This window comes from Medicago truncatula, chromosome 4 (genome assembly GCF_003473485.1).
Source record: "Medicago truncatula cultivar Jemalong A17 chromosome 4, MtrunA17r5.0-ANR, whole genome shotgun sequence".
NCBI lineage: Eukaryota > Viridiplantae > Streptophyta > Magnoliopsida > Fabales > Fabaceae > Medicago > Medicago truncatula.
Window position 1 is genome coordinate 10,536,279 of NC_053045.1, and position 54,758 is coordinate 10,591,036.

Below are 54,758 nucleotides of genomic sequence, written 5' to 3' on the forward strand. Positions count from 1 at the left end.
GCTTGCAATAAACTAAAGTTGTATGACATAAAATTGCATTAGTATCAAAATAACCAAAAAGTGCAACATATTAATTTGTAACTCTAGTATGTTTTGATTTTCAATATATAGGGTACAATGTGTATGTTTTGGAAATCTAATTTAATCAACAACAACATCACAATTTAGGACGGAGAACATGTATCTTTAACTATGCATACTAATATAGTTTTAGACTTTGGGGTGGTGGTAGCCCTAATGCCCAACACCTAGGGTTGGAAATGAATTGAGTCGAGTCGAATTCGTTTGAGTTTGACTAAGCTCGGTAGGAATTAGTTTAGTTCGAAACTTGACTCAAATTCGACATAAATCTTAGTTCAGCACAAAACTCGACTCAAATTCGATATAAACCTTTTTATGGTTTCAATTTGGCTCGTTTAAAGTTAACGAACAACTCGATTCTATTCGTAAGGTTCAGTTTGTTAGCTAGAATAAAATGATTCATAAATAATCTTTTAATTGCACTTTAAAAGGTTCAGCTAAGGGAGGTCGCAATTAATGCATAATTTGCATTATACATTTGCTTTGCATTGCTGCCTTTGCTAACGCACACATGAGCTTATTTTATACAGGGATGCTCCTCTAGGTTGTTGTGAAATGTCCGATGTGGGACTATATTAAAATGTGAATTTGAAATCTTAAACCAGAGATATTATGTCTCGTAAACCAACTCAAGTTCAGCTTATTTATTTAACGAACTTAATTTTCAGCTCATTTGATTCATGAACAAGTTCAACGAGTTATTTATAGAATCGAGTTTCGAACTATTGTCGAGTTGGTTCGGTTCATTGTCAGCCCTACCAACACCTAGTTTCGTCTTTGCAGCTAGGTTTTCTCCACCTCCTCTCTTGAGTATGTTTTGTAGTTTATTCTTGTTTATGTCTTAAGTTGCCATGAAAAACTAAACTCCATGTGATTACAGTTCTAAGTTGAATCTCTATTTATTTGTTGGAATCAATTAATATAATCTTTTTATTCAGTTGTAATTTAAGTCTTATTTAACTTTTCTCCGCATGTCTTGCTTTTAGACCCCTCAACACAAATAAGACTTAATTGTATTTAATAGACCTTAGGCATAGTCTGATGACTTATCTATGTATGTTCTCTATATTAGAATATAACGTTGACTTACCTTAGTTTAATCCGAAAAAGAACATAGGTTGAAAGTTACTTATTTATCTTAATCAAGTTAGGGCTTTTAAGTATGATGTTAGATTATGAATCATCCATTAAGAATTTACTTTGTGTATCGCTCTAGTTAAGTACAGTTGCCTTGAGTAATTCTACTGATCTATAAAAATTCATAATCAACCATATTTTATAAAGTACTTAGGCATAACTGCTATTGAATATTGTATTAATTCGATAAAGAAGACAGAGAGAATTCAAAGAATCATACATCGTTGCCTAACATCTGAAGCAAACCTTTATTTTTCTACAAACAACTACAACTAGCATTGAGCACACAATTCAAATATGTAACACCTGATACCTTTTATTTCTTTCTAGTTTAAATGAATTAATTGAATTGTTATGTTGATGACAATTAATGTGGAGACGATAAACATACTGCTTTATTACTTGTTACAATTTGGTACATATTTAAAATTTGACATCATGAACTCAACAAGAAAAATAGAACAAATAACAATAGCAACCAAACCTAAATAGTCCAATAAATAAAGATTCAACCAAGAATGAATATATAACAAATGTGCATAAATAATCCAAAAAATTAAAACCAAAGACAAAACATAGAGAGTAGATGAACAACATCATAATTTTTTACTCAATTTGGCTCAAAATTTACTTATGTTGCGGGAGATAACAATTCTCCAATTAATTTACAATTAATAAGAGATGCAAAAAAGATTACAAGAAATTAACCCAACTATTCAAGCTAAACAAACCCTAATTTTTACCTTTAACCCTTTCTCTCAACCCTTGATTATTTTCACCCTAGGATTCAATAATAGAGAAATCTTAAATTTTTCACCTAATCATTCCTAATAACCCTAGATGTTTACAATGTGTTTTCCAACCCAAATTACTTATCAAAAAGCTCTCACCATGAAAACTTTAGAACAACTTCATGTCCCCTTGTTTCTATAGCTTGCTTGAGATGCCATATTTATATAGAAAAACATGCATGGTTTGAATCAAGCTTTCTTCCTACTTACTCTGATTCTAATCCAGCATGATTTGAATCTCAGGAGTACTTGGTTCGAATCCCACCCGAAATAATCCAACATAAACTCATTTTCGACACCATGATTCAATTAGTCTCATTACTCATGTTACCATGATTTGAATCATCACCACCAAAATCTGCAAAAACATAGTTTTGAAGTATATATTCACCACACCTTAATCAGTTTTTTGTATTGAAGTGAAACGCCATTTTCTCATATTAAATTATTATAACGACAAAAAAAAAAAAAAAATGTTCAACTATGACTTCCGAGTATATCTAATAATTTAAAACAAGACATTTTTATTGACAATGTGGTTCAAAAAGAGTTTATATTTAATAACAAAGATAGTATAAAGAGCTCATTTCACAAGGTTTTTGAAAATAGTTGCATGACAAATCAAACCAAAGAATCACAGGAAAATGCTCCATATATTTGAATGAATGAGTCAATCACATGCTAAGAGAATCAAAATTTCTGTTAATTGCAAGTATTCAGAAATTCATTTACAAGAGCAAAATCGATCAATTTTCACTTCTTAATAACTCAAATTAAAATGAAAAAAAATATATACAAACAATGAAAGAATGTCATTATATTTTTCATTAAATGAAGAAAAAAACATTGCTGCATAGATTACATTTTACAGAATGGCAAAACCAATGAATTAAGAAAAAACAATGGTACAACAACAAATGAGAAATTTACAAATTAACATGTGTTATTGTGCTAATGAAGTTGTAGTTGGAACAACCATGGTAGTTGACGTACTAACAAAAGTGTTTGTTGATGTAAATCCCTCCGTTTCACCACCATCTAAACCCGCCGCCCACCGACGTAAAATCCTCAACAATGTCGCCGCCTTCCTCCTCCCTCTCACACTCCCCACCGCCATTAACTCCCAAATCACCCTTTCCACACCATGAATCGCCGCAAGCTCCGCCACAATCTCTGATCCACCTTTCCTACACATTGTCACAAGTGTCGCGGCCGCGCTCTCCCTCGCCCTCTCTGATCCCTCCCTTAACACCGTCCCCAGTTTTTTAATCCCCACAAAAGCCGCCGCAACCGCAACTAATCCTCCACGCTTAACCACCGCTTCAAGTATCGTCACTGCCTCCTCCGGCATTACCGCCATAATCCCTGCTGTCATCTCCACCGCCCCACTCTCTACCAACCTCGCCACCGTCTCCCTATCCGCTGCTAGATGCAAAATGGCTGCCAATGCATCCCTCTTCGCACCCTCAGGCCCATTCTTCGCCAACTCAATCAATCCACTAACGATACGTGTCTTCCTACCTAACCGCTTTCTAAAAGCAACCACTCCAGTTAAACTAAACACAGTAGCCGCCGCATTTGCTTTAGCCTCCCACGTCGCACCCGATCTTAAAACCTCTGCAACACCGCTTAAAACACCTTCAGTCTCCATTATCCTTGTCTTATTCGCTTCAAGTATCGAGAGATTTAATATCGTTGTAACTGCATTAACTTGTAAACTCGGATTTTGCGAACCAACTTCATAGCTTAAAAACTGAACTAAAATCTCTATAGCTCCAGCTTCAGCTATACAAGCTCGACTCTCCGAATCTGATTTTGCCAAAACCCGAAGCTCATAAACGACACCATTTGTCTCTTCCATCGACGCTAAAGAACCGTTAGTCAAAGTCAACTTGTTGACTAAAAACGCTGCCGTCATTCTTGTTGCTTCCAAAGCTGTCTTATTTGTAACACCACCGTTAACTTTAACGGCAACCGTTTCACTTTCAAACGGAATTTTCTGTTCTTTGCACCAAATAGCTATCATATTTCTCAAAGCATGGTTAGGTATTAACTCCATGTGGGCCAGGGTTTGACCTGTTTTAGGACACGTGTTGTGTCCAGAATCCATCCAAAGCTTAATAGAACAACGATCGTACGTCTGTCCTGTTGCCACGACGACAGGCTCCCGCATCAGTTCAAGACTTATCGGACACCGGTAATCCGCCGGAACCACCACCTCCATCGACTGATTCCGCCGTAGACGGCCATCATTTCCCGATGACGGCGTCGAAGCACCAAAAAGAACGCACTTCGCATAACGAACCAGTCCGATCAACGCAACAATCTCCGATTTTGATTGTTCTTCGTTCCGATTCTGAATTTCTTCCTGAAGATTTTCAATCTCATTTCTACAACTTGAAGAATCTTGAATCTCCAATTTCTCAAAAATTGAAGATAATTTCTCCTCTTTTGGAACAATTTCTCTCTTGATTCCTTCAAGAACAGAAACAACGTCGTTTCTGAGATGAATTTGTTCTTCACCTAACAAATTCTTCGTTTCTGAACACTGTTTTCTAATCAGAACAACAAGCTCCAATACATCATCGTTCAAGTTCATTTCTTGAATTGGAAAAACATCAAGAAGAGTTGATAATTCACCTGTTAATTTGTTGAAATTATCAGCAACAGTTTCAATCTGCATGAGAATTGAAAATTTGCTTCCATTAGAACAATCTTCAAGCAGAGTTTTAACCCTATGAAGCACAATATACATTTCTTCAAGACAAAGAACATAAGAATTTTGACGAGTTGAATTCGAAGATGAAACTGAATTGCGAATTAGGTCATCGAAAACGACACCGAGAAGGTGCGTTTTACGTATAGTGGAAGAAGAAATTTTGTTTAAAAGGAAACGACACCATGGAGCTGCGTTTAAGGAACATATTTGGTTTGTGAGGTGTAAAAGAGAATGGAGGAGGTTAAAGTTAGTGATATTTGGGGTAATAAACGACGACGTTTCTGATGATGGTGGTTTAGTAGTTGGGAATGTTTGAGGTGATATTGCCATATTTTTTGGTAATTGATGATTGGAAGAACTTAAGGGTATGAAAGAATTATTAGAAGAAAATGAAGCATGAAGAAGAAGATGATGGTGATGACTTTTCATTGAAGAAAGATAGAAGATAGATGAAGGAACTTAAAAAATAAAATAAAATAATGAATTATTATTTAAGTTATTAAAGAAACTATAGTCTTATACAATTTGGGTTGTTTTTGTTTTTTGTTTTTTCTATGTGTAAGACACAAACTTGTTCAATGAATGAAATATGGGTTTGCTTTGCTGGCTTGGTTTGGCTAGCAATGAATAATAATCATACTATTATATTTTATTACAACTTGTGATTGGTTTTGAATTTTGAGTGTTTTTTTTTTTTTTTCTTTTGAAGGGTGTTTTGGTTTTACTTGTTTGATGAAAATTATTGATGTTATATATACACACGGTTTTCTTTTGGTGATGAGCTAGTTGACAATCTTTTTTCTTTTTGGTACAAAGTTGACAATAGTTTAATATGACAATTATATGGTCAAATTCATTCATATTGGTAATGTGTATGTGAAAGAAAAGTATATAGCGGCTGTTTATTGAAAGTCCGCCGCAAGTTTTATTATTTGACTGCATTGGGTTTTATAGTCAAACAAGAAAGAGGTAAAAGGGAAAATATTACTATAGGTAAAGAACGTGTCGAGGTGTCATCACTGTACGAACCTTTTGAGTTTATTTGGATGTATTTGGATAAAGATTGAAATATTTCCATTCATCATATTTTTTGAGAAGGAAGCTCTTGCATGAATATATTTAAAAAATTAGGTGATAATCATTTAGAGTCTCTTGTGATGGTACATCAACCATTACCTTGTCAAAAAATCTCTTTACTTCTTCTGCAAACAAACATCTGAAAAAAGTTTCGATGCTATAGAATTTGGTTGAAAGGTAAATAAAGTTTAATTAATAATTGCTTCTGCCCAAATTCAAACTTGAAGATTTTTAACATTCATTCATTAGCTACTAATTTCAATTATTTAATTAATTAAATATTGGGAAATACTAAGTGTTGCTTCCGGGCAGTGGTTAAGGATGTTAAAAATAGAAATTATATATTAATTATTGCATTGAAATTTTTGTAATTGATCAATAAAAAATCAAAATAGTTTCCTTTTTGATAATAATTTTCTTTTTCGGTATGCTTAACCAGTGTTTCAGAGACACCAGTTAACATGACCCTTAAATATTTACTATTATGATCTTCTTATAATAATTATTAGCATTTTCTTGACTTTGTATGCGTTGTGTCGCAGTGGTTTGATCAAGCTAGTGAGGCTGCAAATTGGTAAGGGTTGTTGTAGACTTAGTTGTGTATATAATGTTTCATGGTCATCATGATTGCATTAAAATATATTCGCTGAACCAATCAATTATTTGTGGAGCACTCTTTCTTTTGGTTTGGTATATTTCCACTTTAGATTTTTTATAGTAAAGAAAATTCCTTTCATTATTTTTTTACTTTTTTTTGTTCTCTTTTGCTAAAGTTTTCCTTTTATACTTTATCACTATAAGAGAAAAAGTACATAGAGAATACGCGTACTAATCATCATAAATGATTAGCGATTTTTGGGTTTTTTCAACCCTCAAACATTCTTTAAAATCATAAATTTAGAAATTATTATTCAAAAAGTTAGATATTGCAATTTCTAATGCTTAAATACATAAACTTTTATGAAATATACTCGCTCCATCCTATATTAGATGACTTAATTGACAATATACATTATTGACCTGACATACTTTAACTATATTTTTCTACAGTTGTACAAAGATAAATTATATCATATAAGATGTTGAATTCGTCTCGATAAATATTTTTAAAATATTAAATTTTCGAAATTTTTTCTAAAAAATAATTAAAGATATTAAAGATAAAAATTATACATTAGTTTGTGTAGCAGTGTCAACTATCACTTAATATGAGACGTATTGAGTACTATTTAAGATATTTAAATAGTGTCCAAGAGACACTCGTTAATATTTTCTTACTAATATTTTTTTTATCAAATAGCTTAGTGACTCAAATTTTATCCTTTGAGACTTAAATTCTGACACATGTATATCATAATGTCCTTACAAATTAAACTATGTTCATGGGGACAATATCATATTGACTTAATTGTTGTGTAGCAAGTGTGAGTTTGAAGGTCTACATTGCTTGAAAAACTGGAGGTCGAGAAACATATATGTGAGAGGATACATAAATTCAATGGATTAAGATTTTGTTTGAGATGTGGTGTCCAACTCACTTGTGGATTGCTCTTGAGCCAATATGGATTACTTTCCATGCTCCCCTCACTAACCAACAGTGGTATCAGAGCCAATGGTCCGACCAAGTATTCCACCGGCTCCTTGTGTCGAGGGACTTCTTGACAATGGTGGTCAGATGACGTGTCATTTTGATGCAGCGACAACAACGGTGCAAGTACAAACATATACGGATGAAAAAACTCCGCTTAAGAGGGGGGCAAAATGAAATGACGGACCGGCACTTAAGGGAGAGATTGTTGTGTAGCAAAAGTATGACTTGGAAGTCACAAACTGCGTGAAAAAAATGGAGGTTGATCAATAAATTAGAGGATTCATAAACTCAATGTCTTAATATTTTTGGTTACATTGTGATGTCAAATTCACTTGTATAGTTGTCATTGAGTCAATATGGATGATCCTCCGAGCTTTTCTTATAACCCAACAAGCTTAACATATTATCAACAATAAGTTAGCTAGTAATATCAGAATGCATTTGAAACTACCGTTAAATTACCAGCATATATGATTGATTTTGGTCTTAACCCTCCTGTTTTTGAAGAATAGCCTTAGTAATCTGGGGTTTGACAGAGAGATAGTAAAATAAGAATTATTTCACCTAAAAAGCAAACTTAAATTTTTTAGAACAATTTAACATTATGTGGAACTCATTAACCATTTAAATTCAATCAGATGATTATATCATGAATGCGTTGATAACATATCTAAAAAAAACTCCAATTTTTAAAACATTTTACAACTGTAGAAATCATTTTAAAATATTGATAAATGAAGAAGATTACATTTATAAAACTCTATGGCTTACTTATAAAATTGAGCATTATTCTTTTTGATTGACATGAATGTTTGGTTAGTTTATATCTCTTGTAAGTTTCATCATCCTCTTTGATTGAAATTTTGCGTGGCATATAAAAAAAAGTCCCTTTAACGTTATCAAAATTCAAACAACTACTGATCTATTAACTTAACCTAACCCAAGAAAACTTAACCTAACCAAAAAAAATATAGTAAGTTGAAATCACATTTACTTCAAACATGAATCTTAAGTGAAAAGTATGATAATACCACTAATAATATTGTTTTATATTAAAAACACTAATACTATTGCTATTCCATATATGGGGGTATTCAAGCATGAGATTTTGTTTTATCTCTCTACTAATTAATTGATTAATATTTGATTAGAACTTAGAAGTGTTTAGCCGTCAAAAGGGTTATAAGTTATAACTTCCAATGGATTAAGTAATTTTTGACTTTGCTGCAAGTTGCTTTGACAAGCACGCAATTTGCATGATCAAATAAAAATCTCAACCCAACCAATTTCTTAATTAAATATATAAGATAAGATATCTAATACTTCGCTTTCACAAATTTCTATCCCCACCCCACCAGCACCTCCCCTTCTATTTTAGTTTCTTCAATTACACTTTACACTATTTTGTGGCCCCATATATGTAGAGTACAATCCCAATTTCGTAACTGTATTATTAGTATTAGGCGTGGGAATCTGGAAATCTCTATGAATATTGACATGGTTGGTATGGCTTTTCTGTTGGCACATTTCAACAGCTAAGCTAAGGGGTCTGTATTTAACTCACTTTGCTTCAATCCTAGCTGTGTCAAAGTGTCACATTTAGATGTACTAAAAAAACAAAAAATGCCGCACTTTGTATGTTGCTTCCGGCTGCGATTATGGTGCATAAGGAATCCTTATGCACCCTGCATAAATTCAGAAATGGTTTTTGTGAGTTTTACTCCAAAATCATTAAATGCATTTAATGGTTTCCAGCACTCTGCATAAATCCCAACCCAATTATGGCAAAACCATTTTACTATGGAAATGGTTTCTGTGAATTGTACTCCAAAACCATTTCTGGACTTATACAGAGTGCATAAAAATTTTCTTATGCACCATAACCGCACCCAAGACCTCTCAATTATATTCCATATTCTTTATGGTCCCTTTATTAGAAGTTATTTTTGGATGAAAAAATCACTTCTTTTTTTTTTTTTTTTAAATAAAATGGTTTCTTTTAGAAGTTTTCATTTGTAAATAATAAAATGGTTTCTATATGTATGGATTCGGCAAATCAAATTACACTTCGAGGTGTGGAGCAAAAGTAAGTAGCAACCAAAGCAAAATAGCTTCGATCAACAATAACTTTAATAGATCTAGTAACTAAGTATAACCAAATCATGAGAAGATGAGAGAAGAGAAAAAACACAACAATATTTATTTATCAAGTTCAACCCAAATTAAATTGACTTTGTCTGAGGAAGAAAACAACTCTTCAATCCATACTACTCCCTCCGTTTTTAAATATAAGTAAATTTTACTTTTTAGGTTCATTCAATTAATGATGTATGTGGTTAATAATATGGACCACATACATCATTAATTGATATTATGAACCACATACATAATTAATTGAATGAACATAAAAAATAAAATTTGCTTATATTTAAAAACGGAGGGAGTAAGAGGTTACAAGAAATTAACTTCACAAGCTCTAAAGCAAAAACCCTATTTTCTGTACATTTTCTAGGTCACTCAAGAGAGAAAACTTTTTTATCGTTCCTATAATGATATCTCACTACACAAGGTGTTTGTGAAGTGTTTACCAACCCAAAAAACTCACCCAAAGACACACGACCATAGTCTCTAAGTTCTCTCATTTGGTTTGACAATATTACACAAGGAAGAGTGAGAAAAGGCTTAAATAGAGGTTCACAAAATGGTACAATGTGCCTCAAGAAGGTAAGCGCGTGCCGCACATGCAACAACTAGAAAACACGTGGAGAAATGTGCCTCACTCGTGCCGCCCAAAGACGAATGTGTGTCACGTAGACGATAGTGCAACAACACGAGTTTTACAATATTTGCTTCCTACTCTTGATGCATGATGCGATTTTAAGTTAGATTCAACATGTTAAATAAGTTTTTGTTCCTCATAAATATATCAAATTTTGTTTTTAGTTCCTCTAAAATTTTGTTACAAACAATTGTTCTTCAAGCATTCTCTATCTGCCTTTGTTGTCACTATTATTATGTCGACTCATTGTACATTTGAAATTTTGAATTGATTTTTGTTGTCATGTTTGATATATTATAGAAATCTTCCTACCAAAAGTTTATAAGATTTTAAAATTAGATGAATTAATTATGAATTTTTTTTATGATTTTGGTGCTTAAAAAATATATTTAATTAATTTTTTGTTAAAAATATTCTAAATTTATTTGAGCGAAATTCTTATAATATTCTAACTTGTCTCCAAAAACAAATACAAAAAATTGAAGGAAACAAGTGAGTTAACTTAAAAACAGAGATGAAAATGGTATTAGAAAATATTTGAAGGATCATTGTTTAAAGAAATTTCGTTGATGAATTAAAAACAAAATTTGTATGTTGATATATTTATAGGGACTAAAAACTTATTTAACTCGAAAGATTAGAATCGAAAAAGTAAAATTTATAAACTGCTTCAAATAAAAAGTTGTCTTGAATAGCTTTTTCTTAAAAAAAAATTCAATAACAATTATATATATATATATATAACAACTCTAATTTCTTTAATAAAAAGATCTAATAATTAATCACTAAATTATTAAATATCAAAATTACTTTTTTAGAATTCTTAGTCTTGCTAAGCATAGTCCGTCGCAAGCTCGGGTAAAAAGAGAGGATTGCATTAGACTTCGGCAACAAATGTAAAACATTGTTGAATCTATATGACTTGGACTGTTTTTATTTTTATTTTTATTTTTTATATGTCATATTTTGAAGGAATATTTTTTATAAGTCTTAACAAATTATTATACCCTTATTTGATTCACCCACGATTAAGTCCGATGATTAATTATTAATAAGAAAGTATTAAAAAATAATGTTTGGTAAAAAATGAACTAGTTGAGCTTAGTTCGATTTGATTCTGAAAGATTAAGAACCGACCACAGTTGAACAAATCTACAAATTGATTGGTTCTTCAATTCAACTTGTGAATAGGCAAATCTTGTCTGATTCTTCTGGTAAAACACAAAGCAATTATTTTTCTCTGCATGCATAAAATGAAAGCTTACTTGCCTGCATGATAATATTGAAAACAAAGTATACAACTTTTTTCTTTGTACTACCAGTAAAAAATTAAAATTATTGACTAAATTTAACTATATATAAAAAAATTGTTACCAAAGCTCCTCTTTTTTCCTATCAAAGGTTTGATTTCCACAACATGTTGAAATAAAGTATTTTCTTTAGGAGATGTTGAAACAAAGTTTGAATTGTGGAGAAAGATATTACCCATATTTAGTGACCAAAATTTCAATCCCTAAAGTTAGTAATTGGAAAATTTCAGGTTCGAAATTTGCATTGCAGCAATGTCCTTACAAACTGAATTATACATAAGCTATAAGATGAATGATGAACTTCATATTTTGTTTCTTTAAATTTTCCTTCTCATATATTTCATCTACAAGATCTCGAAACCGCCTTCTCAAGAACAGTGTCGGTTTTTATCACACCTTCATAAAATCATATACATAACCTGAAATTAATCGACATTGGTCTTCAACACTGATTAATTATAAAAGAATAATTCTCCTTAATAAAAACTAAATTTTTATGATTCTATAAGAATTTAAAAATGAATTTAACAATATAAACGTTTATTTGAAATATCATATATGAATCTTTACTATTCCAATTCAATTAGTACATGTTTACATGCTCATTTCTTTTATTCAGCATGGGCATCATTAATTTTAGGAAGTTTCTATTTTGAAATATTTGTATGTACTCAACATGGGCATCATTATCATTATTATTATTGTTATATATTTTGATGGAATGGGCATAATTAAATTTGTGGAAGTAGGCAATTGATTTAATGAACCACTGGGTAACTTTAATTATTGTTAGTTGTAACAAACTTGCATGATTGAAGAGAGGCCAAGCCGGCCATGCTATTAGAATATAAATTTTATTGGTGGTCTCTCCAAGAAGTTAACAACATGACAATTTTGTAGCTTAGGTATAGACTGATATTGAATGATGAAATGAATAATATTATACCAAATTGTTATTTTAGGAAAACAAAATGATTCTTAGCTGAACAATATGTTGAGACAATATGTAGGGTAGGAGACATTTGTGCTTCACTTGGTGAATATTATTAAATTCATCGTTTGGAAATGATTTTTAGAAAAACGTCTTAGTCACACTTACATGTTCTTTATATGAGTGAGATCATAAACTCATTATATGTGGGCATCTATGGTGTTATGTGACGGATTTGTCTTGAATTATTTGATTGACTGTTGGATTCTGTTCCTAATCTTCCTCCAGTTTGGTTGGGGTTGGATGTTTGAGATAAAAGGTTAGATGGATATCTAGTGTTGTTTTAGTTGTTCATTTGTTTCACTGTGGAAAGATCCTTTGATTTTGTTATCGCTTTACTACTTGAGTAGTGTTTATGTTCAATTTTTGTTATATCTATATTCTTTTAGGAGATTTCTCATATATATATATATATATACACCATTAAAAAAATGTTGAGACAGACAACTCTCTTGCATTTAGTTACTCACAAAAGTTATTAGAAGACAAATTATATCGACACTGTTTAGAAAATCAATATACACGATACATTGACCTTTTATTTTTAAAAGATTTTTCTATCATGTGCAAATTTATACATGTTAAGAAGTTTTAGTTGCTGTAACATGTGCAATATTGCACATGTTAGACAAACCCTTAATTAAAAACCAACAAGAAAAAAATATGTTGAGTTTGAAGCATTAATATTCATTTCTTTCTTTTTGTAATGCAAGCATCACTTGGAACTTATCCTTCAAGGTATGAGATCCCTGTGGATGTTAGTGATGGTGACACCAATAAAGGGGAGTACTATCTACCTCTATTTTGCCTTGTTTTATCTTATTTTTATCTATTTGCAACCGTTTTTTTTATTATCCTAGTAAATTTTCTTCACTTTGATAAATAAAAGAGTAAAAATAGGATTGTGACATTTTTATTTGAAGGATCTTTAAGATACCAATGATTGTTAACAATAGACATTTTTTTTAAATAACAATAGACGATGTATTTATTATGTATAGAAAGATGATATTTGTCCCCGCGAACTTAACTCAGTTGATAGAGATAATGTATAATATATGCAAAGTTTGTAGTACGAATCCCAAAAAAAAAAAAAAAAAAAAAAGGGATGATCTTTGGCAAGTTGATAATTAACATATTATTTGCTCTCATGTTTCCACTTATTTATAAACCTCTAGATTTGAGTTTTGAACCATCGTAAGGGTTTGTATACATCATACAAAATTTATGTTGTCTTTCTTGTGTTTGAGTGATAAATCATCATTGACTTTGATTCTCAAGCACTTACCTTGTAACCATAAAAAAAGCTGATTTCTATTTATGAAGCATCTTATGATGAAAATTGAAGCACTATAGAACTTTTTAGTCTCATGATTTGTTTTTTTCCACTAGTTTCCCATATTGATCCTTAAAATGTATATATATATATATATAAAATATAAAAAATAAAAAAAAAGGCCCCTTTTTTTTGCATGCAATTTGATCAATTCTATGTACTTTTTAAAGTATGAAAGAGACAACCGAGCATAAAATAAAAAGAGAGATTCTTCTCTTGAGTTCAAGAAAAAATGATGAGAAAAAAGGAATAAAAGAAGTAAAGGGCAACAATTCCAAAGGAACGAGACCCCTGTTCCACAAATCGAGTATTAACTCGTAAATTCGCTCGAGTTTATGTTTTTAGGTGGCAAAAACGTGTAAACTCGGAGGTAAACTCGGTTTTTGGTGAAATCGGAAAGTTTGACGAGTTTGACCGAGTTAACACGTGTTAAACTCAGAATAAACTCGTCCGAGTTTACCTTTGAATTTTTTTATTTTTTTATTTTGGTTATTTTTTTGTCTTATTTTCTTTCAAAATCCAATTCTTTTTTAATCCCAAAGTGCTGAAATGTTGCCTTTACGGTTAACATAACTCGTTTTTTCATACTTGTTACGTATAGAAGCTACGTCAATGTGTGACAATGACATACATTGAATTTTAAGGAATGCATGCAGAAGCTTGTTATTATTAATTGATTTGAAATCATTCAAATATATTACTTGCTCAAGTATTTAAATGAGAAAATGGAACAATTGAAGTTAGAGTTTAAATAGAGTTTAAATAGCTAAAACAGAGTTTAAATATACCGATAAACAGAGTTTAAATATACTCATTGAATTTTATGAGTCGAGTTTACATAGCTAAAACAGAGTTTAAATATACCGATAAATTTTGTTTTTTATTGTTAGAGTTTATTATTCAAATGTGGTTAATTGGTTAAGTTTTGTTTAAATATTAGCTTACATATGTTTTATATATATAATAAATTTTATATAATTTAATTTTAGGTAAACTCGTACGAGTTTATGAGTCGAGTTTACATAGCTAAAATGAGTTGAGGTAAAATCTTGAGTTGTAAAACATTGAACGAGACACAAAAGCTCAAGTGGAATACACATCAAAAGTAAAAAACAATATAAAAGTGGCTTGGTTCATATTTTAGATGGTCATCAATTTGGTTGAAAATGAAAGAAAAATATTTATATTTCAATCCTTTTGAAAAACCATGATTTGTTTGTTTAGCCTTACCTTAAAATCTGTTTTACAATGGACCCGTTACAACTCTTTAAATAGTGTCTTTTGATTCATGCTTGCTTTTGATAAGACGATTATTTACTTATTGTATAGCATAATTATCCAACCACAACGTCTAAGCTTTTTTACGCTCACCTCGTTTGTCCAACAATTAAGATGAATGAGCAAATTTGGTGGAGAAATGAAGAATAATTGCAACCAAATCATCACCTTTAACCGCACCATTAAAATAACGTCGCGTTGTAGGAATAGATTAATCAATGTTTCCTCCTCGCGTTCGCAAAAACAATATCTCATTAAGGTATTCACATCCAACAAGTTTCTCTTTGCAAGATATGATCTAGTTGGAATCCAGTCAAGAAGCAAAGTCCAAAAAAAAGTCAATAGCTTCAAAGGGGCTGGACTCTTCTAAAGATAGAGAAACACCATTTTCTCCTCATACTAACTCCCTCCTCTAAACCTAAACTTCTCACGTACCATATAACAAGATTTTACCAAAAAAAACTCCCCTTTCCACATCCAAGAATCCATCTTCTTCCCCCACCACTACTCCTATTAGTCTCTCTTTACATTGTTGAACAAGATCCATCTCGCACACAAACAGACCTCAACGCCACAAGAAACATCACTCTCCCTCCTCCCTCCCAACATGCCACAATTCCCCCAACACAACTTTTTTATCATTGGTTAAAGGAAAAAGATGAAGGAAGCAATCACTAAGTAACTCATTTGACAACCAAGTATCTTTCCAAAATCTATTTCCCATACAATTCCCCAACTTCCTCTCCAATTCCCTATTAAACCACCTTATTCCTCCTTCAACCTCGAAAGTCATCAAATCTCTCCACCATCTAGATGCAAAAGGAGGCCACTCCCCACCACCACTCTCCACCATTCCACTCACCCTTGTATACCATATTAATCCACTATTACCCTCTTCCATAAAGAAGAATCCTCATGAAGCAGGTGCCACCTACACTTCGCCAGAAGGTATAAATTCATCAATTTAATATCTCTAACACCTAAACCTCCCTTACATCTTGGTTGGCATACATGTCTCTACTATACCCAACAAATTTTTCTTCCTCCCCTCGGGTTCACAAAAACAACATCTCATTGAGGTAGTCACATCCAACAAGTTTCTCTTTGCAAGATATGATCTAGTTACAATACGGTCAAGAAGCAAAGTTCGAGAAAAAGTCAATACCTTCCAAGGATCTGGACTCTTCTAAAGATAGAGAAATACCACTTTCTCCTCACACTAACTCCCTCCTGTAAACCTAAACTTCTCAAGTACCATATAACAAGATTTTACCAAAAAAACTCCCCCTTCCTCCGGCTTCCACATCCAAGAATCCTCTCCTTCCCCCACCACTACTTCTATTAGACTCTCTTTACATTGCTGAACAAGACCCATCTCGCACACAAACCTACCTCCACGCCACAAAAAACATCACTCTCCCTCCTCCCTCCCAACATGCCACAATTCCCCCAACATGACTTTTTTATCATTGGTTAAAGGAAAAAGATGAGGGAAACAATCGCCAAGAAACTCATTTGACAACCAAGTATCTTTCCAAAATCTATTTCTCATATCATTTCCAAACTTCCTCTCCAATCCCTATTAAACCACCTTATTCCTCCTTCAACCTCGAAAGTCATCAAATCTCTTCACCATTAGGATGTAAAAGAAGGCCACTCTCCACCATTCCACTCACCCTTGTATACCATATTAATCCATTATTACCCTCTTCCATAAAGAAGAATCCTCATGAAGGAGGTGCCACCTCCACTTCGCCAGAAGGCATACATTCATCAATTTAATATCTCTAACACCTAAAGCTCCCTTACATCTTGGTTGGCATACATTTCTCCACTTTACCCAACAAATTTTCCTTCCTCCCATCACTCCTCCCCCCCAAAGAAATTTTATTTGAAGCCCCGCTACGTTCTTAGCCACCCTTGCCGCCATTTTAAAAAGAAGATAAAAAAATAGCAACTGAATTCAACACCGAGGTTAAGAGAACTATCACTCCTCTTAAACTAATAACTAATATATCTATTTTCCCAAGCATTTAACCTCCGACTAATTTGATTCAACATTGGTTCTCACATATACATCTTTCCTGGATTCACACCAACTGGTAGGACCAAATACACACAACATTGGTTCCCACATAGACATCTTCCCTGGATACACCAACTGGTAGGCCCAAATACACAAAAAAGATTAAATCCTCACTATAATTAACGAAGTTTGAAGGCATGGACACAAATTTCGTAGCGTTAACTCCCATTAAACAACTTTTGGGAAAATTCACCTTCAAGTCCAACACTATCTCAAATCCACGTAATATCGCATTTAACGTCCAAAGATTATCAACAATCGCTTCACCAATACATAATGTATCATCCGCATGTTGAAGTTGTGAGATACTGCATTGTCGATAAGACCACTAAAACCTTTGGTAACCAAGAGAGAGGAACTTAAACCTCAAAAAACTAAAAAAACACATATCCCACATGATTGCAAACACAAAGTTAAACATATTTCAGTCATTCAATCACAATTAAACATAAAACGTAATGTAGGTTATTTTTCAATACTTCTCGTATTACATCTATCAAAAGTAAATATGCCCAAGATAACTTATCAATGTTGTCTACATATAGGTAATAAAAGGCAATCGATGCACATCATCATGTTGTCCTTTTCTTTTTACACATCATCATGTTGTTTACATATAATTAATAAGAACGATTTTATAAAAATTAAAAAAATTAAAAAAAAAAAAAACAAACAAACAAACTTACTATAGCTACTAATCACATCTCAAAACTAAATTGCTATTTAATACCATCCAATATCAGTGTGCGATAGCTATACCATATGTCATGAGTTAAATTTTATTGTCTACTCATGATAGCATGCACAAGATTTATTTTTTGAAGTTTAAAATAATCTAAAGTCAAAATATCAAATACATATGCTGATATGCAAGAAACATGTGGAAATTAGATATTTATATAAAGGTTTAACAAAGAGTCAATAACGTAAAGTCAGTGATAGATTTCAAATGAAAACCTAATTTTCTAAGCAAAAAAAAAAAAAAAAAAAACGTTACGGTCACAAAAGTCAGTATCAATGTCTCTTAATAAAATGCATTGGAACCAAGATGCAGCTTGTACTACTTGTAGATTGGATCTTCTGAGAGAAAAATACTTAAGCAGAAAAGTAAGCATATTTTCTAGACATTTGATTGCTTTTATATTTTTATATTTTGCTAGTCTTTTGTATACCGAAAACACTATGACATTGATCAAATACAAAATAGTGTGAATGGTAGGTCGTTGCCTAGAAGCAACACGCTATACAGCTCGAGTACAGTTTCAAATGAGCAAGGGTCGATGCATCGCCACTTGGAAACAGTGAAAAATAATCTAAATATGATTTATGATAGAACACTACGGCGCCATAATTTAATCCATGTAACCGCCCCACTTAATGGAATAAGTTTTGTTTGTTGTTTGAGAGTTTCTTTTCTAAAACAACCCACTTTTAAAAGATATATACAAAACTAACCCTCCATTGAAAAATATGTATGAAAATGCTCTACTTTTTTTAGAACCTAGAAGCACGTCATTTCATTTGCCATTGAAAAAATATTTACGTAAAGTAAGATTGTGATTAATATATTAAAATCCTCAGAGAAATCTGCATGAAATTGGAAAAATTAAATTGAAAAGTCTTGAAAGCCGCCAGAAATTTGCAGGAAATAAATGCCATGCACAAAAACGAAATAGTTTCATGCAGATTTTTTGGAGGAAAAAAAGGCTGAAAAAACAGTCTAGCCAAATGAAATGGCTTGCTCCTATTAAAGGTCCCTAAAAAAATAGGGCATTTTGATATATATTTTCAATGTAGGGTAGTTTTGTATATATTTTTCAAAAGTCGATTATTTTAAAATAAAAAAATAAAAAAAAATCTTCATTTGACACTGAAAGAGGAAAAAATGGATACCAAAGAACAATACAAAATACAAATAAATGATTCAAAATCAAATAGTTGATGTGGATAAGCTTCTATGGTAATTTATCTTTAACAAACTGAAAATTTATTACTCGATAATTTTATTACTCGATAACCATTGTGTCTTTTGTGTTTACTCCAACCATTGTGTCTTTTTTCAATGACCACCAACCATTGTGACTTTTTTTTTTTTTTTTTTAAAGAACCATTGTGACTTTATGAAATGTTATTACTATGTAAGTAAAATTAAAACGACACTACTTTTAAGGTGTCTGCATATATAGTCGTGTGCATTAGAATCATTCCCACATTTCCGAATTAATTGTCACTTTTATTTTTTTTGTCACTACTACAATGGTTTCATCGATCACTCCACTTTATCCAATGGAACTTGAAAGAAATTGTCCCATTCATTTTCAACCTAATGTAGTGGATAACCTTGAAGATGTAAAGAATACAAGCAATCCTTCAAGCAGTGTTTCAAACACAAATAATGGTACTAGTAATTATCACTTTATTTTAGTAACTTGTAAGAAATTTAGGGAGACGAATTTTAGTCCTATAATAAATATGAAACATCAATTTAGTTTTCTAAAATTTCAAACATAAGTAAAAATAGTTTTAACTAGAATTTTGTTTGTTCCTTATTGATGTACCCTTTTCTTTAAAACAATTTTGTTTTAAGTACATTCTTTTTTCTTCTTTTTTGACGGAATTTTTAGGAGATTCTTATATGAGATTAATGAGTATACAGTGTAAATTTATTTTATACTGACATCAATTTTTATTTTATTTTTTAAAAACTCGGTATCCGATCTAAGAATCAACTAATCCGATGGGACCAATCCCACCGCCCACTTGCGGGGGACCCATTTATTTTATACTAACATCAAACTAACAATTTTACATTGAGAGTGCATGTTCCATTTTCTTCTTATATGTATTTCTAACAATTTGTAACTACTTTTAATTATGTAGGAAAATTCCAAAATTTTTGAAGTCTAGGGTTCCCTCAAAGAAACGTACGCCAGTGGTTTATAAGAGGAAGATGACATTGACACCAATGCAGAAGTTTCACAGACAACTTCTTCATGAGTGGATAAAACAGGGAATGCTAAATGAGTCATCACCAGAAGAGGTTTTATTGTTTCATAATACGAACAACTTCATACCTGAAAATGAAATTGGCCTTGGAGGCATCCTTCTTAAACCAGATTGCAACTCTACATAGAAAGGCACATTGATATATAGAAATTGGAGCAAGTACCGTTAGTGTAAATTAATTTTACACCGACGAACAATAAAAATCCAACATTTTGTGGTTATTTTATATTTTTTTATCATAAAGGGAATTCATGTGGCAATATTATGAGTGTTCATAATGAATATTGGTGTGAAACTATTTTACTTCGAAAGTGTATCAATTAAACTTTTAATATACATATTTTTCATTAATATATTATAAATGTATTTTGTCAATCTTCATTGTGATCTCTAAGTTCATGTGGCCTGAATTGTTTTTAGACTTAATTTATATAACTGTTGTAGAATTAATATATATGATATGATAATTCAAATTGCATGTATGAATTAAACCACGGTTATTTAAGAAACTATGAAGTCGAGTCAAGTTATAATCAAATGCATGTCTATATATAAGAAAATGTTGAGCCTCTGATTTAAAACATAAATGCAAGTAGTGTCATATTGATAAAAATGACCTATGCATTATAAGTAAGGATTAGAGAGAAGAAATTGAGTGTGATATGGTTGATAAGATTGAATACTTTCAGATCACATTTTCAAGAATGACACCAGTGGCGGAGCCACGTGTGGACTGTGACCGGTCATGCCCTACCCATTTATTTTGTGAAAAGAATATAATAGATAGGTCATTATGACACCAATTAAGTCGGAGAAGGTTTTTTTTTGACTCTCAAGAAACTTAAAAATGGAGGTAGTTACATTTTGTCATTTTTATTATTTTTAAAAATATAAGTCTAAAATATATGGATATATCCATTTCCTATCAAAAAAGAATTCTTTACTCTTGTTTAACTAGTTAGTCTTTTTGTCATAGGATGTGGGGGAGCAAAGTAAAGGCATCTGCTATCTTTGGTTTCATAGGGAAGCTTTTGTCGAAGTTTGTATTGATTTAATTTTAAAACAAATGAGATGTTTTGTGGTAAATATAATGTTTAGGCTCCGGCTACGGTGAGAGACCAAAATATCTCTCTCATGGTGATTGATTAACTTTTAGCTGTTCGATGCCCCTAAAATCTAACGTACGATCCAGATTGCTTATCAGGTACATTTGGATGTGATTTAACTGATAATTAAAATTTGAGAACTACACAACTTGCCCTAATGGATTGCATATTGAATAATACCCCCAATCTTAAATGTTTAAACACAGTCATACTTCATTTATATTTATTTAATAACTTGAAAAAAAAATTACCAAATTCACTTAAAATTAATTTATCATTAAAAAAAATTAAAATGAGCAACTTTTTGAAAAGGTCTGCAAATATATTTTGAGGAAAAAATTGGCAGATTTAATTTGGTGTTTGTGAAAAAAAATTGAAATTTTTATGAGCAATAGATCAATTTTATTTATGGTAACATATTAATTTGGATTAAGATAAGTAATTTTATATAATGAAAAAACTTGGTTTGTGTTTGAGTTGGAGAAAGGGTTCGGGTTACGGTGAGAAACGCTTATGTGCAAGTAGTTCTAAGGGTTTTGTTCTTCTTTTTCATGTTATTTTAGAAATGATATTGTAGTCTTCTATATTGGTTAGTAAGCTATTGATATTGACGTAATATGGTATTTATTTAGAATGAGTGTGGATATTTTTTGGTAAGTTAGTTGGAAAAAAACTTTTTAAGTTGTAAGATATATACATATTTTCTAAATGAAAATAATATTTTCGTTTAACTTTATAGTTAAAAAAAAAAAATGTATACATGTACTTTGTCAACAATAAAGTACATATGGGTTCGTTCAAAATGAAAATTAAGGTAAATAAGGATGTTAAATTTTTTAAATAGGAAGGGATTAAACCTATCTATACCATTTAAAAAATGTAACAACAAAATGTAATCGACAGTTAGAAATTATAATTGTCATAAAAGTAGTTAAATAGTACATTAAATAATTACGGAATTAAAATTAATGCATAACATAATAATAACAACACATAGAAGTACATCTTAATTTCGAGTTGTTTTCTCGACATCAACCTAGTTGCTTATCACAATGTTTCTGAAAAGTGAACCTCAGGACATCACCTTCAACAAATAGTGTGTGTGGAATGGGTACCGTTTTAATGGTGGGCTGGTCAAACATAGCCCAATGATAGAAAAACATTTGAGCCGTATAATTCGTATGAAAGAAAATTGCTTTTTTGACAAGGAATACTTCCTATTGACACAAGTAAAATACGTAAATGCCTTCAGCGGTAGTTAATTACCGTCCTGCAAACCGGCGGCAGTTAACTACCATTGTCTAAGCCAACAGTAGTTAACTACCGATGAATACTTGTTAGTCAAATGACTACAAAGTGCTTCCATCACAGGTCACAACAATACAAACAAAATTTTCAGAAGCATTCAATTCAATTCCTTTGTGTTTCTTCCTCTAATCTCCTCTTGAAACAAATAGGCCTACCCATGAAATCAATTGTTTAACCTTCTTCTTCACCATCACCATCAACAACTTCATCCTGTTCTTATTTTATGAGATTAACATGAACATTTTTATGTGATTTTTCATGAAGTAAATGCCATGAAAGAGAAGGGTTTGATTTTGAATTCAAATGGAATGAAAAAGAGTTATCGGTGAGTGACCCATTTGATGAATTTGTTGAAGATGGCATAGTAGCTTGATAAATGTGCTTGTGCATCCATGAATACAAAAAAAAAAAGGTTTTTTTTTCAGAAGCAACAGCAAAAATTACCCAATTCAAAAAAATCTATTTTTTTTTCAAAATTATAATGCGTAGTTTCAGAAACAACAATAAAAAATACCCAATTCAACAAAATGGATTTTTTTTTTTTTAAATTGAAGTTATGGGTATGTTCAAAAACAACAATAACAAGAACAAGTACAAACAATGGGTGGAGTGAGAATAATAAGGTAAGGATGAAGAAGATGATTTTTGTAGCATATTAGAAAGAGAAGGTAGAGGAAAGAATATGAATGTGAATATGTGAATGTAGCATGGAAATTGAAGAAAATTTGAACGCAAGGAAATTGAAGATTGGGTTGGTTCTCTGTACCTTAAAAATTGAAGAAAAATATTCAGCGGCAGTTAACTGCCGCCAGTTTGTAGAACGGGAGTTAACTACCGCTTGATGCATTTACGTATTTTTCCTATAAAAAATGGGCCAATTTTTACTTTTGTCCTTCTTTTGACTTATTGACCATGTGAGAGTTGACGTGACAAAATTCAATTAAAGTCAATCTGACCGTTTGATGAGTTAAGACTGAATTTGCTAAATTGATATACTTCAAGACCTAAGAATCTTAACTAAAGTAGTTAGTCGTGAGTTAAGACTGTGATTATGCTAAACTAATGTATTTGAAGATGTAAGAACCCGAACTTAAGTAATTAGTCATGAATTAAGATTGTGATTTTGCTAAACGGATGTACTTCTAGACCTGATAATTCCAACTCAAGTAATTAGTTGTGAGTTAACAATGTGATTTTGACAAAGGGCTTGTTTGGTTGCACCGTTGCACCTTGAAGTGCAAAAAATGTGAGTTTATTGCTATCAAAATCAATTAGTGCAAAAACAAGTGTTTGGTTATATATTCATAAACATGATTTATGGAGTTAGAATTTGATTCATATTGAAGCTACCATGGGTAGCTTTTACGTTGACAATAATCGATTCCACATCATTTATTATAGTTAAATTTAAATATATTTTATTACATCTTTGTCCTTTAATAACTTTATCAATTAAATCTTCAATAACATATTTCATAACCATGAAAATCATTTTTTAGTAAAATACACACTCCACCCCTTAAAGATATCAATATTACACTCCGCTCCCCTCTTGTTACAAAACACACACTCTCATACCTTAATAAATTAAATGCACTACAACTTGATTCATTTGTACATTTTCCGTTAACTTCAATTAACATCCGTTAAATATTAGTTTTTATCACCGAAATACCCCTATCAATTTTTTATGGAGCGTTTCTTTTGATTATAATAATATCCATAAACAATAATTGATTTCTGAAACAAGCAATTGTCAAGTTAATTTGCAGACAATAAAAACAAAAACTCCATCGCTAAGAATTTCTTCAAACATTATGTAATATTTGGATATTTTCCTAATTTTTCTAATAGCAATTCTAGAATTTAAAAAATAGAAGTAACAACGTCAAAGCCAAAATTACCCACACAACCCCTCTCAACCAATTTTGATCAATCGCAAGTCAGACGTCCATGTTTTGAAATAGATCCAATAAGATAAAGCGTACATACAGAACCTAGTAAGACACATGCCATAAGACATAATCGACAGTGGTAACAATCCTTGTTTGCAATGAAAGAGGTGAAGTAACATGTTTGGGGAAGTTAAGGGTTATTTTGGTAAAAGAAAATATTGTGTAACATAAATGACTAAAAGGTTAACAAATCGTTTAAAAATGGGTGGAAATTTGAATTTTGTAACTATTAAGGAAGGGGAGTGTGTGTTTTACAACAAGAGGTGAGGGGAGTGTAATACTTATATCTTTGAGGGGAGGGGAGTGTATTTTTACACATCATTTTTACGTGTCGCACCCAGGTAATGATATGACACTATATATCATGTCGCTAATTTATTTTTGTATAAATATATCGCTGTTTTTTTTAAATTTAGATACTTTTGTGAAATGATATATAATATGCATTTTTTTTATCTCTAAAAAAAAGCATTTTTCACAATATTTTTTAATATTAAACTTTTTATACAATTATATAAAAAAATTATTATTCAAATGTATTTCTTCTAACATTTTTTGTTACGAGATATTAATTCATAAAAGATTCTCTAAAAATATATTTTCAATATAATTAATCAAAGTGTGTTAAAAATATATACATATACATGTATAACTACTAAGAAAAAATAATAATTTTAATATCCTTAAAAAAAATGATGTTCTGGGCGGTCGCCCTTATCTCTTCGAAAAATGTGTAATCAACTGCATTATTTAAAGTTTATTACTGTATTAAAATTGTGGTGCATTTACCTAATGATCCTTCGAGTGGAGATGATGATGTTGACTTGTAATCATCAAATAAAATGAGTCAAATAATGTGTTGGATTCAAATTTTTCCTACACCATTTACGTGCATGATGAAAGCTTTATTTATTTTTGAAGTTTTCATGAATCTACTCACATTTTATTTCTCCAATATCTCCAAAAACCGAAACATTAAAAAAGGAAAATAAATTGTGAAAAAAATTCCGACCTACCGGATTCGAACCAGTGACCTAAGGATATCTGTTGAACAACTACAGTCCTCCGCTCTACCAACTGAGCTAAGGTCGGTTTCTGATTTGAATCGGTTTCTAAATGTAGTTATTATTCATTTATTCTCTCTAACTCAAAAAAATTTATGCAATTTGTATTGACTTATTTGCTCTTATTTATGCAATTTGAGTTTACTTTTTTGCTCATCTTTGTGGGTTGATAGAGGATAATTCTTAGAGGGTCGGAACTACAATTCCAACTTATTTAGACACACAATTTTTTATTAACTAATACTTTTTATAATGTTTTTTATAATAACAATAAATTCATTTTTTTTTATTTGAGAATCTCCCTAAGATTTTTTTTGTTTTTATCTAGTAGTTCTAGTGGATGAGGCTCATACATTTTAAATTTGAAAAAATATGAAGTTTAAGGTTCAAACTTTGATCTCTGTATAATATTATTCTTGCAGCTATGAATCGAGTTGTGCTTACAGGACGTCTAAGCCTTGTTTTTGATGACAAAGGACATCATGGTTATGACCGCACAAACGATAACTTACCGTTAATTTTATGACTCAATTATTTTCATAAATAATTTTAAAGACATGGCATGAGAGTGGCGTGACAGTGAAAGAAAGAATGATACATCACTTAAATTAATTGCAACATAATTATCAACCTCCAACGAATTCAAAATCCTCAATTTAATTCATTCAAGTTCTTATCACCCAAATATTGACGATTCATACACTTCCTTTTTTATATCATCTTTTCATGTTTCAATCAACACCAACTTAACCCCCCACCAAAGAAACAATCTCAATCTTCATTGGTTTTCATATAAGTCAGTTTCATAATATTTGACTAGATGGATGATGATAAAGAACAAAACAATCTTTAAAGTTCATACTAGAAAAAGAAAGAGCTATTTTTATTACTGTTCAATCAACTACACTACTGTAAATTGTAATGCAGAAGTAAATGGTTAAACCTTCATGATTTTAACTTTGGCAGGTTAAACTGGCAGTAAAAATTTGTAAGGAACAATATCAAAATTGTAAAGAACAATATTCAATGAGTCCAAAACTGTCAGAATATGTTATTCCATCTAGCTCCAACCACTTTTTTTTTTTTCCTTTCTTCTACCTCATCAAAATCATCTTTTTCAAAATGTTAATTCAGTACAAAATTGTCACATAACAATATCAAAACCAGAAGCAGAGAACATATCAATTCAGATATCACCTTTGTCTTGTTACTAATTCAGATATCTCCTTTGTCTTGGTTTATATACAATTCGACGAGCTTCTCCGCAAGAACAATTATTTTTTTGACAAAATCTGCCACAAAATTAAATATTCATAACGTCATTAACTCAATAGTGGTGATTCATTGAAATTATAACAATCGGCATAGATGGTAAATAACAATAAAATAAATAAAGTCATGTCCATACCATTGTTGATTTTTCCTGAACTCAGTGAGCACAGGATATATTTGCTCAAAGGCTAGATAAGTCTCCTCTCTCACCTGATAATACAAAAAATGTGTATATAAAATCGAGTGAACCATGATTTTGAGGGCAAAAATAACAACAGGAGATTGTATATAAAATTATTACCTTGGCTCCTGTTAGAACAATCTTTCCAGAAACAAAAATTAGCAAGACTATCTTCGGTTTCTTCATACGGTAGATTAACCCGGGAAAAAGCTCAGGTTCATACTACCATCCCATATAAGCAAGTTCAGTATATTTTCTTCAACTTATAGACATTAATTAATACATATAAAAAATACTTGAATCAAGTAACTCTACATGCATAGACACAACCGAATATGGCCCTCTCCAAGCATCACTATTTACAACACCACTAGCTTAGTTTAAATTTTCAGAAAAAATCTAAATCTTTTCGCCATACTTATCCCGATACAAATCACGTCAAGCGATGACGAAGTGTGAAGATAACTGTAAATAAAATAGCTTACACTAGAGAAAGCCCCATGGGAATATGCAAGACCCTCCAACCGTATTGGGAACTTGACATCACAGGAGCCGACAATGTTCTGAATCTTGAAATCCTAGAGCATAAAGTAGAAGGAATCAACTACTAATCAAGGTACAACTAATAATGTACTGTATGAAACTGAAATAGCACAAATCAACTATAGTTAATGAAACAATTTCAGCAAAGATGATCTGAAAGGGTAGATTTTGTACCTTAAACTTAGCATTGAAACCAAGCTTTTGGATGATACGGGCGTACTGAAAGAAAGAGTAGAAATACAAAATTAGAAAATGCTGTAAATTTTGAAAAATAAGCAGGCTCCAATCTAACACAAATGGCATAGTTATTCATCCTAATTAACTTTGAGGTCCTCCGATAGAGACTTTAATAGCATGAATGAGATTAACAATTAAAAGAACAAGAACACACCTTCCTTGCTGCCAATTTAGACTGTTGCTCACTCTTAGCTCCAGTACAGACCTAGTCATATCGGTAAAATTAGAACACCATAAAAATAAAAAAGAGAAACCCTTCACATGTACTATGTCAATTTATTTTGGTTTTGCAAAAGGAACATTAGGGACATGAGGGAAAAAAAAAAACAGAAATTTTAAACTCCCAACCATGGTCATACAGAGTGAATCAAATCAACTATTAGAAGTCTAGTGGTAAATGATTAAAATAACAAAAATATAATTATTCATAATAAACAAACAGCTAAAAGAAGATAGTCTACTGACCCTCCTCCTACCAGGATTTGAAAAGAGAATCAAACAGCTAAAAAATAGCATAAACAACACAGAACTTTCCAATCTTTTTATTTGACTACAATGCTAAAAGCACAAAGAAAAGCACTTATATGACAGAGATGGTGGTGAGTGAAACAAAGAAGCATACCATTTTGCCAGAAGCAAAGATGAGTGCAGTTGTTTTTGGTTCTCTGATCCTCATAATGACAGCAGCAAAACGCTGCAAACAATTGCATCACAAATGTCAGTACACTAAAACAAGCATATTAACTGTATTGGCAGAATATTGATTTGGAATAACAAAAGATGGACGACAAGTAACTGATATCAAAAGTGACATTAATATAAAATGGTAGTGATTAATAATTAGATCAACTAAGCATCTCTATTCCAGAAACAAATTTGAAAAAGTGGGAACAGTTCAACCATCAAGTTAATTTTCACTTCCGATTCCAATGCAAAGGAAAAAGGAAACGCGGGCAATGCACACACTTTCACACATATCATAGATGTACTTGGATGAAATTCACAGTCAACAGATGAAACTTGCCTTGGGATTGTACTCTGCATTACGAGCTTGGAGTGCAATTGCTTTGAGATCCAACTTGGTGTCCAAATTGACTGTTGAAACAATATTTCTGGAAGTAAACAGACATCGGTTATTAGTATATTCTAAAGCAAATAGAAGAAAAAGTTAAAGAAGCAAATTTATCATATGTTCCAAAATTCAAAGTAAATAATAACTAAAAGCATAATTATTACATATTGTAATGCAATATGAAGTAAACAACAAAAATGTTCTTTCAAAAATTGGCAGCAATTAGTAAATGAATCAAGCAACACAATAATTTCTTTTCGGAAATTTATGTCTAAGAGAAAAAAAAGGCAGCCCGGTGCATTAAAGCTCCCGCATATGCAAGGTCAAGGAAGGGGTCCCACCATTTGGTGTATTGTATGCAGCCTTACCCTATTGTTTACACAAGAGGTTGTTTCCAGGACTTGAATTATGTCTAAAGACAAACAAGTTAAAAAAAATTTCTTCTTAATAATTTGGCAACATTAGCTTGTCATTTTTCTTAGTTTCCATCTTACCTTTGACCATCATTCCATGTCTGGTGTACTCTTCTTACAGAGACTACGAATCATATCCATAAACAAACTACACATAAGATGAGAAATCTACCATCTTTTACAAGATACGTTTTGACCTGAATTTTTCTCAAAAGCATTCTTTCATTATCTAAACATGTGCGCCATCTAGCATCCATTCATCCATCACAATATTTTCATCTCTACAATGTTCAACTTATTTTCTAGTTAACTTTCCCGACTTTGTTTAGTTTAGTTCCATATAATGTTACAAATCTTTGAGATAAAAAATTTCCCTTTTTTTGCTTGAATGATACCTTTCTATCACATTCCATTTAAACTGTGTGGTTTGTAGAGTATTTATGCTTATTGTAATCAATTACTTCCAAAAATTCATTGTGAAACCAGCGACCAACAACTATATTACAGCTCATCCCAAACAGGAAAGATAAGCACAAATAAGGATACAAACAATAATACTATAATAGCCTCTCCCACGGATACTTGCCTATAAGCACTACTAATTACCATCGTTGCAATGTAATAGAAAATAACATAGACAAATAAAAAATTTAGCCTCAATCCAAGTAAATCCATCATCGATTTTCATTTTCTTCATGCAAAATCACAAGGCAACCATCAGCATCTAACACAAACGGCACGGACACATGTGATTACATTCAATTATGTCATTTTCTCAAATAACTACCTGTGTGGACGTGTCAATGTCATGTCTGATGTCCATGTTAGTGCTTGGTAGATACTAACAATTTCAAATGACTTATAATCTTAAAAGATAAATGTAAACCCACCAATTATGGTTCAATTAAACTAACAAAAAGCTAAGATGTATCTATACCCATCGATCAATCACTTATAATATTTTTTTAATAATCAAAAACATATATACACTAATATTTAGATACTCACTGAAGGGTAGGCACGATCCCAGAAGGATGTTTCGCTAGATCCACAGGTTGGCTCCCTTCCAATCCTTGATCAGCCATCAACCCTAATAATAATCATAAATTAAAATTAATCACTCAATCAACCATTACAAAACAACCCATCAACGAAAATCAAACACCATGTTCATAATCAATTATTATCGTTCATCTCATCACAAAAAGGAACAATTTTGATCCAAAACAAAATGGGGGCTAAAAGGATTTTTTTTCTTCAAATCAAATTAAAATTGCAAAACGACCAATCAATTAAAATCGAACACCATGTTCATAATCAATTAAATACTTTCATCTCATCACAAAAAGTAACAATTTTGATCAAAAATTAAATTGAGGGTAAATCAGCAATCAACTGAAATAGGGTTTTCAAAATCGAATTCAAATTACAATTTTTTTCCATTTAAATATGATTTTCATGAATCAAATTAAAATTTGGGGATTTTTGTACGATGAATTAGATCAAGGGTTGTTAAGAAAACAAACCTTGGTTTTATGAGAGAAAAATTAGGGTTTGTGTCTGAAAAAGAGTGGAGAAAGCGGGAAGGATTTGAAAAGAGGGTGATTTTATAGGTGAATTGAGGAATTGAGAGGTTTTTATATGAGAGTAGTTTGTTCAGATTTGTGAATTGCGATGCGATGAAGATATATGTAGAGAGAGAAAGAAGAGAGAGAGAGGTATTTGTATTGTGTTTGTTGAAGGATCTGGAGGTTATAAGGTGAGAGAGGTTGGATAGTGGTGCAATATATATAGGCGTGTGAATTGGGTCGGGTTTGTGTGTGTTTTTTTTTTTGGGCTTTTTGTCAGGGGATAAATTTGTTATATTAATTTATTTATTTTGAAAGAAATTTGTTATATTAATACTAGCGTCAACCCTCTTGTGTCCGTCTGTCCGTTTTTTCTACTGTGTTAATGCATGTAACTCACAAACAATATATTTTTCAACTTTAATGTTGGTTTTTTTGGATAAAAATAATAAGATGATACATACATGTCCACTTTCAGTATGTTATAGTAATTCACTATTGTATTTGATTGATTAATCAACACTAAAAAAGTATTAGATTTTATGAGCCTTCTTTGATGAAAAAAAAAAAAAGAGGAATATGAGTAATCGAGTTAGAAATAAATATTCCTTGCTCCATATGGGACCCTCAATAATGGAATTATACATTGTTTTATTGGAGCTATTTTTTTATATTTATTCCATCATATATGTTCTATATAAAAAACTGTTGAAATTAAGATGCACGTTTTTGTAAGCTTAGTTCAATTGATAAGAATAAATGCATAATATATGCAAGATCTGAGGTTCGAACCTCGGACACCATCAAAACAAAAGTGTAGAAGTTTAGCACAATAGTATTTTAGTAGAAACTATATTCATAGATAATAAACAAAGACAAAATAGAGAAAAATCGTGCTCCAAATAATATTCGGCAACAAAAAACAATAACAGTTTTTTTTTTGTCATCAAGGGCACTCATCGTTCCCTGCATTTTTGTTGTACACATCTCTATACGGCATTCAAATAAATTAATTTGGAGTCCAACAGATTACTCAAATTAGAGCCTCTCCTTGGAATAACTCTCTCCTTCTCCTTCCTTCCATGACGTTTGTCTACCTTTTCTCTTGATCTTCTTTCCTTATTTTTTATCTCTCTAAAGAGAAATGATGTGTACTTGTGATTGTGCGTATGTTTATGTGATTTTTCTGATTTGAAATAGAAGAAAATAACATTAAACCAACCATTTATATATAGAATATTTTTACTTAATTTTTAGCCATATTTTATTTTAACACATTCCTTTTAGTTAAGAAAGATACATGAATGATATTTGAGAGACTTTCTTAAAAAGTATAGGCTTTTACAAATTGAAAGTTAAAATAAAAGGATGCAGTGATGACTACAACACCACCAAACAAAGACCATGAAGGCCACAAATTTCTCGTGTGACTTAAACAAACAAAAATGATAATCATTATTTTGGGACTATTCCAAATTGTTTGTCATAATACTTGAGCATGTATATAATCATCCCCGCTCTACTTGGCCTTTTCATCCAACTACGTGGCTTTGTTTCCATATTTTTTGCACCTTCTCTTGGTACTTTGATCTATCTAGTGCCTTCTTTTTCAAGCTTGCTTATACTACTACTTCCCTCATTGATTCATGTCTAGTGGCTTTATTAATAGGTATAGATTACATCAATCACTCCTTAGAATTGTGATCGTACTCTTAAACATGAATAAAATACAATTTGATTGAAAATAAAATTAACAACCAATAAGCTTAAAAAGATTGGCACCATTCAGACTCTAGAAGGGGTTTGTCCTCTTCCTCGTACTTCACTTCATTTCTTCTTTTTTATAGGCTACTTCATTACCTTAATTTTATGCTTGTTCTTGTTTTCCCACTACATGCACTTAAATTAAAACAAAGACACCACATTTAGAGGATAAACACATTGTCGCTCTATTTGATTTGGAATGTACAAATGATATATTAATCCTTCCACCTTACACCCAAGTAAATTTACATTTCTGGGTAGATACTAACTATTATTGTTGCAATTGGACACAATACACATTTACTTTTAGAATTAAAGTATTAAAATATTTGTAAAATAAAAATGATTGAAACAAAAAGTGGTAGCATTTAAACCTTAAAAAGCAAGAACAATCATAAGAGTACTGGTGAAAAAGTAACTGTTCATATTATTATAGTTTAGGTTAGATACTTACCCATTTTGTTGTGTGTTGATACGAAATGGCAAGATAGAAATCATGTAACATGAATTTTGTCCAATTTAAGATGTAAATCCAAGTATCCAACCATAAACTCTTGCTTAGTGATTCAATCTACTCCATCGATGAATGGGAATTCAACAGAAGAAATGAAATTGAAAACCCATGCCATTAGAATGGTGAACGGTTGGCAAAGTTTCTGAATAACAAAAAAAAAAAAAAAATTAACCATGACCATTTGAAATGCAAGTCACCGTGACTACATAACCAATTCAACGTTGTCATGATCAAACGGCACAAAAATCCTTAAATTCTACAAAAAAACTTAATTAGACGTACTTCTCGTGGCCCCTTTTTCACAATATTTTCCTCTCTCTCACACACACGCACACACATGTACTTTGCTAGTTTCTATAACTGTATGCATTTCAACGTTCTATACAGTGGGAGAGGATGAAGCGTTTTTGGCAATGAGTTTAATTGTGAGTGGGGAAAGCCAATGAGATCACAATTTTAGAAACCGTTTGTTTAGTTACAGTTACATAGAAGGATGGAGATTGTGTGTTGTTAACCGATAATAATTGCTGAGGGAATTTTCTAAACAAAACTTTTCGTATATGTTCACCGCTTAATCCGACTTAACCGAAACCGAGTAAACCGATAGAGAATTTGGGCAGAAATGAATCTATGATTTCAAACCGTACATTGACCTTTCAACTACCACTTTTTCTCATATTTTATTTCGAAGGGAGTATATATTTGAATTCTATATTCAAATTAAACAATAAAATTCTCCACCGCCAAAGTCTTTTTGTTTTATGTATTTGTATTGCACTATTTATAGGATGTACACCCTCCGGTCACAATTAAAATCTATTTATTAGGTTCATTCAATAAATGATGTATATGATCAATATTATAGACTATATACATCATTTATTGAATAAACCTGGGAGGATAATTTATTAGAGGAGTGTAGGGCCTTACTGCTTGATGTTTCTCTGTTTCCTAATATTACAGATTCTTGGGTTTGGCTTCCTAACCTCGTTGGAGGTTTCACAGTTCGAGGTGCTTATGAGGTTCTAACAGTGCATGTCAACCCCAACATGGATAGTGCTATGGAGTTGGTTTGGCATCATTAGGTTCCTTTGAAGGTATCGATCTTTGCTTGGCGTCTCATTAGGGATCGGCTACCGACGAGAGCAAATTTGGCAGCACGTGGTATCTTACAGTTAGTCACTGCTCTTTGCGTGAAAGGGTGTGGTATGATTGAAACAACAGATCACTTATTTCTTTCATGCCCGTTTTTTGCGGTTTTATGGGAGCAAGTGCGGCGCTGGATAGGTTGTGTGGGAGTTGACTCCAACATTATTTCTAATCACTTTGTGCAGTTCACTTGTATGTCAGGTTTTGGCAAAGCTAGGAGGTCTTTTCTTCAGTTAATCTAGCTTTTGTCATCTTGGGTGGTTTGGAATGAGCGTAATCATCGTTTGTTTAAAAATGTGGTAACCGAGGCTCCTAGACTGCTTGATAAAATTAAGTTGTTATCGTTATAGTGGCTGAAAACTAAAAATGTCACTTTTGTTTTTGGAACTCAGATGTGGTGGTCAAGTCCTATAGCTTGTCTGGGCATTGACTAATCACTGGAGGTTGTTTCCTCTTGACATTGTTACATTGTTTTCTTTGTATATTGGTAGTGGTCTTTTAGGCACATCTTGTGCTAAGAGATTGCTATTGCTTTTGGTAATATAATTTCATTTTGGTTTGTTCAAAAAAATTTATTGAATAAATCTAAAAAGTGAATTTTTGTTTATAATAGTGACTGGAAGGTGTATGTTTCTTAGTTATCATCAAACTAATTCTATACAAACTTTTTTATACGATAATTATTAGAGATTACTTATCATCGATGTTGTTGATAATGTGTTATATTTCCGCCACCCTCACTGCCCCTATGCTTGACCTCTATCATGTAACAAGACCCATAACATTATTATTAGTATAAAAGGGAATCTGAAGCACTTTAACAGTTTAACAAAAAATGATATTGTCAAGCAGATTCATTTAGGGGGGGATATAAATGATTACTTAATAAAGTATGATTTAAAAGTTTTTGCAATTTCATCATGCCATCATTTATGCTGCAAAATGCAAACACCGTTTCCAACAAAGTCAAATTACAGAGAGTACAGAAGACCCAAAGGCCAAAGGGCCAAAAAAGTATACACACATGCTTAAACCACAATTATAATGTGACAATTGTAGATAAGACAGTGTACACTTGAGACCAAGAACATAATGAAAAAGCATAAATCATACAAAAACAAATTTAAGGATATAAATCCATTAACTAAGAAGTTGTTGGTAAAACAATCTCTGATATGCCAGAATCAGAAGCCTGTTCCTCTTTCTGCAATGCTCCATGTTGCAATTGCTGTGGTTGTTCTCCTTGCCAATTCCAAACAATGTCCTTAAGCGAAGGCCTAACATTCTCCTTCACAAGCTTTTGGTACTCCAATGTGTCGCCGTTCGACTTTTTCAACTCGACTAAATGGAAAACGGGTGTGATCTCGAAAATCTCTGCATCGATACCCAGACGTCCTTTCCTTCCTTCCTTGGAACCTTCTATCTTGAACAAACCTCCATCTTTTTTCTTCACTTTTAGCCCGAGACGATTACAAATTTCTTCAAACTTGGAGATGATGATTGAAGCAGGCTTGTTAGACGTAAACCGCATTTCTGTCTTTCGTTCTTTATTGTCCTCAAACAAACCAGACAAGTCAAAACCTGACGAAAAGGAGATGATATCAAAGGCATTTAAATTATTACAAGGTTTCGACAGATCAACATGATCTCCATTCTCACAAGCCCCAAATACTCCATCAACGTCCAGAGGAGCTAGTTCTTTGTTGTTTGTGTCAGGAACAATAGGCTTCTCTAACCCCTTCTTGAACCAAGAACTTTCCATAATTTTGGCAATTGATATCCTCGTCTTTGGATTTGGATCCAATATTTTTGACAACAATCTGCGTACATCCGATGCAAACCAGTTAGGATACTTGAAATCTGCCTTGCCGATTTTCCGATACATCTCTATCAAATTCGGATCTCTAAATGGCAGAAAACCAGCCAATAGTACATATAAGATTACGCCACAAGACCATATATCGGCTTTAGTTCCATCGTATCCCTTTCGGTTTATCACTTCCGGAGCGACATACGCAGGGGTGCCACATGTTGTATGGAGTAATCCATCTTGGTGTTTAGTCTCGGCAAGCGCACTTAACCCAAAATCTGAGACCTTCAAATTTCCGTTTTCATCCAACAGAAGATTTTCTGGTTTCAAATCACGATGACAAACACCTCTACTATGACAGTAATCAACAGCACTGATCAATTGCTGAAAGTATCGCCTAGCTTCATCATGCTTGAGCTTTCCTTTAGATACCTTGTTGAATAGCTCACCGCCTTTTACATACTCCATGACAACGTAAATTTTGGTTTTGCTTGCCATTACCTCATAAAGCTCGACAACATGTGGATGCCTGATTAGTCTCATCACTGAAATTTCACGCTTAATTTGATCAATCATTCCAACCTTCAAAACCTTCTCTTTGTCAATAACTTTGATGGCCACACTCATGCTGTTTTTGAGGTTCCTTCCATGATAGACCTTTGCAAAGGTTCCTTGTCCTAATAATTTCCCTAGTTCATATCGTTGCATAATCACACTTCCACTTCGTTCCATTTCTCGTAACAACGTTGTGTATTATCGAGTGCTAATATCAAGAAGCCGCTTCTCAAGAAATCTTACAATCGCGAAGAACTGTAGCCACCTCAATCACTTGAGCACGGTAAAGATATTGACATTGGACTAATCCAATCTCGTCAAGGATGATTGAAGATAGCTCAGAAGGCGGTACAGCCTCGTTGGCATCGGCAAAAGAGTTTTTAACTAGAAAGCACATCTTTCAGCATTCCCTGAATTTTGGTGGGACACCAAAGAATACAGAATTTGTAAAACTTTCGTAGAATAATAACGAAAAAAACCAGCAACTTGTTTATCTTTTAAATTTCTGAGTATCAGAACTTATAATGACAAGCACGCCTGAAAGAAAGACAAGCAAAATTTGATAAGTAGCGAATAATCAAACCCTGCGAAATAAATTGCATAAAATCTTATGGACACAATCAACACTAATTAAATTGAAGTATATCGTATACCCAATCATTATTTATTTAAAGATATTCATTACACATACACTGATAACACTTCTCTCAAAAAGTCTATTTGTTGAAAGGGATTTTTGATTAAATGATTTGTGACAGTTGAAAAGAAAACAAGCTTAAAAAAGTAGATGAAATAAACATTAATCATATAATCACAACTGTGCAATTTTGATGAAACAACCGAAAATCAGAGATCGTTTTATTGCAGAAGTGGGAAAGATTAGACATCAAAATAGCACAATTAAAAAGTGAGCAACCAAAATTACACAATTGCTATATTCAAGACTGAATATGAAATTAAGCCTTATTATTATGTCTTCTTCTCTCATGTAACAAAGGAAGAAACATTTGAGTTTCAAATCCAAAATGGCGCGAAATAATGACTTCTTGTAATGAATCAAATTTGGGTTTAGCTTTACACAACCCTACAAAATCGACTTGTAAGGCGAGGGATTACTCCCACTCAAAGTATTCTTCAGGTTATATCTCATCAATATGAGACTCTTATCGCATCTGAATACGCTAATGACTATACATAGAGAATGACTCGAGTGGCCAATTACGGCTCATCTTGTAGATCTTGAATGGACTCTCCATCTTAAAATTTGGATTGACTATAACTCAATTCTACAAAACCAACTTGTAAGACGCTTATCATTTTTGTTTGTTAAAAAAAAAAAACTTGTAAGACGCTTATAATTTTCAGGTCATATCACATTCAATGTGAGAGTTTTAACTTATGAAGCACGGAAGCGGAGACGGACATCAGAAAGGACACGGACACCGGAACGATGCAAACACCAACACTGCTAATAATTTGACACGATACGGACACCGAACACGACACAGACACCGACACTGACAATAATTTGAGAAAATCACATAATTCAGTATAATTATATGTCTCGGTGTCAGACATAACACGTGTCCGACACTGGAACACACCTAATCGGAGATGTGCGTGTATGTGCTTCATAGATCTTAACAACTATAAACAATGACCATAATATTTTTAAACAAAACAATGACTCTACTTTTTTGAAACAAAACAATGACTATAATTAAATATAAATTGCAACAAAGTGTCATAACTCATAACACAAATATCATCAAGCAGTACCATCAAAATTCAAACCTCAGATACAAACTTGAACCAATTAAAATAAATAAAAAAAAAAGCTTTCAATGATTAAAAACTTTCAAAACAAAGAGAAGAATAATGAAAATCATAATGTAAACATAGAAGAAAATTGATATGGGTTATAAATTTACCTTACAGAAGATTTCCCATGAGTTATGATGATTTGTGTGTTGTTTTGAATATTTTTGTGTTCTCTGATTTTGAGGTGAAATGAAATGAAGAGGAAGAAGAAAGATGATAGAGGCTATAATTCTCAAGTTGACAGAGAAGACAACGAAGTTGCTGTTGGTTTTAACCAAAGAATATTAGAGAATATTCTATATGATTCACGTAATATATTGTCCCCCAAATCATTACGTCATTCTAATCGAAACTATCGTTTAAAGGTTTTAAAGAGTCGTCGAGACACTCGTTAATATTTCTCTTTCTTCTTTGATGGCAGATAGATCAACAAAATCTCGCATTTGAAAATCTTGAATTCCTACATGGATAGTCATTATTAAAAAAAAAAGAAAACATGGATAGCCATGAAAAATGTTTAGTCCTATAATATTTGTTTCGTTGGTTCATATGGATCTTACGGTATTAAAAAGTTTTTTTTAATTTATAAATGAAATGACAATCGTCGTTAAAAACTCATACATATAAATGGAGGAGTACCACAATAATGATGTCCAATGTAACGATTTTGACATTTTTATTAGATGAACTACAACTTATAGACGAATTTTATACTTTTTAATAATTAGGTATGATTAATTACTTATATATTAAAGGGACAAGGTAAGACTACCAATTATTGATGGTGACAACTAGGGTACCCATGGAAGAATGGTGGGTAATTTACCCCAACCAATACACATTAGCCACATAAGCACATATTCATGAACTATCTTGATCCCACCAATAAATTACTCATATTCATTGGTTGGTGGGTAAATTACCCACCATTTTTCAAAGGTAATTTAGAAAAAACCATTATTGATTATTTTTTTTTGGCTTATTTTCAAGTTTGGAGGCAGCACATTCTAAAATATTCTCTTAAATTTAATGATAGCATTTTTAAAATATGTCTCATTTAATTTAACTTTCATATTCCCACTAAATTTACTTATTAATCCTTAGAATTTAATTAGACCATCGAATCAAATATTTTTTTAAACGACACAATTGTCAATAAATATAATTGTTTTTTTTTTTTTAAGTAGTCAAGTGATTATTCATATCTATTATTCATCTTTAGAGATGAATAAATAAAAAATTCGAAAAAATATTAAATATCTATACATAAAACAATGTCTTCATCAACATAATTATATCCTCAAGAGAGTAATTAAATTTTTTGATAGATGAATATGGTAAAATATTAAATATCTTAAATGAAAATGCTGCCAAATATTCATGTGACATTTATTAGAAATATACCGTAAAACTATATTGAAATTTACGTAATCAACTTTTTAAACGTGTAAAAAAAAGTGTTCCAATCATAAAACAGCTTACTAATACTAGCATTATTAGCATTATTATTAGGCTCGTGCATGATGTCATCATAAAAACAATTAGGCGTGGGTTTGGTGGCTGTTTGTTAGGACAACGAATCTAGATAGAAATATAACAACGGTCCTTCATGAACAATCAATTCAAATGTTAATGATAGTATTAACGTTAATCAAAGACAAATTAAAGCATAAGTACGATATTTCCATGAGACACCTATATTGACCCAATAATATTGTGACATGTTGTGGAACAGAAGGAAGTACATTCATCAGCCAAATATAGCCTTCCCCGCTTACATTTCATTGACAAGTGTATGTGCAATAATTATGGACACGTGTTAACGTTTCATTGGCTGTGTTCCTGGAGTTTGTCCACATGGAGGGGACCATGGTAGATGGCTAACACAATTAGATTCTCATATTCTTTCATTCACGCGTGTCTCGTATTTGTCTTTCTTGCAGTTCACTTACACATCGAACACAAACACGGATATTGGATACAACACAAACACCAATAACTACTTGAAAATGTGACGTAAGTCAGTGTAATTATAGGTGTTGGACACTAACGCGTATCTGATACTGAGAAACATCTAAACGGAAGAGTGTCCGTGCTTCATAGTTCACAATGATAATAAGAAGGTTAAATTACATCAGCGGTCCTTTAAGTCTGAGGTTTGTAACAGATTTATCCTTTAGGTTGTTCTGATCACACATAAGTCCTTTAAAGTTTGATGTTTCTAACATATTGGTTTTTAAGTTATATTGGTCACACATAAATTCTTTAAGTTTGTAAACGTTTTGAATTTAATCTTTCTGTTAACGACAACGATGATGTGACCGAAGTACTAAATTGAAAACTTTTACAAAGTTAAATGACTTATATGTGACAAAAATAACTTAAATGACCAATCTGTTACAAACCTCAAACTTAAAACTAATGTGTGACCAAAATAACTTAAATGACCAATCTATTACAAACTTCTAACTTAAAGAACCCTTGATCTAATTTAACCTAACAAGAATTTGAAAAGAAAAAGGGTAACAAAAAATGTACATGAAATAAATTACTTGAACCTATAAATTAGGTCACATATTGCAAGAAGAATGAAAAAAATAAATGGAAATCAATAATTTCAAACTAGAAACAATTTCCATACTCTCACAATTGAACAAATATATAGAGTATCAAGTTGGCATTCCAGAATTACAATCTTAGACAATCAGTGAGAGTAAATATTTTTCAGCAAAAGGGCACATTCAGGTTCAATCACATGGATTTTTAATGTACATATATAGTACTAGTAGCATTAAAAATTAAAGCCTTTTGCACTATGTAGTTTTCCATGTTTAAGAGTCAGAAAACAATGCTGTTTCTTCTGTGACTGTAGCTTCCTGGCTAACAATAGTGGAAGAAGGGCAGGCATGTAGTGTAGTGCATATATCTGCTTTCTTCAGGTACTTCTCTGCATTGACTAGAATCAATGGTCCATACTCGAAAACCATCCTCTTGCACTGTAAATAAACAATTAGACGATTATGTGAAATCATAGATAAACATGAATGAATGTATTGAGAAAATTATGTACTTTTACGACTTCCATATATGTAACTGCAATTATCTGTTGTATTGGTCAATGGTTTAAAAAGCGGACAAGAGATAGAACCGGTGAAACTTCTGAGTCATGATTTAATTGGTTAAAATATGCAGCGAATACACCGGTTCAACCAACTCGGTTGAAATGGTTCAGTCCCGATTCAATCCGGTTCAACAAAACAAACCGGCGAATTGATTGGTTGGGTCAGATTTTTAAAACATTGGTATTGTTATGCTTTTCTAGTGGAGAAGTAGTAGCTCACTTGGCACTACAGGGACGTTCAAAAGAACTTATTTTCCAACTTATAATATAAACACTTGTGCAAATATCAGGAAGAGTATAGAATTAACTTATGATATGTCCTAAGTTGTTCCTAGTTTACTTTCATAAGCTATTCTTGATAGATCACGGACACAAATTTTTGACACAATTGATGAACAATTTATCCTCGTCTTCTCTTTCGGATAAATTGTGCAAGCCATTTGTGGGAACAATAGTTGTTCGTTCAAATTCTGCTATACTACAACGGCAATATAGCCCTATGGCCGCTAGTTAACAACACTACTCCTAGTATATACATAAAATTGTAGTTGCAGGGTTAGCCTACAAATGTAGGAGAGAGAATATAAAGAAATATTCACATACGGGGGGTTGGGTAGCTTAACTGGTCAGAGCTAAGGGATTAGAGTTTAGGAGTTAAAAGTCCAAAGTTCAAGTCCTGGCAAACTATTGTAGTTTAATGAATTGAATAAGAATATGAAACTTAATTTTATGACCAAAGGGTTATTCAACAAATAAAAGAGAAAACAAAAGGAACTTCTCATTTTTTTTTACCTCCTTCTTATACTTCTCCATATTGTTGCATGCCTTCAGTAGTTTCTGAATTATCTCTAGCTGTCATTTTATAATAAAGTTTTAGCTGTGTACTCAACAAAATGTGAAAATACCAAGCAGGGGGAGGATTAAAACATTAATAATATGCATTATATTTGTAAATCCAACATTCTTATAACCTAAGATGGCGAAAAAACTACATAATGCATTGCATTTTAAACATGAATCCAATCCGGTCGATACAAATCTATGATCTATTGTGTGTATCTATTTTGAACATGAATGTTATATTGACTCCCGACTCGTCATGCTGAATCCCGATTTGTTATGACCAAACCTGATTCACTATGATGAATCTCGATTCCTTCCAACGAACCACTACGTAAACGTAGTGTAGTAAGCCACTTTTCTATCAACTTTGTATAGTTGGTCATTTTTCTTTTCTCGTTTGATTTATGACTTTTAATCCTTAAATTATCGAGGTTCCTATACGTTAGCATATATAATTTTGCCGTGTCACTTGTATTTACATAAAAATATCATACTTTTATTTATTAGTAATGCATCTTACGATTCATAATAAGATTCGATTACCAATAGTTATTTCGATTCATGATACGAATCTCTAATGCTCATATTAAGGAGGGGTAATGTAGAGCAGTAAAATCACTAACCTTAGTTTCAGGATCATTCAACTCAACTAATAATTCTGCAACAGTATCTTTACAAAAGCCACAACTATTTCCATGAACCTGTGAAGAAATCGTTGCAGACTCACAAAGGTGGTACTTTTCACAGAGTTCTGCAGGCATCATTCGAGCTATTTTTGAGAAGAAAAGTTGAACATGATGGTCCACCAATTCAAAGCACTGTACAATGTGCAATACAAAACAAACAGAGATGAGTTAAAAATAAGGCTTGATAAGTTCTTATTCCTTCACAATTCTACACTATAAGTTCGTTAAATTTGACGGTAATTGTTCAACTTGTATGACTTTAATCACTAATCATTCAATTTTTTCAAGTTTTACCAATGAAAATTCAAAGGTCAATTCAACAAAAACTAAGCTGCTTATTCAGGTTATAAGAAACTGCTAACATGGTCGTCTGTTCACTTTTCTCGATAAAAATAATGGAAATTTTAAAATTTTATGCCATACATTTAGAAAATTTACAAAATATAATCAAGCAAAGGAGACAAACCTGCTCGCTGAAAGCCGGAAGCTGATGGCAAGTATTATGAAGGTCATCAATGATCTTTGCCTGAGTCTTGTTATCCTTTAGATAATCAAGAATCTCAGTAGTATATTCCTCACAAATTGAACACGCATCTGGTTTTCTGTTTAATTCTGCATATGAAAGATACGTGGAAAGATGAATAATCTTACATTTGTATTTCAAAACACTAACTATGTTTAAGCACAAAGAATTTCTTTCAAGTGTAAAAATGTACATGCTATTATAGGCTAAAGTACTTAAAATCGGGCTTAGATTTGAAATTTCGTTAATTCATACATCTGCATTATAGGCTATCAACTAGGCTTGATCGATAAATTTCTGATATATCATACAATCAGAAACAGAATTCAGGTTATATACAGGGCTGACAAGCTACATTTTTTTTAAGGAAAACCGGATATACTAAAAAAAGTCGACTACATAAGAACAGGTAACGTATCAGTGAAAAGGGTCTGTTTCTATTCGAAAACAGTTGGACTTTTTGGCCTTTCAGAATGCGTCTTCTCAATAGGTTTATCTTATTTTTCTCCATCTCATTCTTTTGGCTACTTCACTTAATTGGTACTACCTTACTAATGAAAATGGCATATCTCAATACTTAGAAACATCCGCTGCACATCAGATATCAATCCGAACTTAATTTGGACCAATTAAATCAAGGTTCTAATTAAGGGTGAGCGTTAGCACAATGGTAAGGTTTTTGGTTTGTAACCTCGAGGTGACAGGTTTAAATATTGGAAACAGTCTCTCCGTTTGGCTCCCCAACCTCACATGAACAGATCATCTCATGTGTAATTTACGCATCAGAGAGTAAATAACGACCTCTCACAATTCGAGAAACACATGTAAAATTTAGATAGAATGAGTTTGAATGGTGGGAGATCTCAACTTCATCTCTCATCTGCAAATTACACATGAGAGGGTCCATTTGCCCTAACTCAACTTCTTATGTTAAGTAGCTCGTCGCCCTATATATTATCGGCCTAAGCACAATGGTAAGGTTGTTGCCTTGCAGCCTGAGATAAGAAGATCAAATCCAAGACACAATCTCTCTGACTGGTGCCCCGACCTCACCTAGGCCCTACCGGAAGTCTCGTGCATTGAGCCACCCTATATGCTAGTTTAGAATACCAACAACTATTTTCTTGTTTATCATTGATGGCTAAAAGTAACCAATTAATCTTTGAACTTTACATAAATAAATAAATAAACTTCAAACCATCAAAGCAAAAAAGACAAGAAAAAAAGAACAAGAGTATTAGCCAACAATGTTAATTACCAGGATTTGCAAACTCTCTTGCATCACAAGCCCAAACAGCACCCAACAAAATCAGAAATAAAAACCCTATTTTGCCTTCCATAATCTCTGTAACAAACAAGCATTCCAAAACATAGTGTTAACAACTTCCTTTAGAGAAACGGCAATAGCCAATAAAAAATTCAAGCACTAGATATCTACGAAACACTAATACAGACAAAAACACTGGACACAACGTTAACATGTTGACACAGGTAATAATTTTATAACATGACATAGTTAAAGGTAATCACATACGTCAGTGTTGGATACACGCTTTCGATCATAAGTGTCATGATAAAGAGCTATTTATTCCAAAATATACATGCAATATTGATATGTTTTTTCAACATGATAGAATAATAACTTAATAAAATATTGTATTTTCTAAAATATTTTAAGTGTCGATATTGATTTGCCCTAATCTCCACCCTAAAATATTTGTAATCATAGATATAATATAGACCATGATTGAGAATACGTTGGTGCAAAACATTAATGAAGTTATGTGTCATGAACGTGTGGATAGAAACATAGATTAATGAAATACAGATTCATATAACATAAGAAATTCATGAATGAGGTAAATTATATGATCAAGATAAAAAAAAGGATGTGAGGGAGGAATGTTGAGAGAGAATACCTTTCAGGGAGGAGGGTAGGGCAACGTGTTGGAAATCTGCGTCTGGTGCAACTATTGAGGGGTTGGAGATCAAGAAGAGAGAGGAAACCGTGGCAGTAAACGGAAAAAATTACTGCATTTTATTAGGTTTTACTTCTTAATCTTAATAACTAAATTTACCGTAATTTACTCAAAAATTTTTCGAGGTTTGTTTTATCCATAAAATGTGTATATTCAGTTAAAAACGATATGAAATGAACTTAATGAAATATACTCAAGTTTCGTCCAACAATTTCTTAAAAAGAGTGTTTGTCTATAATAAATAACCAATATTGACTTTAAAATTGTCCTTAAAAAAAGGTCTTTTAAATTGTCAATTAAGAACAAAAACCTTATTATCAATTAAAAAATTAACCTCTTATATTATTTACTTAATTTTGTGGTGAAAATTAAGGTTCAAGTTTTGAGTAATAAGTTTTGAGTAATTAAGGTTCAAGTTTAAAAGGGGAGAGTAAGATTCTACATTTGTTCAATTGTTTTAAAACTCAGATTGAACCGGCCGGTTGATCCGGGAACTGGCCCCCTGTCTGGTTCAGTCTAAGCTTTAGATTGTTTGTGCAGTTAGCTCGGTGTGAACCGCTACAACTCGGTCAGAACCGGTGAAAACTGATGAACTGATAGTATATGAACCGGGACGATTTCATAACAAACTAATATTTTATTAAACAAATTTTATTAAAATAGTGGCATACGTTAGGATCGAACATGCGACATTATGCTTGACTCCCACAACCTAAACCACTGCAATATGCGTTGCATTTGGTTAAAGTTTGCTTCTAGACATTAATCATATCGTTAAATAAAAATCATAGTTTTAAAACTCAGAACGAACCGGTCGGTCGAACCAGTCCGACCATGAACTAGAGGTAAGCCGGTTCGGTCCATATATCGGATCAGTTTGTCATTGAGCAGCTATGGACCGGTACAACTCGGCCAGAACCAGCATAAACTGATGACTCGGAGGTCTGCTCAAACCAGTCGGGTCAAGACTTGACCTTTTTTTTTTGGACAAGATACAAGCACATGCTATATTTAAAAAAAAAATTAAAGAATACTTCCAATTTTCCTATATGAGGAATTGAACCAACAACATTACCCGAATATCTGATATGCCCTAGCGCCACGCCTTGCACACAATTGTGATACTGTTCCACTTCTCATTTTTTTATTAAATTCAAGGATTAAATATGTTTTTAGTTCCTACATTTTGCACCCCTTCAAAATATAATCCATACATTTCATTAAAATCTCACATTTTTTTCTCCTTACCATAATTAGTTCCTGCTATCAACTTTCATCCACTTACCAAAAGGAATGTTGACGTGACATTTTTTTTTGTCCTTTTAAATAGATTGGGTCAATTATTGAAAATGTAAGCAGGTATGAATGAATATGATGATAACAACTTGTGAAACAAAATAGAGTAACTTGTGTATAAAGTGTATAACACACAAAATTCCAAATCCAAATAACAAAACAAACAGAGAGATAAAGAACAAAGAAAAAGAAGAAGATCCCAACAAGTGCATCGTGGGAAGTGATGATTTCCAATTCCACATTCCACCAATCAATGTAACTTAACCAAACCCATCACTTTTCTATAAGTTTTCGTCTCTGTTTTCATCTTTCTTCTCAAGATTTTTGTAAAAATTTAGTTTGATTCCAAAATTTAGCGATGATTAAATATGAAAAATGAACTTGTGAAATTATGTTAATTTTTTTGACTTTAGTGTAAGTAATACGAGATTTTCATTATAAGGATCGAGTGACACAATCGAGTCAACCGATTTAATCCGATTTTTTCATTCGTTTCGACCAGTGATTCAATGGTTTGACCATTGGCTCAGTGTCCCAATGGTTCGACCATTGATTCAGTGTCCCAGTACCCTTATTGAGTTGATTATCGGTTCGAGTTTTAAAACTATGAATAAAAATGTGGGTTCCCATCACATTAAATAGGAAAATGTCTAAAGAATACAAAATCCCATTTAAATAAATTTGACATTTTTAATATTTATCTAAATATTATATGGTTTATTTAGATATAAAATATACGTCCCCGTGAGCTTAGGTCATTTGGTAAAGACAATGCATAATATATGCAAGGTCTGGGGTTCGAATACCGGCCACCACAAAAAAATATATAAAATATACATGTTACGATCAATGATTTTGAAGAATTAGTTTGCGAAATTATACAAGTTTGTTTAATGATTTTTGACATTTTATAGGTGCCATAGTCTCTCAAAAAAAAAAAAAAAAGTTTAATATGCATATCATATATTTTCTGTCAACAAAATATAGCTATACTCTTTAAGAAAAATATAGCTATACAAATATTAATAGACATATTACATGTCAGTTTTTAAGAGTCCGAGTCATCGATTCATTCCGATCTAATTTGGTTTAATACCTATAAAAATTTAATCTTAAGACCAATTCATCTAACCGAGTTATTCGATTTAATCAAATTACCTATGCCGAGTCGATGATCGAGCGCCGAGTTTTAAAACTATGCTTTGTTCCATTATTTAAAGATTGAATTTGATTGAATCCATATTTATAAGAAAGATTGAATCCATTTATTGAGTCAAATCCATGGATACACATTTATTGAGTCGAAGATTTTTTTTAAAGGCATATGTGTGTGAAAGTCAAAGATTGAGATTTTTAACATCGAAAAAAAATTTAAATATGTCATTGGTCCCTGCAATTTATCCCTATTTTGACATTGATCCCTGCATATTTTTTTGTTTGACATTAATCCCTGCACTTTGTAAAAGTTTTGTTATTGGTCAATTTCGTTGAGTCTAAGTTAAAAAAAAAAACCAAAACTAATGTGTGCCATGTGAACCAATCATTCTACGCCACATGGCACACTAAAAGACAAAAAAATATTCCATTTATTAATCTATGGCTATAAATAAGGTTATGTCAAAGTTCTAACACACAAATCTTCATAAATTTATCAGAGATAGAGGAAATACAAAATACAAACATTGAGAAGAGTTATGACAGAGAACGTGATGAGGAAAAGTATCACCATGATGATGATTATTATGCTTGTTATAACTCAATTATGTGAGGCAACTCAATCTTTTACAGATGTTAAGAATGAATACCAAGACTGTGATCAATGTAGAGCTGCTTGCGGCCAAACATGTGGAAACCCAACTGAACCACTTCTCGCATGCTATAGATATTGTTTGCATGTTAATTGCCCAGATTGCCCTTGCTTGGTATGCTATAAACCACATGAACCTTTGCTTGAGGAAAACGATTAAAGCTTTGGATGCATGTGAGGCTTTGCAAGAGAAAATGAACTCATCAATCAATAAACTTAACCATAGTGCTAAAAAAATCCCACTGTTCAAACACCAATAAATTGTAATATTTTCTTCTATGTATTATATCATATTAAAATAATACACTGCTTGCAAGGCTATTAAACTTTATTCCAAAGTCTAAACTTCTAGACCTAAAGGGTTTGTCTTATTTGGTTTCATTTTACTATAAATACTCAGTTTTGTTGCAATGCATTCCATCCATTTCCATTTCCTCTCTGTATTGCTTTGCCCATTATCTCATTCACACCTAAATTCACAGCAACCATGTCCAAAGAGTAGAGTATTTTTACATGCAGAATTATTTGAAGGGGAAAATTATTAGAAAGGCTATTCCAAGAGAAAAAAGGTTGATTAAAGATAAAGAACAAATATTAAGGAAAGGTAAGACAATGTTTACTATTTCAAACTACACTGTTTAACCTCTTCTTTATTTGCTATTCACTTATTTGAAGGTACTTATCAAATTTCATATATACATTCGTTTGTGATATTCATCATTAAATTTCTATCATCTTCTTCGCTTTTACACTTGGAAGCTATGATAAGCAAGACAACAAAATCAGTAGTTCTTCATGTGAGTAATCTTGAGACTCCACACTGAAATGGTAGTGATGCTTCAAAGTTCAAACAAGGATTTACCTTTACAATGTAATCTGAGCACTGTGAAATGGTGTTGATAGCCATTTGTTTAAATTTGTTTGATTTTCAAAATACATACCCTAAAATATATCTACAAAAATAAATAAAAATATTTTCTTTTTTCTTTGGTTGATTTTTCAAAATATTTTCTAATCAAAAGAATATAAAAAAATTATTACTCTTTTTGAAAAGGAAAAAAATATTTGATTACTTTTTTTAAGAAATTATATAGTATTTCTTATCGTTGAACTTTAATTTACTTCTAATCGAATCTATTCTTATTAATTTTTTTTGGGGTGGGGGTGAGGATAATAGGAAAATTGCTTAGGTTGATTGGAACTCTGTTTGTATGAGTAAGGAGGTTGGTGGTTTGGGGGTAAGGAGATTGAAAGAGTTTAACATTGCTCTTCTTGCTAAATCGTGTTGGAGATGTTTAGTGGATAGAGATGGCTTGTGGTTTAGAGTTCTGTTGTCCCGTTATGGTGAGGAGAGGGGGCGGATTAGAGAGGGTGATAGGATGGGATCGGCGTGGTGGAAGGAAATTGTTAAAATTCGAGAAGGGATAGGTGTGGAAGGAGAAAGTTGGTTTGAACCTAATATTACAAAGCGTCTCGGTAACGGTCTTAACACTTATTTTTGGTCCGACTGTTGGGTGGGGAATGAATCGTTGATGGACAGGTTTAGGAGACTTTTTGACTTATCAGTTCATCAGGATTTGACGGTGGGTGCTATGCATGCCTTAGGTTGGGGAGAGAATGGGGAGGCTTGGAGACGGAGACGTCGTTTGTTTGCCTGGGAGGAGGAATTAGTGGTGGAGATTAGGAACTTGTTGTCTAACATTTCTTTGCAGGAATCTGAGACAGATGTGTGGCTTTGGCGACCGGACACAATAATTGGGTTCACGGTTCGTGGAGCGTATCAAATGCTTATGAGGCAGGAGATACAGGAGGCTGATGTTGTTTTGGATGCACCATGGCACAAAAATGTTCCTTTAAAAGTCTCTATTTGCGCTTGGCGTCTCATCCGCAATAGATGGCCGACAAAGGACAATTTGGTGCGTCGAGCTGTTATTTCTAATGAAAATCAGCTTTGCATTTCGGGTTGTGGTCAACAAGAAACAATAGATCACTTAATAATTCATTGTAATTTTTTTGGAAATCTTTGGAAACTAGTAAGGCCTGGATTGGTGTTTATTTAGTGGATCCTCAACAGGTTACGGATCATTTCCATCAATTTATTTATTCTTCAGGTGGTTATGCTCCTCGTCGATCTTTTCTACATTTGATTTGGCTATGTTGCATTTGGGTTATTTGGAATGAAAGAAATCAAAGGCTCTTTGCTCACAAAGCCAATACGGTGGTGCAGCTCTAGGAAAAGGTTAAGTTGTATTCTCTTCGTTGGTTGAAAGCTAAAAATGTGTGTTTTCCTTTTGGTTATCATTTATGGTGGCAGCATCCCCTTGTTTGTTTAGGGATAGGCTGAGGTTCATTTTCTTTTCTAATTTTTAGTTACAGACTGGTTGTGTTTTCATTGTAACTTTGTTTTGCTTCTCAATGCACTTCTTGTGCTAGAGAGCAAGATTTTTGTTGTTAATATATATCTCATTTTGGCTTGTTCAAAAAAAATTTACTTCTAAATTTTTAATTTAAAACTTCGCTGTTCAAATTGATGGCTGATCGTTCCTTTTTTTTTTTAAATTGCAAAAACAACTAAATTGATTTGTATAAAATTAAAATTAATTAATGGTAGATTTAGAAGAATTAAAATTAACTAATGGTAGATTTAGAAGTTTACAAATGAATATTAATTTATCTTCATAGAACTTCTATTATACTTTTTACACGGTACTTCATGATCCAGAAGAATGCATAAACTCTTATGAAGTCTATCTAAATTTTAAGGTTACTTTATATTTTATTTTGAAGGAAGGTAACTTTATATTTCTTCCATGTTATTAAAACCTCGGATGAAATGAAAGTTGAGTTTGTCTTAAACCGTAGAAATTCTAAAAATTGTTTTGCAAAGTAATACGTAATTTATTTGATTCATGGTAATGTCAAACTATCATGGCTAGAGCTCACACAATTTAATTGTGGAGACGTTGAGTGTCTGAGGTTCGAACCATGACTCCTTCATATAATATGCAACATCCTTATCAACTGAGTTAAACTCACAAGAATATGCGAGGGGCTTTCACCTCCATTAGGGTTGGGAATAGGCCAGGCCGGCCTACAGGGGCCTATGGCCTGGCCTGTTTAAGTCTGGTCTGGCCTGGCCTGTTTATTAAAAAGGCTAGGCTTAGGCTTTTTAAAAAGCCTATTTAAGTAAATAGGCCAAGCTTAGGCTATAAAAAAAGCCTATGAATCCTAATAGGCCGGCCTGTTTATGCATGTTAGGCTTCATAGTGGACTTTTTAAATAGGCTTTAAAGCTTTATAGTGAAATATGTTTTTAAGGCCTTATAGTGATAGACAAATCTTACACTGGAATAGGCTTTGAAGCCTATTAAGCCTATTTAAAAGTAGATAAAATGGAATGTTTAGTGACTTTAATAGTAAGTAGGCCTGTAAATAGGCTTTCAGGCCAGGCCAGGCTTTTAAATAGGTCAGGCCAGGCCAAAATAATAGGCCTATGAAAGACCATAGGCCAGGCTCAGGCCTGCAAATTTTTTCGTAGGCCAGGCTCAGGCCTATCAAAGCCTGGCCTGACCTGGCCTATTCCCAACCCTAACCTCCATAAACTGTGTTGCGGGAGTTTTGAAAATTAATATTTATATGAATCCCTCAAATGGTATCTTAGAATTAATCATTACCATACAAATATTTTTGTCCCAAAAAATAATATTTAAGCCTCCATTAAAAAAATCAGCTTTTCTTTCTTTATAAAAAAATATTTTGTTTCATTCCTATAAATCTAAATTCTATTAGACTACCATGTGAAATTTTATTTATTTCCACAATAATTATATTTTGTTTCAAAATTATAGTGAAAATAATTAGTTCTCTATCCCCTAAAGAAAATTAGTTCTCTATATTTAATCATAAACATTTTTTTTGGTTACATTTAATCATAAACATTTGAACTAGCATGAATAATTTGGTTTACATATATACATATATATATATATATATATATATATTGAATAAGGGACTGAATTTCATTAATTCATAAGGTCGTTAAAATACACATTTAAAATTGCTTCTGGCACCTCCTCAATCCAAAAGGAATTTTGGTTCGAGTGAGTAACTGGGCCCGACTATGGGTTGTAGCATTAGCCTCTCTATAGATAAAATTACAAGAATTATGTTTTTCTCCCAACATAAAACACTCGCGTCGAATTGAACTTCCCAAAATACTCCTGCATGAGTTAACTCACGCAAGTGTTGATTTCAGCGTGAATTACGTTGTGCAGAATTTTAACACTTGTGAGTTAACTCATGCAGGAGTATTTTCGGTATTTCAGTTGGACGCGAGCAAAATGTGTTGGGTTAAGAGCATAATTCAAATTTTGATTTCACTTTTGAGTATTTAAAGATGCAGAAAAATTGCTTGAAATAACAAGAAAATGTTGTTTGGTTCATGATTATGTGTTTAAAGTTAATTTCCAGTGAAATAACAAGAAATCTGCAGGAGCGTAATATATTTTGTAAAATGAGCATCGTCTTTTTTTAACTTTTCTTGAATGCCCGTTGATTTCATTAGAAGGCATGTGTAGAACAATTTATAAACAACAACATAATCAAATACAAATAAATATTCATTATAGTAGTTCAAATGCATAAATTTCTTAACCATAAACATATAATCCAAAAACTAAAATGATAGAATGCAAATACATAAAAAACCTCAAATTTCAACCAAAGCATAGAACCAACTGAAATAAAAATTATAAAAATTAATCTTAACCTAAACCATAGACTCTATTACTTATACTTGTATAGAACCCACTCTATCAAATCCTTCATAGAATCTTTCAGGGTCATTAGTAAGACTCTGTTTTGCTCATCCTTAACCATTTCTAAAGCATAACTAAATTGTTTCCCATCCAAAAGTCCTTCTTCCTTTGCACTTTTTAATATTGCAAACATGTTGGAATAGAATATTTTCCATTGACATGAGATGTTGCTTCAATTTCAGCCTTTTCAACTTCATTATGATTTTCTGCTACTTGGATTAATCGTTCTAATGTTTTTCTCATAGTTGGTGCAGTCCCAACCTTTGCCTTACTCTATGTTGCTTTCTCATCCATATTTGGTGAAACCTTTCTTTTATTTTTTTGATTGACTGTTTTCCACAGGGCTTAACTCATCAATGTTGAGTTCATCGTCAGATTCAATAATTTCATGGGCCACATCTGCAATAGTATTTTTTTCTAGTAGACTCTAATGGCACACCCATAGTTGGTGCCCATGCACATTGACTAGTTGCCACAATCTCTCCAAATATGAATTTCAATTCATCACGAAATTTCAAACCTTGAAATCGAAATTTCTCATATTTCACATTCTCCTGTGTAACCAATAAAAATAGATAAAATTTAGGCTATCTAAATTCTCCTATTTACTTTCAATGAATAAAAATTAAAGTTCATAGTACCAACCCTTATCTTATCATCGCACCAAGCAGAATCAACATCAATATTTCCTATCTGATGATTCCATCCTAAACCAGTTTCTTTACCTAGTAATTGTTTCCATATAGTCCGCTCACCTCTTAAAGTGTCCATCCTATTCTTCTGCTTTTGAGTATAGTTTTTATTAGAACGCTTGTTGTACTCGTCGCATATTTCATCCCATTTTTATTTCTAAAAGCAATTCCTGGTTTTCCGCATATACGAATCTCAACCATACAAATGTCAAGTAACATTTTGGTACTAAATGTATCCCACTTTGCTTTTCCTAAGTTTTCAGAACTATTTGGAAGGCTTTCTTTAGAAGCCATGAACTGCAACAATACATATATTAGAAACTTGTGTATATTTATGAATCGTAAATATGTAAGAAAATATATATATTTTTTTAATAAAGGCAGAGAAAATTAAATTGCAAAAAAAAGTGGTACATAGAACAATTGGGGGGACTCAAGCCTTAACCCAATGAGACAAAAAGAGAGGCTAAAAGAACCCAAA

At 32.2% G+C, this 54,758-nt stretch overlaps 4 protein-coding genes and 1 non-coding gene across 5 annotated transcripts; all 5 read right to left on the reverse strand.

The window, feature by feature from the left end:
* Window positions 1-2,811: 2,811 nt before the first annotated feature.
* On the reverse strand, window positions 2,812-5,449 carry LOC25491709 (U-box domain-containing protein 16). Its single transcript, XM_013599720.3, has one exon. It carries the CDS (start codon window positions 5,155-5,157, stop codon window positions 2,953-2,955), a length of 2,205 nt encoding a protein of 734 aa, XP_013455174.2. The 5' UTR covers window positions 5,158-5,449; the 3' UTR covers window positions 2,812-2,952.
* A 20,108-nt stretch (window positions 5,450-25,557) lies between these two features.
* On the reverse strand, window positions 25,558-25,643 carry TRNAY-GUA (transfer RNA tyrosine (anticodon GUA)). The gene is given in 2 exon segments: window positions 25,558-25,593; window positions 25,607-25,643. It is a non-coding gene; the product is annotated as a tRNA-Tyr (tRNA).
* Window positions 25,644-26,501: 858 nt separating this feature from the next.
* LOC25491712 (TATA-box-binding protein) lies at window positions 26,502-31,103 on the reverse strand. The gene is made up of 10 exons (XM_024782991.2): window positions 30,860-31,103; window positions 30,342-30,423; window positions 28,873-28,960; window positions 28,471-28,542; window positions 28,003-28,053; window positions 27,786-27,830; window positions 27,554-27,646; window positions 27,189-27,290; window positions 27,024-27,097; window positions 26,502-26,907 (listed from the first exon to the last, which is right to left on the reverse strand). Coding segments are annotated over exons 2-10 (603 nt in total). The 5' UTR covers window positions 30,419-30,423; window positions 30,860-31,103; the 3' UTR covers window positions 26,502-26,906.
* A 4,121-nt stretch (window positions 31,104-35,224) lies between these two features.
* LOC25491713 (CBL-interacting protein kinase 2) lies at window positions 35,225-38,781 on the reverse strand. Its single transcript, XM_013599725.3, has 2 exons — window positions 38,625-38,781; window positions 35,225-37,230 (listed from the first exon to the last, which is right to left on the reverse strand). The coding sequence occupies exon 2, from the start codon at window positions 36,868-36,870 to the stop codon at window positions 35,473-35,475; it is 1,398 nt and encodes a 465-aa protein (XP_013455179.1). The 5' UTR covers window positions 36,871-37,230; window positions 38,625-38,781; the 3' UTR covers window positions 35,225-35,472.
* Window positions 38,782-41,129: 2,348 nt separating this feature from the next.
* On the reverse strand, window positions 41,130-45,825 carry LOC25491715 (prosaposin). Its single transcript, XM_013599727.3, has 6 exons — window positions 45,607-45,825; window positions 44,946-45,032; window positions 43,631-43,776; window positions 43,102-43,296; window positions 42,428-42,487; window positions 41,130-41,510 (listed from the first exon to the last, which is right to left on the reverse strand). The coding sequence occupies exons 2-6, from the start codon at window positions 45,025-45,027 to the stop codon at window positions 41,346-41,348; spliced, it is 648 nt and encodes a 215-aa protein (XP_013455181.1). The 5' UTR covers window positions 45,028-45,032; window positions 45,607-45,825; the 3' UTR covers window positions 41,130-41,345.
* Between the last annotated feature and the right edge of the window lie 8,933 nt (window positions 45,826-54,758).

Bases quoted from the DNA above. Each gene is read 5' to 3' on its own strand.
- LOC25491712 (XM_024782991.2), bottom strand. From the start codon at position 30,418: ATGGCTGATCAAGGATTGGAAGGGAGCCAACCTGTGGATCTAGCGAAA. The intron at 28,961-30,341 runs GTGAGTATCTAA...GTTTACTTCCAG, and splicing joins GGGATCGTGCCTACCCTTCA to AAATATTGTTTCAACAGTCA. The intron at 27,098-27,188 runs GTAATAATTTTA...TTGTATTATCAG, and splicing joins TTGTTCTAACAGGAGCCAAG to GTGAGAGAGGAGACTTATCT.
- LOC25491715 (XM_013599727.3), bottom strand. From the start codon at position 45,027: ATGGAAGGCAAAATAGGGTTTTTATTTCTGATTTTGTTGGGTGCTGTT. The intron at 43,297-43,630 runs GTTTGTCTCCTT...CACATTGTACAG, and splicing joins TTCCGGCTTTCAGCGAGCAG to TGCTTTGAATTGGTGGACCA. The intron at 42,488-43,101 runs GTTAGTGATTTT...ATAAAATGACAG, and splicing joins TGAATGATCCTGAAACTAAG to CTAGAGATAATTCAGAAACT.
- LOC25491713 (XM_013599725.3), bottom strand. From the start codon at position 36,870: ATGGAACGAAGTGGAAGTGTGATTATGCAACGATATGAACTAGGGAAA.
- LOC25491709 (XM_013599720.3), bottom strand. From the start codon at position 5,157: ATGAAAAGTCATCACCATCATCTTCTTCTTCATGCTTCATTTTCTTCT.